General features: G+C 37.1%; 2 protein-coding genes across 2 annotated transcripts; both read right to left on the bottom strand.

The window, feature by feature from the left end:
- Positions 1-24,988: 24,988 nt before the first annotated feature.
- Positions 24,989-28,520, bottom strand: LOC140142119 (uncharacterized). Its single transcript, XM_072164085.1, has 2 exons — positions 26,279-28,520; positions 24,989-25,026 (listed from the first exon to the last, which is right to left on the bottom strand). The coding sequence occupies exons 1-2, from the start codon at positions 28,518-28,520 to the stop codon at positions 24,989-24,991; spliced, it is 2,280 nt and encodes a 759-aa protein (XP_072020186.1).
- Positions 28,521-52,029: 23,509 nt separating this feature from the next.
- LOC140142566 (cytochrome P450 2U1-like) lies at positions 52,030-56,761 on the bottom strand. The gene is made up of 3 exons (XM_072164560.1): positions 56,316-56,761; positions 54,173-55,108; positions 52,030-53,705 (listed from the first exon to the last, which is right to left on the bottom strand). The coding sequence occupies exons 1-3, from the start codon at positions 56,686-56,688 to the stop codon at positions 53,533-53,535; spliced, it is 1,482 nt and encodes a 493-aa protein (XP_072020661.1). The 5' UTR covers positions 56,689-56,761; the 3' UTR covers positions 52,030-53,532.
- Positions 56,762-72,089: the final 15,328 nt, after the last annotated feature.

The following is a 72,089-nucleotide window of genomic DNA, read 5'->3' as shown; positions in this document are numbered from 1 at the left end:
GCTCATCCGGACGATCGTAAAAATCATCAAAATTCACCTTTGTCATTGTCATAGATGTGGTAACATAGCCTGCTAGTGGTTCAGCAGAAAACCGTGTGACACATAATATACATTTGGCTACATTTTATTATACGATAAATACGAATTTATTAAACATGGTAACAAATATTCTCTAGCAGATCGGTTATACGATGGAACTGGTAGGCATAGGCCTATTATAAATTCGGGATATTAAATATCTTCCTGACGAGACAGATCTGCGCATGTGGTCAAAGACGATTCCTTACTAGCCACAGACCGTCCGCTGGAATTAGTTGAATCGCTATGGCTGTTGGTCGGACCTCTCATCTCTCCACATCGATTGTGACCTATCCCCGACATTGCCCTTATGAACTCACATCTTCCCGTTTTATTCCAATACGCTGGCGAAGTTACGTAATAATCGGATTAACTACCATAGCAATAGGTGAAAACAATTTTTGAATATACCGCGTTATAGACCACTTGGCACCACTGTTTATCAACAAAGGCGAGGGACTCGTCTATCGATATGCTCGAACGAGCCGCTACACTGTTCAATGGCTTTCCTGTACTATATGAAATGTGGCGGGCGATTTAAAATGCACATGCCCTTAGCAGACTACGATGCGTACGCACACTGCAGGGCAAAGAACAATGGAAATGGCCATAATGTGCGCGCATACTGCCGGGCAATGACGTCACATGCCAAGTGGTCTATACACTGATACGTTCAGGCGGTACCTCTTCATTGAACCATATCATGCTGCACCTGTAAGATCTTTGAAAAGACCAGTATTGTATTCAATCTATGATTGCAGACATACACAGTACAGGTGATGAGTGTAACCTGCTTGTAGCGCAGCGCGATATGTTCAAAATTGTTTTCACCTATTGCTATGGTAATTAATCCGATTAATTGCGCAACTTCACCAGCGTATAATGGCCGAATAAATTCTGACCATCACTTGGCTTGTTGGATTCGTCTATACTACAATTCGCTGTCGAAGTGACGTAATAATCGCAATAACTACCATCAAGCAGATTGCACTAATCACCCGCGTATGTCACCAAACATAGATTGAATACCACTCTTCTCATAAATACTAATCTTACATGGCGAGTGATTAGCATTTCTTTGACAACTATGGTTTAATGCATAGGTGCCACGTGAACGATGAAGTGCAGGGCTATATATTCGAAATTGTATTCATCAATTGCTATGGTAGTTAATCCGATTAATTACGTCACATCGACAGCGAATAGCCTATAGTATGGGTTCAAGTGGAACAAAAATAGTGTATGTCCATTGCTAGCTATGGTAATTAATCATGTTAGTGTTTACATCACTACTTCGGTGAAGACAAGAGAAGTGTGCCTTCTCTACCAACGCCTGTGATATAACAGGTGCAAGCGAAACAAAAGGGTCATTCCATATGAAATCAAGGAGTCGCCCCACCTGACCCCCTCAGATTTGCTTTATATTTTAGTCATGTGTTGTACCTGTAAAAATATTAAAAACCTGCAAATTTGAGGTCTGTAGCTCTTACGGATTTTCTGTGGCAGCCATTTAAAGTTGGAGTAGGGGTCTAAATTTGGACCCAAAGTTGTCCTTTAAATAAATTTCATCTTTGGGAGTCTGTGCCTTCTTTATAAAAAGAAAGAGAGGTCTGAAACTGTGTATACACACTAACTGCATGACCAATTTGTCACAAAATAAAAAATAAAAAAATTCTGTAATTGCGCGTTGTGTCACGGGGTCATTAAATATGCAAGAAAAAATGTAATGTTTTGTAAACTGGCAAGTTTAGCCCCCCTAAATTCACATTTTTGATCAGATTAATTATTTTTTGTTGACACTGATGCTATATATAGGATAAATACAATGCATATCCAAAAAATTGAGGTCACAACTCATTTATATTTCGAACAGCGCCCTCACGAAGATGAAATTTATTGCAAATTCAACATTTTCAGGGGGCCCAAAGTCGATGTGGTCCACCTTCAAAATTTATAAAACATCACTTTTATATAACTACTAGTCTTAAATTACAACTTTGCTAAGTCCCAGTAATTGTATAGGTTGACTTCATATAAAATGACAAGCCCAAAGTTGACCATTTTCTTATGATTGCATGTAGTGCAAATGTGCCGAATTCGGAAGGCTTGAAAGTCAAATTGGCCCCGATATTGAAAATAAAATGGAAATAAAAGTAAATAGGGCCAATAACTATGCATCTAGTCATTTATTTTCAATATTGTGGCCATTTTGACTTTTAAACCTTCCGAATTCGGCACATTTGCAGTACATGCAATCATAAAGAAAATGGTCAACTTTGGGCTTGTCGTTTTATATGAAGTCAATCTATAAAATTACTGGGATTGAGCAAAGTTGCAATTAAGACTAGTAGTCATATAAAAGTGATGTTTTATGAATTTTGAAGGTTGACCACATCGACTTTGGGCCCCCTGAAAATGGTGAATTTGCATTAATTTTCATCTTCGCGAGGGCACTGTTGGAAATGTAAATAAATGGTCACCTCAATGTCTTGGATATGCATTGTATTTGTCCTATATATCCCATCAGTGACAACAAAAAACAATTAATCTAACAAAAATGTGAATTTAGGGGGGCTAAACTTGCCAGTATACAAAACATTACATTTTTTTTTGCATATTTAATGACCCTGTGACACAATGCGCAATTACAGACATTTATTTTTTTTTACTTGTTGACAAATTGGACATGCAATTAGTGTGTATACAAAGTTTCAGACCTCTCTCTCTTTTTATTAGGAAGGTACAGGCTCCCAAAGATGAAATTTATTCAAAGGGCAACTTTTTGGTCCAAATTTAGATCCCTCTGCTCCAACTGTAAATGGCTACCATAGAAAATCTGTATATTGAAAATGAAATGGAAATAAAAGTATATAGGGCCAATAACTACTCATCTAATCATTTATTTTTAATATTGTGGCCAATTTGACTTTCAAGCCTTCCGAATTCGGCACATTTGCACTACATGCAATCATAAGAAAATGGTCAACTTTGGGCTTGTCATTTTATATGAAGTCAACCTATACAATTACTGGGACTTAGCAAAGTTGTAATTTAAGACTAGTAGTTATATAAAAGTGATGTTTTATAAATTTTGAAGGTGGACCACATCGACTTTGGGCCCCCTGAAAATGTTGAATTTGCAATAAATTTCATCTTCGTGAGGGCGCTGTTCGAAATGTAAATGAGTTGTGACCTCAATTTTTTGGATATGCATTGTATTTATCCAATATATAGCATCAGTGACAACAAAAAATAATTAATCTGACCAAAAATGTGAATTTAGGGGGGCTAAACTTGCCAGTTTACAAAACATTACATTTTTTCTTGCATATTTAATGACCCCGTGACACAACGCGCAATTACAGAATTTTTTTATGTTTTATTTTTTGACAAATTGGGCATGCAGTTAGTGTGTATACAAAGTTTCAGACCTCTCTTTCTTTTTATAAAGAAGGCACAGACTCCCAAAGATGAAATTTATTTAAAGGACAACTTTTGGGTCCAAATTTAGACCCCCCTACTCCAACTTTAAATGGCTGCCACAGAAAATCCGTAAGAGCTACAGACCTCAAATTTGCAGATTTGTAATATTTTTACAGGTACAACATATGACTAAAATATAAAGCAAATCTGAGGGGGTCAGGTGGGGCGACTCCTTGATTTCATATGGAATGACACAAAATTGAATGACCAGAATAGTTTCCTTTGTCAGATCATGGAAGTAAGAGACATGGAAGCTGGTCGATCCAACACCTATTGAATTATTTACGTAACATTCTATAGAAGGTACGTATCAAGCTATTGTGATAACAATGTAGTCATCGTGTCTTTGATGTGGATCAGACTTGCCGCCTTTATTGCCAGTTCGTTTATTTACAGGTTTCTTATTTTGAGCAAAAATCGTGTTTTTCTTGATTATGTTTCAAGTATGTTGTTTTTATTCGGAAAAAAGTGACAGGGATGTTAGATTTGTAATCCATAATTACAGAAATCCATTCAAAATATCGATTTCTACCCTGTACTACAGATTTTCTTAAACTTCAAAATATTGGAAATCATGCATTTACGTCTAAACCGCTAATTAGCGGTAATAATTGATATGCGCACTTGGCACATGCTTTACATTATAAAATGAATCCGCATCTATTTGTGTGCCCGGGGCTGCCTGAAATTGCTGTTGACCAGAATGTTCCAGAGTCGGGTATTATCTTTACATTTTGCGTAAAATAAATTGTATTTCATTTCATTTTCTGTTTTAAAACTGCTATCTGAAAGTCTAGCATATATATACATTTAATCGGTAGGTTTTCACATAATTACATACTTTTAATAAAATTGTATAAATTAAACTGATAGCATTCTGACCATTACGTAGGGATTTTATAAAATCTGTTTGTGTTCATAACACTAGTCATGCACTGCTGTAATATAACACAGCCCATTGTCAGGACTTAGTACACGACCTCGTACTGTTATTGATTTTTAAGCGGGAACTTTGATTTTAGATATGGTACACGTTGACCATGCGATGACTCAATTGTTCCACTTTCAACTATACTGCTTTTGTTCAGTATCGCGGCAAGTATGATACTCACTTTGATGTAGTATTTGACCAGCTTCCATGTGTATTACTTCCATGGTCAGATGAATTGATTGAAGTTTTTGAAGACACTCTATTCTTGATGGGACAATAGATTCAAATATGGAATAATTATTATTCCTCATCTATTTTTTTTTATTGAAAAAACTGCAATTGTGGCAACAGAACAATATTTATTTTGATTTCATTTCAAGTAGAAACAAAATCGTGCTTAAGCCAAAAACGCACCCTACCTCAAGAATTGGGATGGCACAAAGGTGCAACATAGGTTTTTATTGCAAAGACGAGGACAGACAAGTAGTTACAACACATCTGTCTAACCGTGGGTTTCGCTATTATTTAGAATAAATGCTTTTACTAGTTTCTATAAAACCACAAAATTACTAAAAAAAACTAAAAAAACTATAAAAAAAACGCACCTAAAATTAAAAGTAGAAAGGTAGATTTGAAGAAAGATAAAAAGAACATGTCAAAAGTTAAAATTAAACGAGAATGAAAAAACGGAACCGGTGCCCGGACCATGCTCTCTTCAGCATGTCTTCAGTTCCAAAGTCTGACGCTCTATCAATTGAGCTATACGATCCTGATATACGAAACAGTCGTTATTATGTCAATACAATTGATTGGTGTTACAACATACTTAGATGGAATGCATAGCCACCCAGTGCCAGTATATATTTGCTCAAACTCCAAATACAACAAGCAACCAATTTTATTGAGGGCGTTTCTTAGGTATATCCTTGTAGACGGGGTTTTACGGTATGTTAAAGGTATCCCAAATGAAAAACAACTGTATATAGGGAATATTAATAATGAATTGAAACCCAGGTCAAGAAAACAGGTATCTAAAAGGAACATTTATCATGAAAGTAAGCTCAGGTTCAGGAAAAATCAGCTTTCTAAAAGGAAAATCAATGATAAATGGAAGCCCAGATTCAGATAAAAGGAATATTGATGATGAATTGTGACCCAGTTCAGGAAAAACAACCTTTTAAAATGAACACTATATAATGAATATAATGAATGAATACCCATTTTATTTCATTTTATTCGTCAGCAAACCATGTCCCACGCAGCACAGCTCAGCACCTTCTAGAGTTTAGTAGAGATACTGCTGGTGGCACATCTTATGACATGCGTTATTTGTGGATTGGCGCCCTCCGCTGCCGATTAGTCGATGATTATGTTTGGAGTTACCTTATATTCAGGGCGTTTTCCTCACCAAAGGCCAAAACGGTCCACTTTGCGAGCGTAACGATCGAAAAAAAAACCAGGTTGTTTTCGTGGTAAAAAAACCCCAACATTTTGGGAAAAAGACCGAAAAATTTCCACTTTTTTAAATTCCTGGCTAGGCACCTGCTTATATTGAAAGCATGTTGCAGGAAGCGCTAGGAAGGAACCAGAAAAAATAAAGAGTATTTCTGAGTCAAGAGAATTGAATTTCTCCAGTTTTGATTCATAAGCAAAATAATATCCTTTTTTTCGATAGAATCATAACACAAAAATACTTGAAACACACAATAACTAAATAGTAAACGAATCATTATAGTTTAGGTGGGGTCTGGTAAAAATTTGTAATAATCAGTGTTAGTGTGCAGTATTGGAGGTTCAACTTCAATCAATATTTCATATATCTGAAGTTTCATCCGCTGCCCATAAATGTATTATTATATAAACTGTACTATATTTAGACCAAATGACGTCAATGCGATATTGCAAAATCCATAAAACTGCTATAAATAGAAGTGTCGATGACTGCTCGTGGTCAGCCGCTTATAGCAGAAGATGATAAAATGAAAATGAGCATACTGTATCGCTGATACATGGAGGTCAAGAAAGCGGGTCCACTAACTATGGAACCGTTAATTGTTAAGTAAGGTCTAATGTTGTAAGCACTTAAGTAATGAAAATAAATAGAGGGTAAGGAGGTCAATAACATAAAATGAAAAAGAAAATACTGGTATACGCAAATTCAATCTAATGTTGCCTTTCCTGCAGTCAGATGCCCGTGTTGTACGGTCAATGTTGCCTTTCCTGTAGCCGGATTCCCATGTTGTATGGTTAATGTTGCCTTATATGCAGTTGGATCTCCAGGCTGGTTGTATGGTCAATGTTGCCTTTCCTGCATGCAGTCGGATGCCTATGTTGTATGGTTAATGTTGTTTTTCCTGCAGTGAGATGCCTATGTTGTATGGTTAATGTTGTTTTTCCTGCAGTGAGATGCCTATGTTGTATGGTTAATGCTGCCTTTCCTGCAGTCAGATGCCCGTGTTGTATGGTCAATGTTGGCTTTCCTGTAGCCGGATGCCCATGTTGACTGTTGTATGGTTAATGTTGCATTATATGCAGTTGGATCACCAGGATGGTTGTATGGTCAATGTTGCCTTTCCTGCAGTAAGATGCCTATGTTGTATGGTCAATGTTGCCTTTCCTGCAGTCAGATGCCCGTGTTGTATGGTCAGTGTTGCCTTTCCTGTAGCCGGATGCCCATGTTGCATGGTTAATGTTGCCTTATATACAGTTGGATCACCAGGATGGTTGTATGATCAATGTTGCCTTTCCTGCAGTCGGATGCCCATGTTGTATGGTTAAAGTTGTTTTTCCTGCAGTGAGATGCCTATTTTGTATGGTCAATGTTGCATTTCCTGCAGTCAGATGCCCGTGTTGTATGGTCAATGTTGCCTTTCCTGTAGTCGGATGCCCATGTTGTATGGTTAATGTTGTTTTACATGCAGTTGGATCTCCAGGCTGGTTAATGCTGTCTTCCCTGCAGTTGGATGTCCACGTTTAATCTTGTCTTGTCGAATTCCCACTGTTAAACTGTCATCCTTGCGGTTGGATGCCCACACTGTTTGTTTAAGGTTGTCTTTTGCTCACAATGTTGGATTGTAATCCTGATTGGTACACCAAGGTTGTATGGTTAAATTTGATCCGGTCGAATAAGAATGCCCACAGTGTACCAAGTACCAATTGTACGGTTAATGTTGTCTTTCTTGCGGTCGATTGCCCACAGTATACTACTTTCTCTTTCTTCTTCGGATACCCGGTTAACGTCTTCTTATATGAAATTAAACCCATACAGCGTGGGTGATGTCGATTTTTCTTTTATTTCTCTTATTGAATGATGAAAGTTTATACTGGTTCTACTTAATTCAAACCGACAATACACATTCCTGTAACAACGCAACAGACATTAAGCGTAAATCGCTTTTGGCCGTCAGAGAATGAACAGATGTACGGACTGATAATTAATAACAAACCTTATGTGGTTAGCGATGCTCGCCAAAGAAACACTATCTTTATTTGGCTTTAGATAGTTTGTATAATTATCCTCCCAAACCAACTCATCTAGAGATACACACTAGACTTGGGTTACATAGACTCGATAGGAATGAAATGATAAAACTGAACCGACCTACTTTGTTCTTCTGTCTTCCCATTGAACAACGCTGTATCTACAAGTAAGATACAAAACAGATACGTCGTTTGTCCATGGAAGGTAGTGTTGTTCACTATTATTTCAGGTACATGCATAGGCTACACTAAACACGAAAAGCACACACCAAATATCCCCGTCAAAACTGGGTTATATTAGTATTTCCCCTTAGTGTTTCATGTATAGGATAAAAGAATCCGAATTAAAGAAATGGGTCATTGAATCTCTAAATGAGGTTTTGAATAGTTTGATTACTGTCTTAATTTGACAGTTTTCTCTTATATCTACGGACTACAGAGCCATTCTGGGCGAAATATCACGTGCGTGCAGTCTGTGCAAAGGGTGGGACAATCTTTTTGTTGTAACATAAATTTCTGTCAGTGAAACTAAAAACTGATAGATTGAGTTTTAATGAAAATACGTCGAGTCTGTTTGTTTTGTACTTGTGTTGAGAATAGCATCATTACATAGCTATCTCTCCAGTTGATTATCTTACCAAAGATACTGCGTCGTAAGAAAAGGATCATATTGGTTGTTTGTACATATTTGACAACCTTGAAACAGCTCTTGAAACTCTAATAAAATAATTGGATACCGGAGTTATCAGGTATGCAGTTGGATACCCGGTTGTATGGTTAATGTTGTCTTTCCTGTAGTCGGATGACCAGGTTGTATGGTTAATGTTGTCTTTCCTGTAGTCGGATACCCAGGTTGTATGGTTAATGTTGTTTTTCCTACAGTCGGATGCCCACGTTGTATTGTTAATGTTGTCTCTCCTGCAGTCGGATGCCCGGTTGTATGGTTAATGTTGTCTTTCCCGCAGTCGGATGCCCAGGTTGTATAGTTAATGTTGTCTCTCCTGCAGTCGGATGCACACATTGTATGGTTAATGTTGTCTTTTCTGAAGTCGGATGCCCACATTGTATGGTTAATGTTGTCTTTCCTGCAGTCGGATGCCCACGTTGTATGGTTAATGTTGTCTTTTCTGAAGACGGATGCCCACATTGTATGGTTAATGTTGTCTTTCCTGCAGTCGGATACCCGCATTGTACGGTCAATGTTGCCTTTCCTGCAGTCAGATGCCCACATTGTATGGTTTATGTTGTCTTTCCTGCAGTCGGATGCCCGCATTGTACGGTTAATGTTGCCTTTCCTGCAGTCGGATGCCCACATTGTATGGTTTATGTTGTCTTTCCTGCAGTTGGATGCCCGCATTGTACGGTTAATTATGTCTTTTCTGCAGTTGGATCCCCAGGTTGTGTTATTAATGTTGTCTTTTCTGCAGTCGGATGCCCGCATTGTACGGTTAATGTTGCCTTTCCTGCAGTCGGATGCCCACATTGTATGGTTTATGTTGTCTTTCCTGCAGTCGGATGCCCACATTGTACGGTTAATTATGTCTTTCCTGCAGTTGGATGCCCAGGCTGTGTTATTAATGTTGTCTTTTCTGCAGTCGGATGCCAACGTTGTATGGTTAATGTTGTCTTTTCTGCAGTCGGATGCCAACGTTGTATGGTTAATGTTGTCTTTCCTACAGTCGGATGTCCACGTTGTATTGTTAATGTTGTCTCTCCTGCAGTCGGATGCCCACGTTGTATGGTAAATGTTGTCTTTCCTGCAGTCGGATGCCCATGTTGTATGGTTAATGTTGTCTTTCCTGCAGTCGGATGCCCGCATTGTACGGTTAATGTTGCCTTCCTGTAGTCGGATGCCCACGTTGTATGGTTAATGTTGTCATTCATACAGTCGGATGCCCACGTTGTATTGTTAATGTTTTCTCTCCTGCAGTCGGATGCCCACGTTGTATGGTTAATGTTGTCTTTCCCGCAGTCGGATGACCAGGTTGTATAGTTAATGTTGCCTTTCCTGCACTCGGATACCCAGGTTGTAAGGTTAATGTTGTCTTTCCTACAGTCGGTTGCCCACGTTGTATTGTTAATGTTGTCTTTCCTAAAGTCGGATGACCAGGTTGTATAGTTAATGTTGTCTTTCCTGATGTAGTCGGATGCCCACATTGTACGGTTAATGTTGTCTTTCCTGCAGTCGGGTGCTCACATTTTATGGTTAATGTTGCCTTTGCAGCAGTAGGATGCCCAGGTTTTACGGTTAATGTTGCCTTCCTGCAGTCAGATGCCCACGTTGTATTGTCTTTTCTACAGTCGGATGACCAAGTTGTATAGTTAATGTTGTCTTTCCTGCAGTTGGTTGCCAACGTTGTATGGTTAATGTTGTCTTTCATACAGTCGGATGCCCACGTTGTATGGTTAAAGTTTCACGGGGAATAACTCGCTGAATACACGAACAGAAATAGACGGATAACAAAATATAACGTCACAATAATCTTTAATTCCGCATCATCAAATCAACAAAGTAACACAACATAGATTACGGATTAAGTACGCTTGCGGTCTTTCTCATTCGATAGCTGATCGCCAAATACAAGGATTAATATTGAGCACGGATCAATGAGAGAAAAAACCGCGAAGCGATATATTTAAATGATTGAATAATCCAAATAAAATAGCGCCATAACACGTAGAAACTGATCACGCTGCCAAGTATATGCAAAATAATTGAAGGAAGAAAAGGGACCTAGAGGAACGCCATCCTACATATTACATGCTTGTATGCATCACGGTCCACCTAACATAACATTTTTCAGTTTATTTACATATTCTATTGGAAGGTAAATATCTATTCGATTTTTACTGATATGTGCATTTACAGCGAATCTGTCAAGAATTGCAAACTGTTTGTTCACAAATATCTCTATTGGTTAGAATCTTTGCTTTGATTGTCAAAAGAAAACACCCAAAAAAACAAACAACTTATTTTATAAATAAAGAGTTTAACTTCTACACTTTGCTATTTTTCACTCATCTGGAATGTTTTCACTAGTTCGACTAGCGTCTTCAGCAGATGGTGATGCTATGATGATATCTTGTCTACAATTGGGATATTCCTCACTGATGACGTCATGTGATTGACAGTAAGACGTCATATGATGTTACGATGTAGTTCCCCCTTCACCATAGCATCACCATCTGCTGAAGACGCTAGTCAAACTAGTGAAAACGTTCCAGGTGAGCGGAAAATAGCGAAGTGTCAAAGTTAAACTCTTTATTCATTTTATCTACCACTACGTATGAATATCCACTTGTATAACTCATTTTATGTTACACTTTCTTTAGGCTACTCCGTGTATACAGCGCAAACACTGTATGATTTACATACTTCTCTTCGAACATTATTTTTTTTAATAATCTTTATTTATTTTAATGATTTTAATGAAAAGACATTACAAAATCAAAGAGTTGTGTATTCTGTATTGGTATTAAGTGACAAAGAACTACGACCCACATATCAGCAAACAGAAACAAAAGGGTATCGATATCTACAGCTGTGCGCATCACTTAAAATACTCTAAATACCCACAATCAGGATAATAGTGCGAGTAACTGAATACTACATCATATTTGAAACCAATACCTCTTCAAAATGACAAGCCGCGATTAATGAATTACTGTAGGAATTTAAAGTTAAATTACCTACCTGTTACTCGCTCCAAGCCGAGTTGGAATTCATATAAAATTCTTGCTTATTTCAAACGATTGTTTCAACAGGTAGTATCGAAATGATTATTGATAGAGCTATACCACTAATAACCATCTTGGTATTGTTTTCAAGATTTAGAAAAATATTGTGTTTTTTTATGGAATAAATTTGTGACTACAATGTATTTGCATTTTTTCAAAAATAATAACACACTGGTAACACAAGTTAAGTATATTATAGGGACAAGGAATCCAGTTACTACACTGGAATTTTAGTGACTGAAGACAACAGTATGTTATTTATGATAAGAAAAGAGGTGCCGCGGGAATGTACCTCATTTCATATCCCCATAACCTATATAATGAACCACTTGTCTTAAATCACTGAAATTTTAGTGACGTAATTGGATCCCTTGCCCCTATAATATACATAACTTTTGTTACCAGAGTGTAGTTATTTTTGAAAAAAATGCAAAATAAAGTGTCATTAATATGACTAAAAATGGGACAAAAATAATTCGCAATTGAGGTTAAAAATTGGGATCTAGATTCAGGAAAAGTTACTTTGTAAACGGAACATTTACAACTATGTTAATGGTATCCCAAATTAAAAACAACTGTATACAGGGAATATTAATAATGAACGGAAACCCAGGTCAAGAAAACAGGTTTCTAAAAGGAACATTTATCATGAAAGAAAGCTCAGGTTCAGGAAAAATCAGCTTTCTAAAAGGAAAATCAATGATAAATGGAAGCCCAGATTCAGATAAAATGTTCATTGATGATGAATGAAAACCCAGTCTAAAACGAATATTTATAATGAATTGTGACCCAGTTCAGGAAAAACAACCTTTTAAAATGAACACTTTATAATGAATATAATGAATGAATACCCATTTTATTTCATTTTATTCGTCAGCAAACCATGTCCCACGCAGCACCTTCTAGAGTATAGTAGAGATACTGCTGGTGGCACATCTTATAACATGCGTTATTTGTGGATTGGCTGCCCATTAGTCGATATGATTATGTATGGAGTTATCTTATATTCAGGGGCGTTTTCCTCACCAAAGGCCAAAACGGTCCACTTTGCGAGCGTAACGATTGAAAAAAAAACCCAGGTTGTTATGCTTTCTTGGTAAAAAAAACCCCAACATTTTTGGAAAAGGACCAAAAAAGGTCATTTTTTCCAAATCCTGGCTACGCACCTGCTTATATTGCAAGCATGTTGCAGGAAGGGTAGAACCAGATAAAATAAAGAGTATTTCTGAGTCAAGAGAATTGAATTTCTGCAGTTTCGATTCATTAGCAAAATAATATCCTTTTTTTTTTCTCGCTAGAATCATAACACAAAAATACTTGAAACACACAATAACTAAACTGTAAACGAATCATTATAAGATTATACATTGCATTTCACTCTTATTATAATAATACGCTGTTTATAGATTAGGTGGAGTCTGGTAAAAATAAGTAATAATCAGTGTCAGTGTGCAGTATTGGAGGTTCAACTTCAATCAATATTTTATATACCTGAAGTTTCATCCGCTGCCCATAAATGTATTATTATATAAATTGTACTATATTTAGACCAAATGACGTCAATACGATAATGCAAAATCCATAAAACTGCTATAAATAGAAGTGTCGATGACTGCTCCATGGTCAGCCGCTAGCAGAAGATGATAAAATGAAAATGAGCACTAAACCGTTGTACTGCATCGTTGATACATGGAGGTCAGGACAGCGGGTCCACTAAAAAAATTGTTAAGTATTGTCCAATGTTGTATACAATTAAGTAATGAAAATAAATAGAGGGTAAAGAGGACTATAATATAAAATGAAAAAATAATAGTATACTGGTATACGAAAATTCAATCTAACTAGTTTAAAGGTAAATGTTAAAAAGCGAACCGGAATTTACGGAAATCCCGGTTAAGGATAACAAACTTCCAAAAATAATACTTTTCATAATGATTCAAGAAGAACATCTTTCTAAAGAGAACACGTATAATGAATGGAAATCCCGGTTCACGAAAAAACAACTTTCTAAAAAGAAAATTATAATGTACGGAAATCCAGGTTCAAGAAAAACAACCTTCTAAAGAAACATTTATCATTTTATAACAAAAGGCCAAATTCTTTTTGTTTCTTATGCTAAAAATAATACCAGTGGACTTCCCCAACTTATTATAGTACACCCTATACTTTGCAAAATGAATTGCAATCGAGAGAGTGTAGATACATTTGAGGAAAGCTGCGTCTAAGTGGGACATGGACTAAGTGGGACATGGCCTAACTGGGACTGGACCAAGTGGGATTTGGACCAAATGGGATTGGCCTAAGTGGGATTGGACGAAATGGGATTGGACCAAGTGGGAATTGCCCAAGCGCTCTGCAGTTTGCTTTGAAATAACTGAATCCATACAATGTTGCTAACCCTTAGCCATCATTATACACAATATTGTATTTTATATAAAATATTTCTCTTGTCTTCCCACCGTTTTAGCATTTTATAATGTGTATGTGTAGTGTTGTATTCAAACTTCGCTGACCAGCAAATGAGCGACCGAGCATATCTCTCATACATCGTTCTTTTGTAAAGTAGGAAATACGAGCAAACTCGTTTATTTCATATAAGTTAGTCTAAGTCGCTGGACGCTATCGACTGGAGTATGAATTCAGCTTAGCATTGAGTAGATGATGTGGGTCACGAATTAATGGTGTTTTCAATCGTCAGGTCGAGTCGGGCGAGTAACAGATGAGCACATTATAAGGAATCTACACGAGACAACGAATCCGCATCATATCTTGGTGAGTCAGTGACGCGGCGTCAATGCGGCATCTTAAACGCGTTGTACGCCAGCACATCAGCACTTTTAGCCACATGCTTGCGATTTGAAGCGGCGCCCAAGTAGGATATGCGCACTGGAGTCACTGCATGACTCCCCAAGATTAAAAGTAGTATAGCAACAATGGGCAACAAGCCAATTATAGTTGATGAAAATCTAACCAACGTTAAACACATTAATACCATTAGCAAAAAAATAATAATGTCCTTCCTGCAGTCGGATGCCCAAGTTGTATGGTTAATGATGCCTTTCCTGCAGTCGGATGCCCATGATGTATGATTAATGTTGCCTTACATGCCGTTAGGTCCGCTGGTTGTATAATCAATGTTGCCTTTCCTGTAGTCGGATGCTGGTTAATGTTGCCTTATATGCAGCATGATGCAGTCATGGTCCATGGCAAAGGCGATTCGACCTTTGTGGCATTAAACCCAGTTAACAGGAAATTAATCCAGTAAATCGATTCAGTAAAGCAAATAAGCTCATGCATTCGATCACTAACGGCAACAAGCTTCGGTCGATTACCCCAGCTGCAGCGTGTGTAAACTCTAATTTGCATAGAGGCTGTACGTGAAATTATTGATTGGCTCCAAACAAAGGATTTGAACCGGTGCACGTAATCATGGCGCAGTGCAGTCCATTCAATCAAATGTTGTCATCAACCTATTTGATCGCAGTGCATTGTTATGTGTGTGAGACGAACTGTCGCGGTTGATTGCAATCAAACAAACGATGTCTTATGTATTACTTTGTTCCGTGATGAAAATCGTGATGTTTTATTCAATCACTCTTGAAAAATGTATTTTTTTGTAGGCCTATTACTTTGTTTTGTGATGAAAATCGTGATGTTTTATTTCATCACGCTTTAAAACAAACGATTTCTCATGTATTACTTTGTTTCGTGATGACAATTTTGATGTTTTATTTCATCACTCACGAAAAATTGATTTCTTATGTATTAATTTGTTTCGGGATGAAAATCGTGATGTTTTATTTCATCATCACGCTCTAAAACAAACGATTTCTTATGCATTATATTTGTTTTGTGATGAAAATCGTGATGTTTTATTTCATCACGCTCTAAACAATAATTTTAGTTACATGCATTTCAAGAAAAAAATCTTATTAAAACGGTAGGCCCTATGTTGTTTAGAAAAAATGTAGAAAGTGATGATGATGATGATGTCGATGATGATGATGATGATGATGATGATGATGATGATGATGATGATGATGATGATGATGATGATGATGATGTCTCCAAAAGTGTCCCGGTTTGTTTTTCTTGCCCTAAATCGTGCGTATCTATTAATAAGGCACTTCAATAATCAGTCCCGTGACGGCCTCCACTAACTAGCTACTAACTTGGGTTTATGGGCGCTGATATTTCATGTTCACTGTCACTTATTTATCAGAAAAGTGCGACCATTTGTCAATCACCTACAGTACCCAATTTCGGCATACTATATAAGAAACTCATCATGATGATTGCCAGAGAATAGTTAAAATGTAGCTTGTATCGTTTTTTGTGGCATTCTTCAGAAGTGAGCGGTCCGATACCAATATTTTTGGTCAAATCTCCATTCAATTAACACGGGGAGTTGGCTAGCTATGCCTTGCCCTCACTCATATTTTACAAAAGTGCGACTATTTCTGAACATCTAACCTAGCTGTAATTTTAGGTCATGTTAGAGAAATATATTTGCTAGAAGTTTGGAGAATAGCTAACATATTGACTGGTTATTTTTCACACAGTGATGTTAACTAGGCAAGTGCCCATTCTTCCAACGTAGATCATTTGTAGGGGTCAGGCGTCAATGGTGAGAGCACTGTGTATTGTGTATAGGAAAACGGACAGTAACTGCAGTATGGTTGGATCGCCAGACTGGTTGTATAGTCAATGTTGCCTTTCCTGTAGTCGGATGCCCATGTTTTATGGTTAATGTTGCCTTATATGCAGTTGGATCACCAGGCTGGTTATATAGTCAATGTTGCCTTTCCTGTAGTCGGATGCCCATGTTTTATGGTTAATGTTGCCTTATATGCAGTTGGATCACCAGGATGGTTGTATGGTCAATGTTGCATTTCCTGCAGTCGGATGCCCATGTTGTATGGTTAATGTTGTTTTTCCTGCAGTGAGATGCCTATGTTGTATGGTCAATGTTGCCTTTCCTGCAGTCAGATGCCCGTGTTGTATGGTCAATGTTGCCTTTCCTGTAGCTGGATGCCCATGTTGTATGGTTAATGATGTTTTACATGCAGTTGGATGCTCAGGCTGGTTAATGCTGTCTCCCTGCAGTTGGATGCCCACGTTGTACGGTTAATATTGTCTTTTTGCAGTCAAATTCCCACTGCAGTCTTTACTGCAGTCGGGTGCACACGGTTAATGTTTAGTTTTCTTTCTTGTGGTTGGATGCCCACATTGTTTGTTTAAGGTTATCTTTTCATTGTTTTTCCTACACTCGAATGTCCAGTTGGATCTCCAGGCTGGCTGTATGGTCAATGTTGCTTTTCCTGTAGCCGGATGCCTATGTTGTATGGTTAATGTTGTTTTACATGCAGTTGGATCCCCAGGCTGGTTAATGCTGTCTTCCCTGTAGTTGGATGCATACTGCAGTTACTGTCCGTTTTCCTATACACAATACACAGTGCTCTCACCATTGACGCGTGACCCCTACAAATGATCTACGTTGGAAGAATGGGCACTTGGCTAGTTAACATCACTGTGTGAAAAATAACCAGCCAATATGTTAGGTATTCTCCAAACTTCTAGCAAATATATTTCTCTAACATGACCTAAAATTACAGCTAGGTTAGATGTTCAGAAATAGTCGCACTTTTGTAAAATATGAGTGAGGGCAAGGCATAGCTAGCCAACTCCCCGTGTTAATTGAATGGAGATTTGACCGAAAATATTGGTATCGGACCGCTCACTTCTGAAGGATGCCACAAAAAACGGTACAAGCTACATTTTAACTATTCTCTGGCAATCATCATGATGAGTTTCTGATATAGTATGCCGAAATTGGGTACTGTAGGTGATTGACAAATGGTCGCACTTTTCTGATAAATAAGTGACAGTGAACATGAAATATCAGCGCCCATAAACCCAAGTTAGTAGCTAGTTAGTGGAGGCCGTCACGTGACTGATTATTGATTATTGAAGTGCCTTATTAATAGATACGCACGATTTAGGGCAAGAAAAACAAACCGGGATACTTTTGGAGACATCATCATCATCATCATCATCATCATCATCATCATCATCATCATCATCGACATCATCATCATCATCATCACTTTCTACATTTTTCTAAACAACATAGGGCCTACCGTTTTAATAAGATTTTTTCTTGAAATGCATGTAACTATAATTATTGTTTAGAGCGTGATGAAATAAAACATCACGATTTTCATCACAAAACAAAGTAATAGGCCTATAAAAGAAATACATTTTTCAAGAGTGATTGAATAAAACATCACGATTTTCATCACGGAACAAAGTAATACATAAGACATTGTTTGTTTGATTGCAATCAACCGCGACAGTTCGTCTCACACACATAACAATGCACTGCGATCAAATAGGTTGATGACAACATTTGATTGAATGGACTGCACTGCGCCATGATTACGTGCACCGGTTCAAATCCTTTGTTTGGAGCCAATCAATAATTTCACGTACAGCCTCTATGCAAATTAGAGTTTACACACGCTGCAGCTGGGGTAATCGACCGAAGCTTGTTGCCGTTAGTGATCGAATGCATGAGCTTATTTGCTTTACTGAATCGATTTACTGGATTAATTTCCTGTTAACTGGGTTTAATGCCACAAAGGTCGAATCGCCTTTGCCATGGACCATGACTGCATCATGGTCCACGTTGTACGGTTAATCTTTCTGCATTCGAATTAATTCCCACTGCTGTCTTTACTGCAGTCGGGTGCACACGGTTAATGTTAAACCAGAGAAGATGATAAAAGAGGAGGTCGCTCGCTGCCCACATCAAATAAATAATGTGTGCATCCGCCTATTGATGGAAACAATGATCTAATCCGATTGATCAACTAATACGATAAGTGGCTTTGCGAGTCACGACTGTCTAGCTCTAAACGACGCATGCCCTGATATCAATTTGTTACGTCAGTTGACCGCGAATTATAATTTCTGTATTGTTTGGCATGACTGGCTGCTAAGTTTGACCCGAGATCCCTGTGAAAAAGACTCGCATTTTGGATCCAAATAGCATTTTTGGACACGTTTGGACAAAAAACGGGAGTATATGGAGAAACTGACACGAGTTTGAATTACTGATTACACTGGTTTTAAGTTTCCGTAAACTGCCGCAAATATTCAAATAGTTATCATTTAAATTTCTTTTCCTTTGACCTTATATTAATTTGACTGGAAAATTAATTATGCTTGACTTTCCATAACTTAACTATTTTTTTATTTTTTTTAATGGCAGTTGCGATATATATAATGCTTTTTCACTCGTTTAAAAATCATGGTCACCCTGGTTAGTATTATTTTTTTAAAAAAAAAAAAGCATGATTTGACTGCAAAATTGGGACTTTAACGATGTACTTCCGTGTGTGGAATATTTTCTCCACTAGAGAGAACTACCAAATCAGACGAGCGTGTGGCGGATGAACAGATTACCACAAAGGAAGTTTCAAGTGGTGTTTTAAGTACCCCAAACAAAGAAAAGTGAATAGAGGTTAACTGTGGGTAATCGGATTATATGTTCGAGCGATCTCCTCTTTTCTCATCTTCTCTGGTTAAACTGTCTTCCTTGTGCTTGGATGCCCACATTGTTTGTTTAAGGTTATATTTTCATTGTTTTTCCTACACTCGAATGTCCACGTTGTATTGTTAATATTGTCCTTTATCCGGTCGGATGCTCACAATGTTGGATTGTAATCCTGATTGGTACACTCAGTTGTATGGTTAAATTGTTTTTTTATCCGGTCGAATAAGAATACGCTGGCGAAGTTACGTAATAATCGGATTAACTACCATAGCAATAGGTGAAAACAATTTTTGAATATACCGCGCTGCACTGATACGTTCATTCGGTACATCTGCATTAAACCATATCATGCTGATCACTTGCACCTGTAATATTAGTATCTTTGAAAAGACATGTATTGTATTCAATCTATACACAGGTGGTGAGTGTAATCTGCTTGTAGTGCAGCGCGATATGTTCAAAATTGTTTTCACCTATTGCTAAGGCAACTAATCCGATTAATTACGTAACTTCGCCAGCGTATACCCACAGTGTACGGTTAATGTTGTTTTTCTTGTGGTCGATTGCCCACAGTATACTACTTTCTCTTTCTTCTTCGGATACCCGGTTAACGTCTTCTTATAAGTTTATACAAAATTAAACCCATACAGCGTAGGTGTTGTCGATTTTCCTTTTATTTCTCTTATTGAATGATGAAAGTTTATACTTGTTCTACTTAATTAAAACCGACAATATACATTCCCTTAACAACGCAACAGCCATAAGCGTAAATCGCTTTTGGCCGTCAGAGAATGAACAGTTGTACGGGGTGATAATTAATAACAAACCTTATGTGGTTTGCGATGCTCGCCAAAGAAACACTATCTTTATTTGGCTTAAGATAGTTTGTATAATTATCCTCCCATACCAACTCGTCTAGAGATACACACTAAACTTGGGTTACATAGACTCGATAGGAATGAAATGATGAAACTGAACCGACCTACTTCGTTGCTCTGTCTTCCCATGGAATAAAACTGTATCTACAATTAAGATACAAAACAGATACGTCGTATTTCCATATTGTTCATCTATTATTTCAGGTGCATACACTAAACACGAAAAGCACACACCAAATATCCCCGTCGTAACTGGGTTATTAGTATTTTCCCCTCGGTGTTTCATTTGTATACAAATAGCATAAAAATTCCGAGTTAAAGAAATGGGTCATGAATATCTAAATAAGGTTTTGAATAGTTTAAACAGTGTCTTAACTTGACAGTTTTCGCTTAAATATAACAGAACCATTGTGGGCGAAATACATGCGTTTGCAATCTATAGTAAAGACAGGACGATCATTTTGTTGCCACAAAATGTCTGTCAGTGAAACTGAAAACTGATAGATAGAGTTTTAATGAAAATACGTTGAGTCTGTTTGTTTTGTATTTGTATTGAGTATAGCTTCATTACATTGCTATCTCTCCAGTTGATTATCTTACCAAAGATACTGCGTCGGAAGAAAAGGATCATTTTGTGTTGTTTGTTCATATTTGACGACCTTGAAACAGCGATACTTTTACTCGTAGCATTTGAAACTAAACTTGCTTAAATTGGGTATAGCACATCGATGTCAAAAGAGAATGGTGGGTTTCTGCATTGTGCAATAAAGAGTAAAATGTCCAAAAATATTACAATAGAAAGAACGTTTTAAGGTTGTTAGTCAATTTTGTATTGTACATCAGCAGAATATGAAATGAAGAACAGTTCATTTGGAGTAAAATAAGCAAGGTTGTGGTTAGTGAACTAGCAATAATTATGAAGATTATAAAAATTTTGCGTTATAGTGCGATTCCTATAGGTGACCCCGGTCATCCGGGTACTTATTTTGCCTACACTTACGCTTTTCAACCCACAATAGACCGTGGAGCAGTGCGACTAGTTGAAGACTTGTAGCAGAGGCTGATTTAGTCTGTTTACATTTTGTTTTGACCTCAAATCGAGGCCGATTTCGGTAAAATAAAGGTTAAATACTTGGCGAAAATTGCATTTTATGTGAAGTTGAACGGTGGAAGCTCTATAGTCCGACGGTTCTTTATTCCGACGGTTCTTTAGTCCGAAGGTTCTTTAATCCGACGGTTCTTTATTACGAAGGTTCTTTATTCCGACGGTTCTTTATTTCGAAGGTTCTATAGTCCGAATTTTAAAAAAAGGTTCCTTAATCCGAATATTAATAGAGGTCCTTTAATCCGAATTTTAAAAACGGTTCTCTAGTCCGAATATGAAAATAGGCTCTATAGTCCGAATTTAAAAAGGGTTCTATAGTCCGAATATGGAAATAGGCTCTATTGTCCGAATTAAAAAAATAACGCAAATAACGTATTTTTAGGATCTTTGTTTACAGTAAGTTGGGGGATGCGTGTACGCAGGATTTGTTTTTGATGACGGGGGGTAAAAGTACTATTCTTAGTCAGTGGGAGTGGTCTATTAGTAGACACATAATCTGATTGGACAATCGCATGATTTTGGGTGTCGTCTATCAGGCTGTAGACGACCCACGTCATCATGAGTGTTGATAACGCGTAACACGCTCATAGAGGTGCGCGTATGTATCGCGTTGTATGCGTAGACGCAGTGCGGAATACTCGCACGCGCTAGCAGTACGCGCAACAAAAGATGTGAAGTTGTAAACAAGTTTCGTTCATTTTAGAAAAAGGGGAGTTTTTATGACGGTAACTTAATTTTTGCTTTAAAATATAGTTTAAGGTTATTAAAATAATATTTAACTGACTAAGAATGAGAATAAACGATAGGAATTTTTATTTTGCCTATCCTCTACCTATGATAGACGACAGGCAGGTCCAATATTTTTATCGTAGTGGATACCGGCTGCGCCGGCATCCACTACTCAAAATATTGACCTGCCTGTCGTCTATCACACGGTAGAGGATAGGCAAAATAAAAATTCTATCGTTTATTCTCTAAGTATTGTCATCCTGTTTAGGCGCAGTAAATGTTAATGTTATAAACAATTCGGACTATAGAGCCTTTTTACTGATTCGGACTAAAGAACACGGTATCCGTTTCGGACTATAGAACCGTTTTGCAATTTCTGACTATAGAACCCTTTTTCAAATTCGGACATTAGAGCCTATTTTCATATTCGGACTATAGAACCCTTTTTTAAATGCGGACTATAGAGCCTATTTTCATATTCGGACTAGAGAACCGTTTTTAAAATTCGGATTAAAGAACCTCTTTAAATATTCGGATTAGGGAACCGTTTTTAAAATTCGGACTATAGAACCTTCGAAATAAGAATAAAGAACCTCTTTTTAATTTTTTTCGGACTAGAGAACCTCTTTTAAAATTCGGACTAGCGAATGCTATGAACACATGTTCGGACCAGCGAACCTTCGGACTAAAGAACCTTCGGATTATAGAAGTGTCGGATTATAGAGCAGTCCCCAGCTGAACACATGAACATGTAGAGGAGAGTCTTTATTTTTGTTGTTGGCTGGAGGGCCCATGTCGAGAAGTTATAGAAATAGTAGTATTTTGGCCGATTTGAAAAGGGACAAACCACAAAAAACTACAAATTTGACTTCTGAATCGTATTTGTTGTCAACGGAGGTCAACGGCTTGTGACGTCACTCCAGGGTCACCTATTCTATTTATTGATTGAAAATTCATTGATTGTAATGAAATAACTGGTAATCATAATGAAATAATCAGTAATCATCATTAATGAACGTTAAGGTGTATATCAATTTTCTTCAATTCGATTAAAACAATAAGTTCGATGAGCCACTACCATCTGGAGCTATCTGACTGACGACGGGGAAGATCCGCAAAAGCGCTCCCGGTAAGCGGAATTACAAAGTAGTGTAGATGCTCATATTCACAAAAATTTATAGTTTTCTGTACTAAAAAGTTTGCTGGCACGCGTGGCATTTGAAGTTACAAATTTCAAGTAGTCATTAGTGTAGAAAACTTAACGTATGTCATTAAATTGCTAAGAATAGAGACAACAAGTGTAGTACAATAACTATTATTGTTACCTGTTAGTACAATGTCAAACACATCCCTAACATTCCTTATACCGTATCACAGGTGTGGCGACCCGGGGACGGGGTATGGGGGAGGCAAAACTTATCTCATCAGGGCTAAAACAAAATTACGGTTAAGTTTTAGGATTAGGGTTAGATTTTGAGATTAAGATTCGTGTTTGGATATGATACGGGTTGGAATAGGATTAGGGTTAGGATTATGAGATTATGATTAGGGTTATTATTATGATTACGACTGAACATCCTACTGCATGATTATAGCAACTGAATCTGATTAAAAGTATTCTGAACTTCCCATCCTAATTTAAAACTGCATGAGAATATCGGCATCTCGATCGGCATGACTCCCAAGTTTATCACATCCAAAGAAAGATAACCCGTGCGCAACACACTTAATATCTTAACGAAATATGATAGGCTCTACTTGGATGTTGCCTCATTGAAGATTGCACTTGCTGCAGGGTAGCCCTACTTAAGTTAGCTACGTGCTTCGGCATCTAAACACATCCCCAAATTGGGTCATTTAACATAATTGTATGTGTCACATTATATCTATTGCGTAGAAACCAAAGTAGAAAGTGATCACGCTGCCAAGTATGCGTATGCAAATTAATTGGACCCAGAGGAAGACCATACAGTATTACATGTTTGTATGTCACAGCCCACATCACAGAATTTTTGACAGTTTATTGGCAAGAAGGTCAATATAATTTTTTTGAAACCTAAAAATGGCCAAATATCTTTATTTCCCAGAATCATTGCTTTTCCTTTAAGTTTTTTGTCATATATGCTACGCATTATACCATATTACTTACATGGCTATATTTAAGGCCTTCTGCATTCTGATTTTATTCAGTGATGTAGATTAATTAGGATACTGCGTCTGTAAAGCACTAAACAATGTATGATTTACATACTTTATTTATTCTAATGAATAAGGAAACGTTTTTACAAACTAAAAGAGGCTTAAGAGCCAAGTCTCACATATCAGCAAACAGATAGACACAAAATGGTATCAATATCTACAGCTGTGCGCATCATGTAAAAGATTCACAATCAAGATTATAGTGCGAGCAACTGAATACAATATCATATTTGAAACGCTACCTCTTCAAAATGACAAGTCACAATTGAAAAGTGAAGCACTGCAGGAATTTGTAATAAAATGACTAACTGTTACTCGCTGCGTTGGAATTCAAATAAAATTATTGCTTATTTCAAACGATTGTTTCAACAGGTAGTATCGAAACGATTATTGATAGAGCTATACCACCAGTAATCATCTTGATATTATTTATGAAATTAAGAAAAATTGATGTGTTTTTATGGAATGGGAATAGTCACCCACACCTTCATAGATCTGTGGTGCGTAGTCTCCAATAACTATGCACCCACGTAACGTGATATTGATAATACCAGGGTCATTCAAAAAGTTCTGCCTCAACCGACATATCTTTACATCTGTCAATAGAAGCCCGTTGAAAGTAGCAATTGGAAAAAAGTATTCTAATATCTTTACTTGTAACTTTAAGCTAGGAGATAAAACTTTAACGAGTGATTTTACTCAGAAAAATCAGTTACTATTGCCTGATTTGCATGCCCTGAAGTGAAATATCGTTATATATTCCAGGAGAAAAGGATGCCAGGCCCCTAACAAAAGCTTAAAAACAATCTTTAACCTTTCTTGTACTGTTGTTTCAGTAATGTGTAATCTGGTAGCATAATCAAATCACCAAAGTTTTACTCTAGAGATGTATACCATACATTTCCAGTGGTTCTTTTCCATTTCCGTTACACCAAATCTTCTTTTGGGTCTGATATCATTTACAGTGGCGGCGCTGCGGGGGAGGGGGACATGGGGGGGGGGAATGCTCCCAAGACAGAAGCTCTTCCCTCCAATTTCCCCCAGAAAAATTGAAAAGAGCGGTGAAAAGCCACTTTTTAGCCAAAACTAGGTGAAAATGCCCCCTAGTCGGAGGCTCTGCACTCTTTGCCCCCCCGAAAAAAATGTATGTAAATTAGCATGGCCTCATTTGTTGGTGACATTACAAGATTCGAACAAGATATATACAATTTAGAGAACAAATGTGAGTTGAAACAGTACTTTTTCAATGACCCTTGTATACCAGATACAGCTATTTGAACCGCGAGTATTTTGATCCTCGAATTCGCTTTGCCTGAAACCATCTTTGAGTTTTAAAATTACTAATACGATAAATTGAAATGCTACGTATTATATTACAGAAATACTACCGCAGTTTAACCATGTTAAATTCGGCAATTCCTTTATCGCTCAAGAGAGTTCAAACTTTCAAATGAATTTTGCTATTAAATAGAGCATCGAGTGGCGAGAAAACGGGTGACTATTGGCGCCTTGAACAGTGTGACTTCAAGGCATTGAGTACTTATATCAAGTCTACAAAAATAGAATGTATGCTCTTGATAATTCTTGAATTTGCCCTCGAGATTGAAAGAAATGAAAAAATAGAAACCACGAATATGAAGTGCAAATGCAAAGTATCCCAAAGATGTTGGCTTCGACAAAACTGTTGATATGTTTAAAGATTTCGGTCCAAGTCATCTGTAAATTTTGTTCATTTTGAACAATTCCTAAGTAAAAACGAAGTTTTTGACTCACGTTTTAGTGACGTTTCACCACTACACTAGTGGCTTCATCAGACTGGCAACTCATCACATCTGACTGTTTCCTTTTATGGGTAACAGTACGCACCGTTGAGGGCGTGATGAGTTGGTCAAAGATGTTGTTGAGTGCGTAGGCCCCCTCGTCCTTGTTTAGAGTGTCATGTCCTTTTCTGCGGATCCAAATGGCCTCCTTGAGCCACCTGGTAGTCTTATCAGCTTCACGATCAATGACCTTGGATTCCTCCCAATTGATTGAGTGATTTGTGGAGGCAACATGGTCGGTGATAGCAGATTTGTGAATCTCAGTGACAGAAGATTTACGATTTGCACGTGTGAATGGTCTGGCTTCAAATTTCTCAACCTCTTTTTGGTGCTCTTTAAGTCGGGTGCCAAAGGGACGGCCAGTTTCGCCAATATAGGAACTGCGGCAGTCACCACAGGGAATCTCGTAAATGGCCTCCGCTTTCTGCTGGGGGAGAAGTTTGTCCTTAGGGTGGACGAGCATACTGCGAATGGTGCGATGTGGTTTCATGGCAGTAGAGAATCCATGCTTTTTGAACACACGGGAGACTCGCTCAGAAACGCCCTCTATGTAGGGAACCACGACCATGCCTTTGGTTTTCTCACTGTCATCTTTTCGCTTTGTCGTAGGTTTTGTCTTAGGAGTGGATCTGTCTTTTTGGACTTTTTTAATAGACCAATCTGGGTAGCCGCAAGTGGTCAATGCATCGCGTATTTTTTTCTCCTCAGTTTGTTTGTCCGCTTCCTCTGTTACCAACGCGTCACTCCTGTCTAACAGCGTTCTAACAACTCCCAGCTTTTGATGTAAGGGGTGGTGGGAGGAGAACTGAAGATATTGATCAGTGTGCGTTTTCTTACGGTAGATGCAGAGTTTTACTGATCCATCCGGTTTTCTGGTGATTAGGGTGTCGAGGAAGGGGATCGAACCTTCTTGTTCTTGCTCGTATGTGAACTTGACGCTGTTGGTGGGGTCAATGGAATTCAGATGATCTGTAAGGTTGTCTACCTCTCCTTTATGTACGATTTCCAACACGTCATCTACGTATCTTTTCCAGAGACGCGGGCGACAGGCTACCGGGGCCGTGGAAATGGCTTTCTGCTCCAGCCACTCCATGAATATATTACACGCGAGAGGGCTGAGGGGACTTCCCATAGCCATGCCGAACCGTTGGCGGTAGATATCACCAGAATAGCTAAAGTAGGCGACAGTAGCAAGACAAAATTTTGTAAGTTCGATGATGTCATTAATTGTGAGAAGGGTTCTGTTTTTGAGGTCTTTATCCTCACTCAGTCTATCACGGAGCACATGGAGAGTGAGATCGATGGGGGTACTGGTAAAAAGCGCCACCACATCATGCGAATTAAGAATCTCATCTTCTGTGAGGACAATGTCTTTCAAGTCTTCCGCAAGACTTTTGGAGTTCAGAACATGATGTTCGGATTGACCAACAATGGGGCTCAGAATATCGGCTAGGGACTTGGCCACATTATAACCGATAGAGCCAGTAAAATCTACGATGGGTCGCAACGGGGTTCCATCTTTGTGAATTTTGGGACTGCCATAAATTCTTGGAACATTTTCAGAGGTGGGATACAAGAATTGCTTGTCTGTCTTCTTGATTTTATCCTCTTTTTCAAGTCTCTGCAAGATGGAAACTAACTCTCTTTTATGTTTTGCCGTTGGATCCATGTCTAATTTTTCATAAGTCTTAGGGTCGCTAAGGAGGGCATCCATTTTTTCCTGATATTCCGTTTTGTCCATGACAACCGTGGCCCTGCCTTTGTCGGCCCCCAGGACCATGATAGACTCCTCTTTTTGGAGTTGTTTAATTGCGATGCGCTCATCTTTATTGATGTTTGAGGGGGGCAATTTTGCCGATTTTAAAGTGCCAACAATCTCAGCACGTAATTGTGCCGCTTCCGGTTTGGTAAGCTTCCAACAAGCTTTCTCACAAGCTACAATATGTTCATCTACAATAGACGGCTGATTTAAATTATCAGGACTTACCGCGTAACCGAGGCCACGAGCTAATACACTATTCTGAGCATCAGATAATTTGTATTTCGACAGATATTTCACCCATCGCTTCAGTTGGGTACCACTCAAGTCCAGATCAGCGTGAGAATTGCTTTTGTTTACATCGTTGGAAGTAGATTTTTCATGTTGGAACTCACTCTCGCGGGAGTTTTCTACATGGCGCGAGATTTCGCGAGACAGATCTTTGTTTATGTCGCGGGCATTTAAAATGGCATTTGCGCGGATTTTTTCCTCCTCTAAAGTCTTTATTTTGTTGGTAACAACTCGGATCCTCTCATTTAACAAAGCTTTCTCGGCTTTATTCACAATATCACGAGCCCGTTTGGTGTTGATGGGGCAGTTAAGCTTTAAGCTGGTTGGAATAAGACCACTGTGTTTAGCCCGTAGGGAGAACACTCTATGACATCTGAAACGCGATATTTTCCGTTCCGTGTTTTCAAGCAATCGGAGGTCTTTCACTGCGTTTCGTCCATAATTCTCTCTCAAATCTTTGAACAAGTTCATTAGGAATGTAGGATTCAACTGTAAATTTTGTTCATTTTGAACAATTCCTAAGTAAAAACGAAGTTTTTGACTCACGTTTTAGTGATGTTTCACCACTACACTAGTGGCTTCATCAGACTGGCAACTCATCACATCTGACTGTTTCCTTTTATGGGTAACAGTAGGCACCGTTGAGGGCGTGATGAGTTGGTCAAAGATGTTGTTGAGTGCGTAGGCCCCCTCGTCCTTGTTTAGAGTGTCATGTCCTTTTCTGCGGATCCAAATGGCCTCCTTGAGCCACCTGGTAGTCTTATCAGCTTCAATGACATGACACTCTAAGAGGTCCAAGTCATGTTTCAGGTCAATGTTGAAGTCCTAAGCTAAAGTACACAACGCAAACATATGGACGAACAAACAAGCGCAAATAAATGATCGAACAAACAACAAATGAACAAGGTAATCGTAATAGAAAATGACCAATTAACTTTCAGGATAAATGTTAACCGAAATAGCCTAAACTGTGTCGTGATGATGAAAGTTGGGACATCATTAGTTGTACAACTTCGTCAAAAAGAAAATATCACTTTAATAACTAAAACTCGCATAACCAAAACTACTCCAAACCAAACCATTTGAGTCTAGTATCTAACTGTTTGAACCATCAAGACTGTGAAACGTATTTTGTAAATCCTTAGGGATCTTTGCATTAGAGTGCGTACATATAGATAAAAAGAGTTTCAACTAAATAGCAGACACAAGTTTAAATGGGATGGGAATTCCTGGCTCCTCAATATGTGACACACGTACATTAGTTTGATTTCAATATAATAAATTGATACTTTAATTTCGTCTATCAACACCAACGTTAACAACGTTAAACCACAAGCTAGTTATAAGAGCATTAACAAGTTGATATCGCTAAGTTAATGCTAACTTGATGAAAAAAGTAAAAGTAAAAATACAGTATCTACAAGTAAATAACATAACAGATGCTGTGTTTTGATTCGGAAGGTAAGTGTTTTTGAATCAGTCTGTCACCAAAGTAAAAATACAGTATCTATAAGTAAATGGAAGGCAAGTGTTTTTGAATCAGTCTGTTACCAAAGTAAAAATACAGTATCTACAAGTAAATAACATAGCAGATGCTGTGTTTTGATTTGGAAGGCAAGTGATTTTGAATCAGTCTGTCACCAAAGTAAAAATACAGTATCTACAAGTAAATAAAATAGCAGCTGCTGTGTTTTGATTTGGAAGGTAAGTGTTTTTGAATCAGTCTGTCACCAAAGTAAAAATACAGTATCTACAAGTAAATAACATAGCAGATGCTGTGTTTTGATTTGGAAGGCAAGTGTTTTTGAATCAGTCTGTCACCAAAGTAAAAATACAGTATCTACAAGTAAATAAAATAGCAGCTGCTGTGTTTTGATTTGGAAGGTAAGTGTTTTTGAATCAGTCTGTCACCAAAGTAAAAATACAGTATCTACAAGTAAATAACATAGCAGATGCTGTGTTTTGATTTGGAAGGCAAGTGATTTTGAATCAGTCTGTCACCAAAGTAAAAATACAGTATCTACAAGTAAATAAAATAGCAGCTGCTGTGTTTTGATTTGGAAGGTAAGTGTTTTTGAATCAGTCTGTCACCAAAGTAAAAATACAGTATCTACAAGTAAATAACATAGCAGATGCTGTGTTTTGATTTGGAAGGCAAGTGTTTTTGAATCAGTCTGTCACCAAAGTAAAAATACAGTATCTACAAGTAAATAACATAGCAGATGCTGTGTTTTAATTTGGCAGGCAAGTGTTTTGAATCAGTCTGTCACCAAAGTAAAAAAACAGTATCTACAAGTAAATAACATAGCAGATGCTGTGTTTTGATTTGGAAGGCAAGTGTTTTTGAATCAGTCTATCACCAAAGTAAAAATACAGTATCTACAAGTAAATAACATATCAGATGCTGTGTTTTAATTGGGAAGGTAAGTGTTTTTCAACCAGTCTGTCACCAAAGTAAAAATACAGTATCTACAAGTAAATGGAAGGCAAGTGATTTTGAATCAGCCTGTCCCCAAAGTAATGTTATGTTGGCTTTCTTGCGGTCGGATACCCACATTTTCTGCAGTAGGATTCCCATTGTATGTGGCTAAGATTGTCTTTCCTGCACTCGAATGTTTGTGCTGTATTGTTAATTGTGTTTTCTGTGGTTTGATGCTCACAGTGTACGGTCAATGTTGTCATTTGTGGAGTGGTTTCGGTTACTCCTTCATGTAATTATGCACGAAATTAGGGTTAGGGTTAAGGTTAGGATTAGGGTTAGTTTAGGGTTGGAATTAGGGTTAGGGTTATGGTTAGGGTTAGGATTAGGGTTAGGGTTAGGGTTAGGATTAGGATTAGCTTACACAAAATAATTACACGAAGGACACACCGTGGTTTCCCATTGTGATTGGTAAATGTTACCTTTGCAGCAGTCCAAAAAGCAATATGAGCATTTCTCTTGTTGAATGATGAAAGTTTACACTAGTTCTACTTAATTCAAACCGACAATATACAATCCCTTTACACTTTAATAGACATAAGCGTAAATCGTCGCGTCTTTGGCCGTCAGAGAATGAACATGCAAGGACTGATAATTAATAACAAAGCGTATGTGGTTTGCGATGCTCGCCAAAGAAACACTATCTTTATTTGGCTTTAGATAGTTTGTATAATTATTCACCCATAGCAACTCGTCTAGAGATACACACTAGACTTGGGTTACATAGACTCGATAGGAACGAAATGATGAAACTGAACCGACCTACTTTGTTGTTCTGTCTTTCTATGGAATAACGCTGTATCTACAAGTAGGTTACAAAACAGGTACGTCGTTTGTCCATGGTAGGGCAGTGTTGTTCATCTATTATATCAGGTGCATACACTAAATACGAAAAGCACACACCAAATATCCCCGTCGAAACTGGGTTATTAGTATTTTCCACTTAGTGTTTCATGTATATACAAAAAATAGGATAAAGAATCCGAATTAAAGAAATGGGCCATTTGAATCTCTAAATAGTGTTTTAATTTGACAGTTTTAACTTAAATCTATGTATATAGTACAGAGCCATTATGAGCGATCTTTTTGATGTCACAAAGTGCCTGTCAGTGAAACTGAAAAAGGATAGATAGAGAGTTTTAATGAAAATACATTGATTCTGTTTGTTTTTACATTTACATTGCTATCTCTCCAGTTGATTATCTTTTCAACAACTCTTCCTATCCCTTTGTACAGGAGCCAAGCGTTGTTAATCCGTGATGAATCCACACTTTTACTGTAGCGTATACGCGAACGCGAGCGAGACTACGCGTTACGCGAGAGCGCGTAAAATTCGTCATTCCTGGAACCTTTATGCGTATGCAAGCTTACAAGTTGAATTCAGTATTTTTCAGGTAGCGGCTATAATGAAAAACAGAGATAAAAATACTAGTTCGCGTCTGACGTCAGGGTAAACGCGCGCCGTGATTGGTTGCAGACGTGCGCAGTGTGGCATTTTCTGTCTAGTTGTCAGAATTTCAGACGCGATTTAGTCTTTTTATCTCTGTCTTTCAGTATAAACATTGCCGTTTTATTCTGTAGTTTTATTGCTGATATCAACAGAGAAATCATCGAAGTTTTTGTAAGGCTGAGTGGCAATGATTAACTGACATTCCTCGTGAAATAATCGTGAATTATACGATCTTTAGCTTCTTTTCGTTGTTGAAAGGATTCAATCATGTTTCACCGTTGTTCATCACCGATTAACAACTCGCGTCTGGTGCGTCTGCGTGGTTTACCGCGAAGTAAACCACGTAGACGACGCGGACGCATCGTTGTTAATCGGTGATGAACAACGGTGAAACATGATTGAATCCCTAAACCAACGATGCAGTGTCGGAAGAAAGTGACCATTTTGAGTTGTTTGTACATATTTGATAACCTTGAAACAGAGATACTTTTACTAGTAGCTCTTGAAAAAACTTACTTTAATTGGGAATACTGAGGTATACAATATAGCACATCGAGGACAAAGAGAAAGATGGATTCCTGCATTCTGCAATAAAGAGTAAAATGTCCGAAAAATATTACAATAGAAAGAATGTTTTTAAGTTGTTAGGCAAATTTATACTATACATCACAAAGCACACGAATATGAAATGAAGAACAATTCATTTGGCATGTTTGGGGTAAAATAAGCAAGGTTGTGGTTATTGAACTAGCAGTTATGAAGTATATATTAAAAGGTTTTGCGTTATGTATTCCTATTCTATTTATTCATGAAATAATCGGTAGTCATAATGAAATAACCGATAAACAAGAAGTTTGAAGGGTCATTGCACTATTGACGCGGAAGGTCCGCGAAAGCTCCCCCGGTGCGGTAAGTGATATTACAACGTAGCGTAGATGTTCATATTCACAAACATTATAAAAGAAGTTTGCTGGCACGTGGCATTTTAAGTTAAAAGATACTCATTAGTGTAGAAAATCTAACGTATGTCGTTGAATTGCTGTAAATATGGACAAAATGTGTGGTACAATAATTATTATTGTACCTATAGTACAAAGCCAAACACATCCCATCATTCGGTATATATCACAGGTGTGCATATAGGGAACAACTTCTCGCATCGGAGTCAAAACAAAATTAGGGTTAGGTTTTGAGATTAGGATTCAGGTTTGGGATATGATACGGGTTGGAATAGGATTAGGGCTAGGATTATGATTAGGGTTGTGATTAGGATATTACTGAGCATGCGATTGCTGGATTATTGCAAGTAAAAAAGAAATAAAGTAACACTGCTTGATTATAATTATTCATCACTTCCTTATAATTCGTATATAACCATTCTAATTTTAAACTGTATGAGAATATCGGTATGCCGATCGGCATGTACTCCTAGTTTTATCACATCCAAAGAAAAGATAACAACCCGTATGCAGGGCCCGTACGCAACACACTTGATACTAGTATCTTTTTAACGAAACTTGAGAGGTTCTACTTAAATGTTGCCTCACTTTGAAGATTACGCTTGCTGCAAGGTATCCCTACTTTACGTGCTTCGGCATCTAAACACATCCCCTAATTGGGTCAATTAACATGATTGCGTGTGTCACATTCTATCATGCAAAATATATCTCTACAAGTAGAAACCAAAGTAGAAAGTGATCACGCTGCCAAGTATGCGTATGCAAATTAATTGGAAGGAAAAGGACCACGGAAGAAGACTATATTATGCTACTTGCAATATTATATGTTCACAGTCCACATCATAGACCTTTTAACAGTTTATTGGCGAGGAGGTCTATATACATTTTGAAACTGAATGTGCAAGAATTTGTTAAGTATTGGCTCAAAATATCTCTATTTCCCAGAATCGTTGCTGCTAGAATTATAACAAACAAACAAACAAACAAACAAAAATTTAAACAACTAATTGACGATGTGCATTGCCTTTAGTTTGCAAGTTTTCTGTCACATGGCTGTATTTAAGGCATGTATACTTGATTTATTTTAATGAATTTAAGGAAACGTTATTGCAAACCAAAAGAGGCTTGTATTCTGTACTGATATGAAGTGACAGCAAAGAACTACGACTCACATAATCAGCAAACAGAAAGACACAAAACGGGTATCAATATCTACAGCTACAGCAAATTTGCACCCACGTGTACCATAAGAAAATTTACTCGATTGTTATATTAAACGTAATATTGATATATCTACATCTGTAAATGGAAGCCCTTTGAAAGTAGCAATCTGTAAAAGTAATCTAATGTCTGATTACTTTTTACTAGGAGACAAACCTTTAACAAGTGATTTTACTACAAGTGATTTTACACATAAATACAGTTATTATTGCTTGATGTCCATGCCCTGAAGTGAAATGTCGTAAAAAATGCCAGTAAAAAATATGTCAGGCCACCAAAACAAACTTCTAACAATCTTGCTTATACTTTTGTTGTTAGTGTCAGTAATCTCCCTCGAGATTCCTTTATACCGAATCCTGGTTCGGTTTTGAGATCATCTGTACAAAAATCTGGAAATTGCAATAATACAATGGCCTCAATAGCTGCAGATTAGGAATATACCATTTACAGAACGAATATGACTTGAAACAGTACTTTTTGAATGACCTTCGTATACCGCAGATGCCACGAAAACCGCGAGTATTTTGATCCACGAATTCTTTTTGCCCGAAACCATCTTTGAGTTTTAAAATTACTAATACGATAAATTGAAATGCTACGTATTATATTACAGAAATACTACCGCAGTTTAACCATGTTAAATTCGGCAATTCCTTTATCGCTCAAGAGAGTTCAAACTTTCAAATGAATTTTGCTATATGATTAAATAGAGCATCAAGTTGCGAGCAAACGGTGGCGCCTTGAACAGTGTGACTTCAAGGCACAGAGTACTTATAATCAAGTCTACAAAAATAGAATGTATGCTCTTGATAATTCTTGAATTTACCCTCGAGATTGAAAGAAATGAAATAATAGAAGCCAAGAATATAAAGTGTAAATGCAGAGTATCCCAACGATGTTGGCTTCGACAAAATTGTTGATATGTTTAAAGATTCCGGTCCAAGTCATGTTTCAGATCAATGTTGCAGTCCTAAGCTGAAGTATGCAAAGCAAACATATGCACGAACAAACAAGCGCAAATAAATGATCGAACAAACAACAAATGAACAAGGTACTAGTATTCGTAATAATAAATCCCGGTAATAAATAACCAAATAACTTTTAAGATAACAGTTAACCGAAATAGCCTAAACTGTGTTGTGATGATGAAAGTTGGGACATCATAAGTTGTACAACTTTATCAAAGAAAATATGATATTATTTACTAAAACTCGCATCACCAAAACTATTCCAAACCAAACCATTTCAGTCTAGTATCTAACTGCTTGAACCAATAATACTCAACAATTTCACATTTCCAGATTTTTGTATAGATGATCTCATACCAGAAGTTTCAGCCGCGACTCGTAAATATATTATTATATAAATAAACTATACTATAATTAAACCAAATGACGTCAATGGGATAATGCAAAATCCATTAAACTGCTATTTAGAAGTGTTGATGACTGCTCCATGTTCAGCTACTACACTCTTGAGCTCTCTGACTGACGACGCGGAAGGTCCGCGAAAGCTCTCCCTGTAAGCGACATTACTATGTAGTGTAGATTGTTCATATTCACAAACATTAATAGATTTCATTAAAAGAAGTTTTTGACACGTGACATTTTAAGTTACAAGGTTCAAATAGTCATTCGTGTAGAAAACCTAACGCATGTCATTGAATTGCTGTAAATAGGGACAAAGTGTGTAATACAATAATTATTATTGTACCTATATTACAAATCCAAACACATCCCATCATTCGGTATATATCATAGGTGTGCCTACTGGGGACATGTATGTAGGGAACAACTTCTCTCATCGGAGTCAAAACAAAATTAGGGTGAAGTTTTATGATTAGGGTTAGGTTTTGAGATTAAGATTCTGGCACAGAGAACCTATTCTTGAGAGGGCAATCTATTCACGTGGTTTCTTTTCCAACGCTAAAAGATCACGAATTTTGGTGGTTTGCAAATGAAAAGTGTCCGCACTATCGATTGATTACGTAACTGTTATGAATAATTTATTAGGTTTTTCAATGCAATCGCCTCGACCCATTAATGCATATTATCTGTATTATCAAAGTACTTGGAATAGCAATCCGGTGAGTTCACTGAACTACGCCCTAATACTGATAGAGTTTTAATGGCGTTAATCCTCTCCATACACAGTTGAACAAATACAATAGATGAAGGTCAACACGTATGACCTCCTATGTGACATGTTATATGTGATGTACAAAAACCTGAATATCATAAAGATCAGTATTCGTTTGTGCATATGAACTGCACGTTTACGTTGCTAAATATTACTCATTATATATTATGACAAATATTGGTATTATGACAATACGGTATATACATTGTATATAAAACGACTAATAGATCCTGCTATCATGGCGTCAGGTCAATGTTCATCATATCCCGTATGTTTCATAAAATTCACTCATATTTGAGACAAATTGCTGTGCCCATTTTATAGGTGCACAGGTAGATCCGTGTTGTTTTTAATTTTCATTTCTTTTTAATGAAAGAATTAAGGTTTTCCACTGCACGGGGGCCACAAGGGTGATACTAATTTTAATGCTATATTTTCAAAACGAATACGTGTTCCCGGTTGGCTCTATAGCGATTTCACAGAAAAGGTATTTCTAGTACAATGCAGCGTCGGACTCTAGCTGAGAGCGTAGCCTAAGTCATTATAGACTCCAATAATTGCTCTCCATACACAAATGAACAAACACAAAGGAGGGTAGTCTCCTCCGTGGCTAGCTTGATTTCGATGGAGCGAAACCAAATTGGCTGCGGAGGAGACGGGTAATTTTGCCATGCAAATGAGCTGAGTGTCGTAGCCCTGATTCTGGTTTGGAATATGATACGGGTTGGAATAGGATTAGGGCTAGGATTATGATTAGGGTTGTGATTAGGATATGACTGAGCATGCTATTGATGGATTATTGCAAGTAAAAAGAAATAAAGTAACACTACTTGATTAAAATTATTCTTCACTTCCTTATCCTTCATATATAACCATCCTAATTTTAAACTGTATGAGAATATCGGTATGCCGATCGGCATGTACACCTAGTTTTATCACATGCAAAGAAAAGATAACAACCCGTATGCAGGGCCCGTACGCAACACACTTAAATCTGAAAGGTTCTACTTAATGTTGCCTCACTTTGAAGATTACGCTTGCTGCAAGGTATCCCTATTTACGTGCTTCGGCATCTAAACACATCCCCTAATTGGGTCAATTAACATGATTGCGTGTGTCACATTCTATCATGCAAAATATATTTCTACAAGTAGAAACCAAAGTAGAAAGTGATCACGCTGCCAAGTATACGAATGCAAATTAATTGGAAGAAAAAGGACCAAGGAGGAAGATATGCTACATGCAATATTACATGTTCACAGTCCACATCATAGACCTTTTGACAGTTTATTGGCGAGGAGGTCTATCTACTTTTTGAACCTGAATGTGCAAGAGTTTCTTAAGTATTGGCTCAAAATATCTCTGTTTCCCAGAATCGTTGCTGTTAGAGTTAAAAAACAAACAAACAAACAAACAAACAAACAAACAAAAAAACAAACATTTAAACAACTAATTGACGATGTGCATTGCCTTTAGTTTTCAAGTTTTCTGTCACATATAATACGCTTTATACTATACGGTATTACTTACATGGCTGTATTTAAGGCATGCTGATATGATTTACACACTTTATTTATTTTAATGAATTTAAGGAAACGTTATTACAAACTAAAAGAGGCTTGGTATTCTGTATTGATGTAAAGTGACAGCAAAGAACCAATGCCCACATAACAGCAAACAGAGAGACATATAAAGGGTATCAATATCTACAGCTGTGGGCATCATAATATATTATGCACAATCAAGATTATTGTGAGAAACTAGATACCATGTCACAAAATGACAAGCAACAATGTGACACACTGCAAGAATTTGTAATAAAATGACTACTTGTCACTCACGTCAATCTACGTTGGAATTTATATAAAATTCTTGCTTATTTCAAACGATTGTTTGAACAGGTAGTATCGAAATGATTAGAGCTATATCACCAATAATCATCTTCATATTATTTATAAAACTAAGAAAAATTGATGTGTTTTTCTGGAATGGGGAATAATCACCTTCGTAGATGTGTGGTGCGTCTATCTCTAATAAATGTGCACCCACGTGTACCATTAGTAAATTTACTTGATTTTCATATTAAAGGTGATGTTGATAATACAAGGATCATTCAAAAAGTTCTGTATCGACGTACATGTCTCTACATATGTAAATGGAAGCCCGTGGAAAGTAGCAATTTCAAAGGTATTCTAATGTCTGATTACTTTAAACTTTGAGGTAGTAGACAAACTTTTAACAAGTGGTTTTACACAGACAGTTAGTATTGCCTGATTTCTATGCCGTGAAGTGAAATGTCGTTATATATTCCAGTAAAAAGGATGACAGGCCACTAACAAAAACCTGTAACAATCTTTTACTTTCCTTGTACTTTTGATGTTTTGCTTCAGTAATATGTATTTGTATGTATACATTTCCATTGGTTGTGTTCCATTTCCGTTACATCAAATCTTGGGTTGGTTCTGAGATCATCTATACACAAGTTTGTGGTATCAATTATCTATAAGTATGGCCTCATTTGTTGGTGACACTCCAATGTAAATGAATGCAGACTAGGAATATACCATTTACAGAACGAATGTGAGTTGAAACAGTACTTTTCGAATGACCCTCGTATACAGCGAGAGTATTTTGATCCACGAATTCTTTTTGCCTGAAACCATCTTTGAGTTTTAAAATTACTAATACGATAAATTGAAATGCTACGTATTATATTACAGAAATACTACCGCAGTTTAACCATGTTAAATTCGGCAATTCTTTTATCGCTCAAGAGAGTTCAAACTTTCAAATGAATTTTGCTATATATGATTAAAAAGAGCATCAAGTTGCGAGCAAACGGGTGACTATTGGCGCCTTGAACAGTGTGACTTCAAGGCACAGAGTACTTATATCAAGTCTACAAAAATAGAATGTATGCTCATGATAATTCTTGAATTTGCCCTCGAGATTGAGAGAAATTAAATAATAGAAACCATGAATATAAAGTGTAAATGCAGAGTATCCCAAAGATGTTGGCTTTGACAAAACTGTTGATATGTTTAAAGATTTCGGTCCAAGTCATGTTTCAGATCAATGTTGCAGTCCTAAGCTGAAGTACACAACGCAAACATATGGACGAACAAACAAGCGCAAATAAGTGATCGAACAAACACAAACAGCAAATGAACAAGGTAATCGTAATAAAAATGACCAAATAACTTTCAGGATAATTGTTAACCAAAATAGCCTACACTGTGTCGTGATGATGAAAGTTGGGACATCATAAGTTGTACAAAACTCACTTTATTAACTGCAACTCGCATAACCAAAACTACTCAAAACCATTTGAGTATAGTATCTAACTGTTTAAACCATCAAGACTGTGAAACGTATTTTGTAAATCCTTAGGGATCTTTGCATCAGAGTGCGTACATATAGGTAAAAAGAGTTTCAACCAGGTAACAGAGACGAGTTAAGTGGGATGGGAATTCCTGGCTCAACAATTCGCACATACATTAGTTTGGTTTCATTATAATAAATTGATACTTTAATTTCGTCTATCAATACCATCGTTAACAACGTTAAAACACAAAGCTAATTTTAAGAGCATTGACAAGTTGATATACGCGAAGTTATTGCTAACTTGTTAGAACATTTAAAGTAAAAATACAGTATCTAAAAGTAAATAACATAGCAGATGCTGTCTTTTGATTTGGAAGGTAAGTGTTTTTGAATCAGTCTGTTACCAAAGTAAAAATACAGTATCTACAAGTAAATAACATAGGAGATGCTGTGTTGTGATTTGGAAGGCAAGTGTTTTGAATCAGTCCTCACCAGAGTAAAAATACAGGATCTACAAGTAAATAACATAGCAGATGCTGTGTTTTGATACGGAAGGTAAGTGTTTTTGAATCAGTCTATCACCAGAGTAAAAATTCAGTATCTACAAGTAAATAACAAATCAGATGCTGTGCTTTGATTTGAAAGGTAAGTGTTTTTGAATCAGTCTGTCACCAAAATAAAAATACAGTATCTACAAGTAAATAACATAGCAGATGCTGTGTTTTGATTTGGAAGGCAAGTGTTTTTGAATCAGTCTGTCAGCAAAGTCAAAATACAGTATCTACAAGTAAATAACATATCACATGCTGTGTTTTGATTTGGAAGGCAAGTGTTTTTGAATCAGTCTGTCAGCAAAGTCAAAATACAGTATCTACAAGTAAATAACATATCACATGCTGTGTTTTGATTTGGAAGGCAAGTGTTTTTGAATCAGTCTGTCAGCAAAGTCAAAATACAGTATCTACAAGTAAATAACATATCAGATGCTGTGTTTTGATTTGGAAGGCTCGTGTTTTTGAATCAGTCTGTCACCAAAGTAAAAATACAGTATCTACAAGTAAATAGCATAGCAGATGCTGTGTTTTGATTGGGAAGGTAAGTGTTTTTGAATCAGTCTGTCAGCAAAGTCAAAATACAGTATCTACAAGTAAATAACATATCAGATGCTGTGTTTTGATTTGGAAGGCTCGTGTTTTTGAATCAGTCTGTCACCAAAGTAAAAATACAGTATCTACAAGTAAATAGCATAGCAGATGCTGTGTTTTGATTGGGAAGGTAAGTGTTTTTATATCAGTCTGTCAGCAAAGTAAAAATACAGTATCTACAAGTAAATACCATATTACATGCTGCGGTTTGATTTAAGGTGCCATATACTTCTCCGAGTTCAGTGACATTATTAATACAGATTACAGGTATGACGTCTAAGAAGTTAATTCTACATTTAAATTAACTTTCATTGACCAATGTCAATCAAAGGGGCTTTTATGCAGAATCTATCCAATATATCAGCACGGAATAGATTAGCATTTGGCAAAACGTAAACAGGTAGCCAACCCGGGTAGTTGAACGATTTATGATAATACACGGACTAACATTAAGTTCCATCACCATATGTGATGCGATCAAGCAAAATCAGTCGGAACTCGCAAATATTGATTTTGAGATATAGCCAAACAAAGGTAATATTTCCTTTTCTTTCCTATTGTTTTGGAAACTCTGTAATTGCTCATATTTTTGGAACTGGTTTTTCAAATTCATTGGAGTTTCCTGCAAAATGTAGCTTTGTAAATGCTTTTTACTATTTTGTAAGAAACTGAAAATTTAATATTTCCGAGTTCCGACTGATTTTGCTTGATCGCATCACATATATGCTTTTTTTAAAGGTATTGATCGATCATGACAGTGGCTATTATGATAATTAAGCGACAGGTGATCGATTTCGATATTCAAATGCAACGCTAGATATACACTTTCAATTCATCTGTAACGAGAACGTCTTTCATAGTGATTTCAAATGAATCCAATACATTTGGAAGAGGCAGTCTATTCCGTTTTGGTTTGTGTGTGCGGGAAGATATTATTCTTAATTGAAATTGAATGTCAATTTAATTAAATTGCCAATTAAGTTAAACGTATTTGTTAATTTAGTTATTCATAAGTATTTATTTCTTATATTAGCAATGTAATTGTTAATATATTTGCTTCATTGTTTAAGTAATTGTTCACTTAATAGTATATACTTAATTTAAATATTACTATTAAACTAAGCACTTGTCACCAAGTGTTTTGATTTGGAAGGCAAGTGTTTTTGAATCAGTCTGTCATCAAAGTAAAAATACAGTATCTACAAGTAAATAACATAGCAGATGCTGTGTTTGATTTGGAAGGTAAGTATTTTTGATTCAGTTTGTCACCAAAGTAAAAATACAGTATCTACAAGTAAATAACATATCAGATGCTGTGTCTTGATTTGGAAGGCAAGTGTTTTTGAATCAGTCTGTCCCCAAAGTAAAAATACAGTATCTACAAGTAAATAACATAGCAGATGCTGTGTTTTGATTTGGAAGGTAAGTGTTTTTTAATCAGTCTGCCATCAAAGTAAAAATACAGTATCTACAAGTAAATAACATATCAGATAATGTGTTTTGATTTGGAAGGTAAGTGTTTTTGAATCAGTCTGTCACCAAAGTAAAAATACAGCATCTACAAGTAAAAAAACATAGCAGATGCTGTGTTTTAATTTGGAAGGTAAGTGTTTTTGAATCAGTCTGTCACCAAAGTAAAAATACAGCATCTACAAGTAAATAACATATCAGATGCTGTGTCTTGATTTGGAAGGCAAGTGTTTTTGAATCAGTCTGTCACCAAAGTAAAAATACAGTATCTACAAGTAAATAACATATTACATGCTGCGTTTTGATTTAGGATGCCATTATACTTCTCCGAGTTCAGTGACATTATTAATACAGATGTTACGAGTCGTACTTGACTCAAGGCCAAAATCACCTTTTACCCGAACTCAAATGAATGCACAACACAAATACACTGTTTGATTAAGCTAACAAAATCTAAGTCTTTAATTGAAAGCAAGTTATGATTGGTACAATATATGACAACAATTAATGCACATACACAATAATCAAATATTATCACTCTTTAACTATTTAGTACTTAGCCAGCATTCTTCTTCTTGGTGATCATAAAGAGTTCCTGCAATGTTCTGGACAGCTGTTGTATATCCTTATTCGCTTGCCCTGCGAAAATCAGCGAAGTCCTTTGTACACTTGCATTGACAAATATCCTTGCGAATAAAATCCTCACACAAAAATGGCGTTGCTTTCTCCAAACTCCTATCTCCTTGCGCCGTTCTCCAAACGTCTAAATCCTTGCGCTGCTTTCTCCAAACTTAACTCCTTGCGTTGCTTTCTCCAACATTTGTGCTATTTCCACCTTTCACACAATATCTTCAGGAAGCAGGACTGCGATGCAGTTGTCCCCACTTATATTGACAGTTGCGTTGAATAAAAAAACCATAGATCATCATATTTAGATGATCTATGCATAAACCAGACTTCAGCAAGTCGACAGAAGAATATATATTCCTTTCTTGGAAGAAGTACGTTCTTTGACGTATTCTAGATCTTCTCCGACAACACTGGCAAGCAGTCGTACTTTGACTACATAAAATAAGTCTGGTTTGCAATTTCCTTTCTTTGAAGGAATTGGACTGTATAGTAAGCACATTAGCTAGCTAGCCCAGATCAACACTATAAACTGTGAAGAATTGTGTTTACGTTTTCTTATGTATCAAGCACTGGGAAATCCCAAGTATTAATAGCCAAATGTGATCTTGGGAATTCCCAAGCCTTAACTATAACATTAACCTTTCTCATTACATCACTTCCTTAGGGGAATTCCATGACATCATTTTCATTTTACAGTCTCAGGGGACTTTGCAATTGTGCAACACACTGAAAAAGGGAATTTCCAGCTATCCATTCAATTTGCTGAGAGGGGAATCCCTAAAATATCTCATGAAATAGATTTTAATTGTAAACAAAGATAATCAAATTAAATTACTCAGGGCACATCACACATATTACAGGTATGATGTCTAAGAAGTTAATTCTACATTTAAATTAACTTTCACTGACCAATGTCAATCACGGAAGCTTATATGCAGAACCTATCCAATTTATCATCACGGAATAGATTAGCATTTGGCAAAGCGTAAACTGGTAGCTAATCCTGGTAGTTGAACGATTTATGATAATACACGGACTAACAAGTTTCATCACCATGTATGCCTTTTTCAAAGGTATTGACCGATCATGACAGTGGCTATTATGATAATTATGCGGTCAGGTGATCGACTTCCATATTCAAATGCAACGCCAGCTATTCCCTTTCAATTGATAGCGTATAGCTTAAATCGAGCACGGCAATTTCATAGTACCGGGTCACATAAGGCTACGATCACATAGAAGTATACTATTTGGGTATACGGTGCACGTTTTGCAGGTGCACGCGTATAGCTTAAATCGAGCAAGGTAATTTCATAGTACCGGGTCACATAAGAGGGCACTATTCGAAAAGGCCGTATACCTGCGTATAGTAGTATAGTGGGAATAAGTGGGAATCGTGCGTGTTCGATTTTAGTGCAGCGTATACCGTCCTAATTTTAAAAGTAAACCATAAGTGGGTAAATTCATTTTTTTTAAATAGATGCACTATCTAATTCTGCACATTATGACACCTCATTGAATGCAATGTGACCTCAAGAAGTAAAGTTACAAGCATTTGATTAGACGAAGAAAATTGGTAAACTGACCTATCATGCCTATACTCGCTAATCGCTATACGAAATACGCTCATTCAATCAGGCTGAGTTCACATAGTATACTCCTATATGAACTCAGCCTGATCGAATGAGTGTATTTCGTATAGCAAATACCGTATACCGTATACTTCTATGTGATCGCAGCCTCACGATAACGTTTTCAAATCATAGTGATTTCAAATGAATCCAATACATTTGGAAGAGGCAGTCTATTCCGTTTTGGGTTGTGTGCGCTGGAAGATATTATTTTTAATTGAATTGTTAATTTAATTCTTTTAATAATTAAATTGCCAATTAAGTTAAACGTATTTGTTAATTTAGTTATTCATAAGTATTTATTTCTTATATTAGCAATGTAATTGTTAATTTATTTGTTTCATTGTTTAAGTAATTGTTCATTTAATAGTAATACTTAATTTAAATATTACTATTAACCTTAACACTCGTCACCACTAATTCGCAATAAGATATCAACATATTAAATACATAATGCTGCGAAATCAATCCCTCCGCTTAAATGCATTCGTAGTGGTTTGCATTCAAGGCCCATATACTTACTGGTAGCGCTGCTCCTAGAAAACCGCTATAGATTTACTTAAAATTGATTGTGGTCAGCCGTCAGGTACATTAGTCCACTTTTCAGGATTTTTTTGCACACATTGGGTGACTGAAACGCTCTCCAATTTCATAAACATACTACGGCAACTTACATATCGTTATGAACACAGCAGAGTGCCGAATACGCAAAATTGCTGTTCTGAGTAAACGGCGTTTGAAAATCTTGGTACCATACCATTGGTCCTACTAAAAATTTAGAACATTCGTGAGCACTCATTTGAAATGTATATTATAGAAGTGAATGTAAACGAATTGTATGCAATACTTGCATGTTCCGAAACAATTGATATATCCCGCAAATGGCATTGGAACAGCTATTCGGCTTTATGCTGTCATTGCATATTTTCGCGCGCTTCGCGCGCATTTGTCCAATTCAACCGTTCATACTTGGATCATTTTAGCTTCAAATTGGCTTAAAATTAGCATAATCTTTGCACTTCGCGTGGTAGTTATTAAGAGGAACTTAATCTAAGAGCAAAATGCAACTTTCAATGTTCATATTTGATTATTTGCAGCTAAACATGGTACTTTCGCAACGCTTCAACATATGTTCAAGGATTTTACACCAACCTCCCTCCCCCACGTCACAAAGAAATTTACACCACTGCTACTCCCCCCCCCCAACATACACGCACATACTTATGAAGTTCTGCACTCAAAGGGGCCCGTGCGTTCACATTGCCACCGGGCCCGTAATGGCTCTCGGCGGCACTGGTGGGCCAATCTACACGAGGCGCTAAACAGTTCTAAATCAATGTGCATTACTGAAATACATACTTTTATGAATGTTGACTTGCCATAGTACGCTTAACGCTTTTCTAAACGGCGAAAATGAAACGCTGTAACAGAAAGAATGTAGCGGGCAAATATTATGCCACGCGTAACGAAAGCATTACAAGACACATGAATTGTTGTGCTTGGAGAGCGATATATACGCGATAACCACGCAATGCAGTATAGCGGTACGCCTGTTTAGACGCTTTGACAATAATGGCGCGTTAATGCGGATCTGCTCTTCCGTGTAAAAAACTGTACAGTACCACATGGTCGGTTATACTTTAACTAAAAACAGCCCCGTGGTGTTGAAAAATAAGATTTAAATAGAACTCCGTTGGAAAGGTATGAAAATATCTCGCAATTCATAATATTGCATTGGGTTTCAGATAGCAGACGACGTTTTTCCATCATCAAAGTAGGCACTTATTGAGCTAGTAATGCTATAACATGGTGTTGTAACTGATCCGAGTGAGCTCTGGTATCTCCCCTTCTTGGAAATACCCAATTAGAATTACCCTCCGTACACGGTTGTTTGATGTATATATAATTGGCTTCATTATTAACTAAATGCAAACTATAGATGGCGCTATTTATCCTAAATCATATTTGCAGGCCTGCATATATGTTTATTTGCCAGGGATAGGTGATTAATACTGCCATTAAAACATCTGGAATAGGTGAAACAAGCAACAAGGAAATTTCATAAACATATTTCATCAAACAATAAAAGGAATTATCATTATTAAAAGCTTGAAAGAGTAATTTCCAGTAACTAAATAGCGCCACCAATTAAAAATGCTATTAAAGGGAATAATTTTGTAAAAGAGGGGAAATCAAAGTTGAGAATGACTCAAAAGCATCCGTATACATTAGCATGATATCACATTTAGCTGTTTAGGCCTAAAATTTGGTTGTACATGATGTTTTGTTTGAAAAACTAATAAATGATCCCATCAAACAACCGTGCGTAACCGTACATGATAGATGAGGGAATTTGAGCAGGTTTTGTCTTCCTATTTTGGAGTGTTGAATGATGGTTGTTAAACGACGCAATAATTCAGAATGGATTTACTTAAAACAAATTCGAGTGGTTATAATTCCAATGCTTTAAGGTTATTGCTGGATTTAAAGGATTAAGGTTAGAGACAGTGGTGTAGCCAGATGATTTGCACTAGCAGTAGCACAAAATTATTATTGTTAATTGTATCAAAGTATATCATATCAACGGGCTAAAGCATAGAAATGACGAGAAATTCGGCAGAAGAGTTACTTCACCTGTTCGAAAACTGAAAAAAAGATGAAGAGGAATATAATGAAAGACAGAGACAAAAAGACTAATTCGCGTCTAAAATTCTGACAACTAGACAGAAAATGCCGTACTGCGCAGGTCGGCAACCAATCCCAGCGCGCCTTGCCCAGATGTGAGACGCGAAATAGACTTTTTATCTCTGTCTTTCATTATAAAACACTGAATCATCTTGGAATTTCTAGATTGTATAGTGGATTTATGGCCTTTCATAACATTAATCTACAAATTAGATGGATCTTATATGTTGCAGTTGGAGGTGACCGAATTGTACATAACCACATTGGTCAATCATTTTGATACAGCCCGATTAAAAATTGTTGTAATTTCCTTCTGGTATACCAGAGCATAATTCAAAATTGGCGATATTTTTGCTAAACGAATTAATCTGTAAGAAATATTTTGTACACAGACATTATGTAACCAGAGGTTTCCAGTGGTATAAAAATCTATTTTTGTTGTTGAGAAAAGTGGGGGATGAGGCTGTGGATAACGAAATGCCCTTTTAACATCCTTTTGGGATGCTTTATCGGCGATTTTGGTATATCGATGGCCAGATGGGCACACAGCAGAGATAAATTGCATAGATTTGGGAGTATGTGGGCAGTTTGTTCTCAAAAGTGTCCAATGCTGGTAACATGGACGCTTTATGCAAGTTTGGTGTATTGCTCAGTCGTAATACAGGGTGTCCCAAAAAAGAGGCCCCTCATTGCGCCCTCTTTTTCTCCTATTTCTGAAAAGTTTTGAAGATATGCCCTTTTGAATAAAAGTACCCGTTTTTCACTCTGTCCACGGATAGCAAACAAAGTGGTTGGGATCGCTCATGCTGTGGAGTGGCCTGCACGATCACCAGACCTCACACCACTTGATTTTTTTCCTTTGTGGGAAAATTCAAGTATACGGCGCACAAGGATGGTACACAACGCAATTGATGCAATGAGGACCAGGGCTGAAACCTGTATTCGCCAAGGAGGCAACCAGGTAGAGGGCAGAGCAGCACAGTAAACTCACTTCAGAAGAACCAAAGACAAACCAAACAGCCTTTTAGGTCTACTTTTTATCCTAAATAGAGAAATGACTTATGTTGTAAATAAAAAAGAAAGCAAGAAACAACAAGGTAAGAAAATTAGAAACATAATAAAACAAAAAGGCATAAATAACCAAGAAAAAATAAGTAATAGCAAGTAAAGCAAAAGAAGTCCCATTCGGCATCCATTTTACCCACAAATTAATGACACTATTAACAAAATCCATTGCACATAAACCCACCGGTAAAGCTCATTCCATAAATAAAGTTATTTCATAAAGTTATAATTGAGGAATGTTTGATATTGTGTACTTCTTTTCAATCTTTGAAGAAGCCGAACCTTCTCCGTGGACAGAGTGAAAAACGGGTACATTTCTTTAAAAGAGCATTGGTTTATTAAAGCTAATGACTCAAGGTTTCTTTACATACAAACATATATTTGATCAACTTTTCAAAAATAGGAGAAAAAGAGGGCACAATGAGGGGCCTCTTTTTTGGGACACCCTGTATGTACAGGTATATTTTAATGTGCCCCTGAATAATCTAATTTATGGCCTTTCATAGCATTAATCTACAAATTAGATGGATCTTATGGTGTTGCAGTTGGAGGTGACCGAATTGTACATAACCACATTGGTCAATCATTTTGATACAGCCCGATTAAAAATTGTTGTAATTTCCTTCTGGTATACCAGAGCATAATTCAAAATTGGCGATATTTTTGCTAAACGAATTAATCTGTAAGAAATATTTTGTACATAGACATTATGTAACCAGAGGTTTCCAGTGGTATAAAAATCTATTTTTGTTTTTGAGAAAAGTGGGGGATGAGGCTGTGGATCACGAAATGCCCTTTTAACATCCTTTTGGGATGCTTTATCGGCGATTTTGGTATATCGATGGCCAGATGGGCACACAGCAGAGATAAATTGCATAGATTTGGGAGTATGTGGGCAGTTTGTTCTCAAAAGTGTCCAATGCTGGTAACATGGACGCTTTATGCAAGTTTGGTGTATTGCTCAGTCGTAATACAGGGTGTCCCAAAAAAGAGGCCCCTCATTGCGCCCTCTTTTTCTCCTATTTCTGAAAAGTTTTGAAGATATGCCCTTTTGAATAAAAGTACCAGTTTTTCACTCTGTCCACGGATAGCAAACAAAGTGGTTGGGATCGCTCATGCTGTGGAGTGGCCTGCACGATCACCAGACCTCACACCACTTGATTTTTTTCCTTTGTGGGAAAATTCAAGTATACACGGCGCACAAGGATGGTACACAACGCAATTGATGCAATGAGGACCAGGGCTGAAACCTGTATTCGCCAAGGAGGCAACCAGGTAGAGGGCAGAGCAGCACAGTAAACTCACTTCAGAAGAACCAAAGACAAACCAAACAGCCTTTTAGGTCTAATTTTTATCCTAAATAGAGAAATGACTTATGTTGTAAATAAAAAAGAAAGCAAGAAACAACAAGGTAAGAAAATTAGAAACATAATAAAACAAAAAGGCATAAATAACCAAGAAAAAATAAGTAATAGCAAGTAAAGTAAAAGAAGTCCCATTCGGCATCCATTTTACCCACAAATTAATGACACTATTAACAAAATCCATTGCACATAAACCCACCGGTAAAGCTCATTCCATAAATAAAGTTATTTCATAAAGTTATAATTGAGGAATGTTTGATATTGTGTACTTCTTTTCAATCTTTGAAGAAGCCGAACCTTCTCCGTGGACAGAGTGAAAAACGGGTACATTTCTTTAAAAGAGCATTGGTTTATTAAAGCTAATGACTCAAGGTTTCTTTACATACAAACATATATTTGATAAACTTTTCAAAAATAGGAGAAAAAGAGGGCGCAATGAGGGGCCTCTTCTTTTTGGGACACCCTGTATGTACAGGTATATTTTAATGTGCCCCTGGATAATCTAATTTGGAGAATCTCCTTGAAATGACCAGGGATGATCCAGATGTAGCCTGTTTTATCATCACTATTCAACATAATAATATGTCCATACATATATTTGACGTGTCATGTCAAAAGGAGACACTTTTGGGCAGGATAGTAAATGGAGAAATAGCCAAAATTCTGCCCGGGAGTGATTTTTTCACAATTTGGGTTTGCTGCAAATTTGTAATGTTGTTAATGTTAAAAATATTGTCTGATAGTTTCAGACCGGAATATAACTGGCATCTTGTATTTTTTGAGATGTTTTTCAAGGTAATTCCTACTCTCAACACAGTCAATAATTTTTTGAAAGGCCGATATCTCAACTTCCAATTTTATAATACCATAACTTACGAACTCAATATCTTCGCTTAGGAATGTCCGATTTCATTGGGGAAAACGGCGTAGTGGAGCAAAATATCTCTTAATTTAAGATATATATATATAACAACCTCAAAATTGATAACCTGCCAAAAGTGTCTACTTTTGACATGACACGTCACATATTCCCTGAAAAACAGTCGGTTCTTTTGTAAACCATCCTGAGTGGTGGAATGAGAGATGTAAAAAAGAGCAAGATCTCACGCTTAGGTGGAAGGCTCTTCAAAGGCCTTAAGTACAAGCTAGACGCCATCATGTCTTTCGGACCTGATGGTATCCCAGCACTCATGCTCAAAATGGCTGCTTACAAACTCCCCTTGCTCGCCTTTTGCACATGTTAACGCAATGAAAGTGTGCAAATGCAAATTTTACACCGAGAAAAGTTAATTGTGGCCTTAGGTCTTGTTATATACCGTAGTAAAAGGACAAAAGGACAACATTCCTGACTATAATGGCATATCCACATACTTTTTTGCCGACCCCCAGTCACCCAATGTGATTTAATTAAAGAGAGAAACGAAAGACTTAAAGGGAAAGAACAGTGTTACCCTCGAGTGTTACCCACCAGATGTGCTCTGTAATAAATAACCAATGTGTATTTTTTTTGTTCCTTTCCTCTACCATGATAATAATTGATCATAAATTTACTTTGATGTAATTAAGGTCACGTACAAATTACGATATTATTTTACAGACTACATCAAATATTAATAAAACATATACGTAATGAAATGACAGTTGTAAATTGTAATTACCGGAAAAAATCTATCCAACCGAAATTGTGCAAATATTATAGCATATAATATTTACTTTGTTCTCTTTACTTTGCTTTCATTTCATAATTTTCATATTAAATTTTCGCTTTCACAAAATGCCCGAAGGTTTCCCTTTAGCCAAAACATGAGCAATTTATTTAACAGCAGTTGGATATCACTATGAAAATGCTTAATTTGGCTCTGCCAGAATATACTTTTTCGGTGAAACTTATCTAAACCATTTTTATAATATCTCATATTTCATATTTAGTGTCAAAATGCCTTCAAGCTTCAAACTCATGTTTTCTTAGGATCCCTGTTCGAGATAACCCATCTTGGTTTGCGTAATGTACACTGCAAGAACTTTGGCACGTTGCGTAATGATACAATAAAGAAAAACAGAAAAGTTAAGCGACGTCGTCGATAAAAATTACAGCAGTAATGTAACTTTATGATGATATGATGATGATTCCTTGGGTGAAAATGATGACGATCGAAATTAAAATAATTATTAATATTCACTTTCGAGTAACATTCATTTCATGAATACGAGTATAAAGAAATTTTGAAAAAAATGTTGTAGACATTGTGTAAACTCCCTTGTCTTACTTACACGCTTTGCTACTAAAGTATGTATTTCTAGGCCAAATCCATTATACTATTATATTTCATATATTTGGTACCAAAGGATCGTTATGGGTCTCCTCTAACCAGTGATACCAAAATAAGTACCTAAAATACCCCCCCCCCAAAAAAAACACAGTTGAAAGTTCATGTCCTTTAGAACAATTTCACAAGAGCAAAACAATGTTAAAACCATGGATTTTACTGTAGAGACCTGTAGAGTGGGCTTTGACAACACCCTTACCCCCGATATTTGAAGGCGTTGGATTAGTCAAAATATTTATCACTAAAATGAGAGCGCTAGATACGATTAGCTTAAAATAACACTAAAATGAGCGATAAAGATGAATACGATAATAGTCATTTACGTGTAAATACGAGTGTTATGTATACCGAAATGGAAAACCTTAGGGAATTTGGTACACCCCCTTCATCGTAAGAGGTCCTCGGAATACAATCAACGTGTTGGATACAATCAACGCACTATACGGTTTATTGTTCTGTTGTGTCCGATTAGAGAGCTGACATATTGGAAAATGTTGCCAATCAATATATATGAGAGTGTGCATTCAACGCCCAGTTTTCGAAATTGGGTGATTTGTGTTTGGCAGATGTGAAATACATCTGACTGGGTGTTTTAATTACATAACGCATAAAGGTTTTGGCTTCATTGAATGGCTGCATAGTGCTGCTATATGTTTAGTTTCTCTAATAATAACTACTATTTTCTTTATATATTTCTTTCTCTGCATTCTTTCTTATACCTACACTTTAGGGGCCTATCACTCCATCGCACTCCTTCTCCCTCTTTCCCCTTCTCCTTATTCCTTTCTTTTTCTTTTTGTCTTCCTCCCCTCCCCTCCAATCTCGATCGCCCAACCGCTTCTCCTAATTTCACCTATCGACCCCTCCTTCACTCCCTCACTTGCCCCTGGCTTTTAAAATGGGTATTTGTCATATTAAGAAACCCATTTGACTTTATTGAATAGGCCTATAACCATGATAACAACATATACTGCGAAATAGTTATTTAATAGAAAGTGACAGAGATAGATATGGACCTACATACCTGGCAGCCACGCCACGTTGTTACGGGTAATCAACCAGCAATTCTATTCAATTTATTTAAATGAGGCGCCTAAATTAAGGTGGGTGGTAAATAACTATACATCGACGGTAAAGTGTGCTTTTGTGTGCTGGTGAAGAATAAATCACACACGAGGGGTGTATGAGAACAAAAGGTACCTCACGCTCAAGTGAGCACTTTCACATGACTTTCTTTTGATCACTTATTTAAAATAAGTTGTCAGGTCAGTTACCTATTTAATGGCGGAACCCTTTTGTCCTGAACAAAAGGTACATCTCGATGAATAGCTTGTCGGTAAATCAAATTGGCACAAAGGAACATTGCGTTACGTAATCCATTGCTTCTCAACGTTATATCAATCCTCTTTGATTACAATACAATGTCCACGGAAACTATACCATGCAAACGCACCCCCACATACATCTACATTCTACATTGTTATAACAAAGGCGGGTGAAAGACCCCTTAAGAATGTACTTGGCCTATGTCATGCCAATTTTGGGCTCTTTAGAATATTATTATGTTATCGCAATCTTAATGATTATATTGACATCAGGAGCGAAGATTTGCCGTAGCCAGAAAATCTGGTATGGGTTTTGCCCCATCGACGCTTCGTAACGGGTCGGCCCCATCGGGATAGATGAGAGTAAATCGATGTAGTAGATGGGTAAAGAAGATGAAGATTTGTATCTTGGCCATGGACTCTCCTGGACATATTCGACGACCTGCAGATGAGAACATAGAATACAGATTAATTGGTGGATATTACAATCTAAGTGCGGATAGGTCTGCACCAGGTTCGGCTGCTACTGGCCAAGATGATGCGATCTGACTGATGATTCACCATGGCAGTGAAATTACAGCGCTTTGAGTCCTTCAAGATCTAGCTGGAAAAAGGCGCTATATAAATCCGAAATTATTGAAATGAAGCTCATGTAGTAGCTAATGATATGAAGCTTATTTAGTAGCTAAAGAAATTACCATGACGACCAAGTAAAACTAAAACTAAAACTGAATTTTATAAATTTTTGATACAACCTGTGGATATCGTCGAAGTGCGGCGAAACGCATAGCCAGGCAGACAGACAGACAGACAGAAAGACACATAAAGCAGACACACACACCCTACACACCCCTACACATATCGCTCATGATGTTAATATAATATATTTCAAAGGTTTCTGATATTTACCAATGCTAAATGGAATCAACTCCGCTTGTCGTGTTACTTTCCCATCTCGATTTAGAAATCTTTCTGGTTTGAATTCTTCTGTATCATTCCATATTTTGGGATCATGATGCACGGCCCATAGGTTAGACAACAATATAGATCCTTTAGGTATACGATACCCACATAATTCAGCATCACAAGATGCTACGTGCAAGGGTGCAAATCGTGAGGTACTTCCGAATCTTTGGATCTCTAGAAGAGTGGCCATGGTGAGCGGAAGAGAGTCCTTGTCTGACATGATAGGCATGCGTTCGCGACCAATAACATTGTTTAATTCTGCTTGCACGGCAATTTGTACATCCGGGTATCTTAGCATACAGTAAATAGCCCATCTCATTTGGTTTGACGTTGATTCAACACCTGCAAAGAATAGAAGAGTAATTGTCCCTCGAAGGTTCCTATTAGTAAGTAAACCATCTCCAGAAGATTGCATTTCTTTCATAAATATATCGATGTAATCTTGAAGATTTTCTGGGTCGAAAGTAACTTTGTGTTCCTCGATTATATTATCCATGAATTGTAATAGTGCTGTTAGGTCTTTACCTAATTGGAGCTTTCCTCTGGTGGGTAAATATCGGAAAATTGGTATAAAAGTACCTATTCCTCGCATTTGTTGTTCAATCCTGTAGATAGATTTCAGTAAAAATTGAAACTCCTCATCCGTATAATTGTAGCGCCTTCCAAATACAAACGAGCAAATCACATTAGCTGTTGCTTTTGTAAACATTATCTCGGGACTGAAGGCATCATTGGCATGACGAGAGATTTCCTTGACGAGTTCCTGACATTCGGTGATTATCATAGACTCAAAAGAAGCTTGGCGACTAAGATTACGAAATGTAGCAAGTGTAAAGTTACGTTGTCGCTTCCAAATTTCTCCTGACGCGGCGCCAATACCTGTAATAAACGAGATAAATAGTTTTAATACATATTTTGGAACCTTTTTGTTTTACATAGTCCTACACAATTTTGAAAGTATTATACAATTATGAACGTTTTAATTATGTTTCAAGCACATAAAATTATTTTGACTTGCTACATACAATGTCAATCTGAAATGCTGAGCTTTTAGATAAGGTCTGTCAAATTATGGAAAATAGAGGTTAATCCACCTCTAATGGAAACAGAATTCATTTTATAACCATTCATTTCAGAAAATTAATAAACTCAATAAAAGTCCAAAAAATAGTAGTGGATAAAGCAGAGATCTATGATGGTGTTCCACAGGTGTCCTCCATCGTTGCTCAACGGCGAGCCAGATTTGCAGGCCACTGCTACCGTGCAAAAGACCAAATAATTTCAGATGTCATCTGTATGAGGCTTCCACGAACATGTAGAGGAAGAAGACCATTCAACTACATCGACTGTGTGGCAAGGACGTCAATCAAGAAATTAATGACCTCCCAAATCTGATGGCTGATAGAGATTCCTGGAAAAGAATTGTAAACTCTTTCTCGGATGCGTCCGCAAGATAGAAGATAGATAGATTAGTAGTGGATAAAATGATTTTTCAAATTTGCAACAGTTTCAATTATTATGTGAATTGTTTGTGTGAATTGCTTGACAAAGCTACGTCAAGAACATCCTCTCACAGACTTGGACGCCTCCCCCAAATCTCTAATATAATTAACGTCAAGAACCAGTGGCGGCACCAGGAATTTTTTTCGGGGGCATGGGGGGGAAAAGTGAATTCAGGGGGGGGCAAAATCGACGAATTGCCGCAAAAAGTGGAAAAAGACTTCATTCGTTGATATTGTTCAATAAATAAAGACACGACGATCCAAAAACTTACGGATGATGTAAATTCAAAAGTTGCAGTTTGCTCCATTGCATGCCCTATTGATTTGTACCCAAAGCTTTCTCGAACAAGAAAACTAGCGCCGTGCCTTCATTGATTATCACGTTGTTGATTAGAACACGAAAGTGCAACAAATAAGGCCTTAAATCAGAGCTATTTATCTTTGTTTAGGATATACAGGCGTAAACATAACTGGTACCTCAATTCTCTTACTGTATAGCCAGATAGAGTTCATACAAAACGGCGCTACTTATATGATTTTTTAAAACTGTAAGTTAAAATTTAAGTCAAGTTAAATAAGCTTACCACCTGCTAACATTTCTGTGGCAATAGAGTTAATCGTTGGTCGGTTACTCAAGTTTGGATGCTGAAAGGCCTCTTTAATCGTAGCATAATCCCCTAACACAATAATATTAACACCGCATATATTTACTGCGAAAATCGGACCAAACTGACGACCCATTCGTTGGAGAAAAACCGGTAGTTGCAGACCAGAGCGGTATAACTTGACAGCAATAGACGCCAGTGATCCAAGTACAGGCCATGCAAATGGGCCAGGAGGTAGACAACTTAGTCCTCGTCGATGCCTATTCCACCAATATATTGTTAATGCAACCACTTTGAAAGTGAAAATATAAATCAAGCTTGTAGAGTAATACTGAAGAAAGAGTGATATCATGGTCGGTGCAGTGTCTGGTAAATAATGGTAAAAATAAAGATTCTTTAAAAATCACACGCAGTATTTAGAATCACGATAGCCGATAGCTGACACATTCCTACCACATGCAACAAGTCCAATACGTGTACCTTGGCATGCACCCAAATTAAATTGGAACATGCAAAAGTACATGATTTTGCACGTAGCAACGATACACAGGCACGATCCCTTGCACACCTTATACCCTTTGACGTTTCACCTATACCAGCATAAATCTCGGCACTCAAGTTTTGTGGTGTAATTGTTATTACGTATATCAGATTTTCCAGATTTATTTTCAAAAAATAGTTATCTTACAATGCATGTACAATTTTCAAATTATTAGGTTTGGTTTCTCTTTTGTTCAAAAACCAAAAATCAAGGGATTAAAAAGTAGAGCAGATCTGGTCTGCAATCATAACACTATTATGCTGGGAAGACACAGTATAAGCTAGTATAGGGTAGCCTATATAACCATAATGGCCTATATTGTGCTAACATAATATGCTTCTTATCAGATATCTATCCCCGCGGGGGATGCAATTGAAATCTAATTCTTACTTCAGATAAGGCTGTCGTAGGTGGCAAATTTCATGTCACCGTATATTTACACCCTGAGTTCTTCACGCGCGTATATTGAGGGGTGGGGGGGGGGGGCTTTGTTTGTTTGTATGAAACAAAGCGATGCATATGGAGATGAATTGATTATGAATAAGTCTATTTTCCCCGGTAAGCACAACCCACACCTCTTACCCGAGGCTCCCCTCTCCCCACTTATATAATCTCCTTTTCCCTGAGTGTCTCCTTCTCCCACTCCTCGCCTCACCTACATTCGATATCTGCTCTATGTCGAGTTCTCCTCTCCCCATCATTCCCTTTCTACTTCCAATGCTCTCTCCCATCTGTTGCTCTTTCTTCCTCCCCTTACCTCTCCTCCTCCTCCACACACTCTCTTTCCCCTCTATCTTCAATTTTTTCCAGTAAAAATTGCTTCAATAAAAGTCAGTAGCTTATATCGGAAGTCATCGATTGTCGTATCCATGTGATAAGGAGATGAATCGATTTTGTTTATAACACATGAGTCACCCCTTTTGTAATGTCGAATGCAAATATTTCGATGGTCTGTATTTTTTCACAGCTAAATTAGCTATAGTTTATTGGATTTTCAAAAGCAATGTATATAGATTTCAATGCAGATTGACTTGCTCGATTTCTCTCCTCGTGAATATTGCACTGCGAAATTTAAACATTTCTTTTGTATACTTAGATCAGGTAACAAACTAAGTCATTTTCTTCTTCACACCATTTTTATATTAGAAACTGAAATAAAAATCGAATCCCCTTCCTACAAATTTTAAGTTTCTAACAAAAGGTAGAAACAAAGATATCAATAATCTTGTGAGTCAAGAGCTTAGGCTGGATAATAGGAAACCACGTGACCAAAACCAAAACTCAATATTTGAAATGAGGCTTTCTCTTGACTCAAATACTAAGAGTTGAATTTGTCACTTGATTTGATGGATTGACATTCTTTTCTTCGATTTGTTTATTTGTCATTATTGTATTCTTTATATTTTGTCAAGGAGCTAGTGCGTGCTTTAAGGTTAGCAACTATTTTAAACTGTGATTTGGTAGTTCACAGCATCTTGCGAATGGTAGTGAGCTTTGGCAAAAATAGCTTTAGAGTCAATGTACGATCTTTTAGAATGATTTTTGGTAATTTTGTTCAAACCTGATATTTTGGCGTATTTGCAATGTTTCACATGTCCCAACCAGCATCGCATTGCGCTGCGGTAGAGTCCAGACATTCCAGACTATAATGGCACATCCACGTACATTTTTGCCGACCTCCAGTCATCCAATGTGATATAATTAGCTTGCGATCCTACATGTACTTTCTGTGCGCTAATGATAATAAGTTATATTTAAACACAAATAAAGACAAATAATGGAAAAGAAGTTCAAAGAACAGTGTTACCCAGCAGATGTGCCCTTAATAAGCAATAAAATAAAGTACAAAAAACCACGTTTGAACGGGAAACAACCACACTTGCTGCGCTCTGTAATAAATAATCAATATGTTTTGTTTGTTCGTTTCTTCTGCCATGATAATTGTTGATCATAAATATACTTTGATTTAATTAAGGTCATGTACAAATTACGATATTATTTTATAGTATAATACTTTGTTATCTTTACTTTGCTTTTGTATCATAATTTTCATATTAAAATCTCGCTTTCAAAAAATGCCTGTAGGTTTTCCTTAAGCCAAAACATGAGCAATTTATTTAACTGCAGTTGAATGTCACTATAAAAATGCTTAATTTGGCTCTGCCAGAATATACTGTTTCGGTGAAACTTATCTAAACCATTTCATAGTACAATATAATATCATATTATCTCATATTTCATATTTGGTGTAAAAAATACCTTCAAGCTCACGTTTTCTTAGGATCCCTGTTCGAGAGAATCAATCTTGGTTTGCGTAAAGTACACTGCAAGAACTTGGGCACGTTGCGTAATGATACAATGAAGAAAGAAAAACAGAAAAGTTAAACGACGTCGATAACAATCAGTAATAAAAAGTAACTTTATTATGATATGAATATGATTCCTTGGGTGAAAATGAGAGCGAAATTAAAATAATTATGAATATTTACTATCGAGTAACATTCATTTCATGTATACGAGTAGTAACAAAAACAATTAAAAATTAAGTATGGCTCAGTAGCTTTAGTATAATTGTGACGTGTCATGTCAAAAGGAGACACCTTTGGGCAGGTTATCAATTTTGAGGTTTTTACATATCTTAAGTATAGAGATATTTTGCTCCACAACGCCGTTTTCCCCAATGAAATTGGAAATTCCTAAGCGAAAATATTGAGTTCGTAAGTTATAGTATTATAAATTTGGAAATTGAGATATCGGCCTTTAAAAATATTATTGACAATGTTGAGAGTAGGAATTACCTTGAAAAATGTTTCAAAAAATACAAGACGCCAGTTATATTCCGGTCTGAAACTACCAGACAATATTTTTAACATTAATTACATCACAAATTCGCAACAAACCCAAATTGTGAAAAAGTCACCCCGGGCAGATTTTTGGCTATTCTCCATTTACGATCCTGCCCAAAAGTGTCTCCTTTTGACATGACACGTCACAATTTAGTACAGAGCAAACTCCCTTGTCTTGACGTGCGTTTGGTTGCAGGCTTTGCTACTAAGGGGGAGGGGGTTGTACCAGCCGCCCTCAGATTTCAAGGCCACACCCCTTTACACTGTTCTATTTCATATATTACCCAAGTAACACACAGTTGAAAGTCCATGTCCTTGAGAATAATTTCATAAGAAAAAATATCAAAATCATGGATTTTACTGTAGAGACCTGTGGCGGGCTTTAACAACACACTTACTCCCGATATTTAAAGGTGTTGGGTTAGTTAACATTTGCATCACTAAAGATGGATATGATGAACTTAAAATAACACTAACATGCGTGCTAAAGATGAATACGATTAGCTTTAGTCATTTGAAGGTAAATACGAGTGTTATAGGTAGAGTGGTACACCCCTCTTTGTAGTAGGAGGACCTCGGAAGGAATGTTGATTACAATACGATTTCCTCGGAAAGAACACCAAGCAAACGCACACTCCACACATACATCTACATTCTACATGCATAAATATACTGCGCGAAAAAGTATCCTTACACTTGGAAAAAAATCCCAATCTATTAAAAAAAAATATGCTTTAGTTTTAAAACTAGGATTTTTCGCAACTGTAAGGATACTTTTTTGGCGCAGTATGCTTACACCCACACTTAGGGGCGCACCATTAGATTTCCAGGGGGGGGGGATGGGAATTTTTGAAAAAAAAAACTTCGCCCACTAGTGAGACGAAAAAAAACTTTGCCCACTAGTGAGACGAAAAAAATTGCCTCACTGATGAGTAAAAAAAAAAATCCCCCACCCAACTTTGTATAAAAGTATACATTGAAATTGAAAAATAAATACTTCGCCGCCGAAAAAAAAATTCTGCCTGACCCTAACTCCCATGCCCCCCTGATAATCTAATGGTGCGTCCCTTAGTCACTTACAATAAATGGTGTTGATATACGAGTCAGACATCAACGCCTATGTGACAGTTTCGACTGGATTAAGGATTGCCTTTCTCTTGACCCAAATACTGAGAGTTGAATTTGTCACTTAATTTGTTAGATTGACATTCTTTCCTTCGATCTGTTTATCTTCCCTATTATTGCATTTCTCTATATTTGGTCAAGTGGTAGTACGCGCTTTAATAATGTGTCTAGTCCTATAATATACCGTCCTACAAGAAGTGTTATTGAATAGGTAACGTCGAAGAAGCTAAGAAAAAGAGCGATTATTTGAGCGGAAAATTGCAGCTTCAAAAAAAAAACAAAAAAACAAAACAATCGCAGCAACTATGAGGACTATAATTAAAGACCGAAATAAAAAGACTGAATTGCGTCTGCGGTCAGGGCAAAGGTGTGGCGTGATTGGTTGCTGATCTGCGCAGTGCGCAGCGCAGTCCTTATTCGTAATGCCTGACTGTAGATAATACTACCAAAGGTATGAGGAGGATGACACGATGTCGGGTGCAAATAACTATGGGAGTCAGTGGTTTTGCAAAAGGGACTGGTGGCCAGCTTTGGTATGTTCTAGAAATGGGGACGAAGACCTATTAAGATCTTGCGTGAAGTTGATGAAGTGCGTAGTGTCTACGAAGATTGGCCTCGATTGATACGTAACGGGCAAGTATTGCAACGTATACGGGCACAACTGTATGTTCACCTGATCCTCACGTATGTACATGGAAAACACTGTGACAATACGAAGTGTATTGTCACGGTGAAGACCGTGCTTGTAAGAGTATGATGTATGCTAGCATACGTATGGTCACGGTGTATACCGTTGTCAAAATACCACGTACATTAGTACAGTAATAACGCCCTCTGTTGGTCATAATTACGTATTTTCAACGTAGTGAAGAAATATTTGAGGTAATATGCGACCCCATAGAATATAAAAAGCAGAATATTTATATGTTAAAAATCAAAATGAGGTATGGGGCTGGCTGGGGGTGGCTACGGGTCGTTATCTCAAAAGACAATATTGCTAAGACAATATTGCTAAGACAATATTGTTCAATGTTGCGCCGCAGGCTTATAAAGAAACAATGTTGCTCCAAAAACAATAACAAACAAGCTTAAACTATAAATTAGCCCCCGATAGAGGGTAGGGCCTGAAGAATGAGGGAAATTATGGGGTAAAGAGTTTAAAAAAAATGTAAAAGTAGGCCTATGAAATGGGTGACGAGCTGTCCGTAAATAAAACAGAATTCTCGGGCCTGCCGGCCCTGCGGCCTTGATGTTTTTGGTTGATACTGGGACCCAGCATCAACAAACAACAATGAGTAACCTTAAGGGTGACGGGCTGTCTCTAATTTAAAACAAAAATAACCTTAATGTTAAAACCTTGAGTAACCTTAATGTAACGAGCTTTAAATGTAACTTCTAAAAATACTAGTTTTTATATTCTATAGTGTTATATTACCTAAAATATTTCTTCACTACGTTGAAAATACGTTTTAAAGTGAATTATGACCAACAGAGGGCGCTATTACTGTACTAAAGTACGTGGTATTTTGACAACGGGATACACCGTGACCATACGTACCGGTATGCTAGCATACAGCATACTCTTACAAGCACGGTCTTCACCATGACAATACACTACGTATTGTCACAGTGTTTTCCATGTACACTATGCGTGTATTGTGTCTGTTTGTTTTATAATTTTGTGAGCGTTAACTTCACTCAAGTACACGACCGACAAAGGGAAATCCTGGAATTTAGTAAATTAGTAACGCACACCATCCGTACCCAATTACCACGGCGTTGTTGTTACAGTGAGTGCTGTCATTTCAACAATAAATCACGTGGATTTACAATATCAATTCCACTTGCAACGAAGTGATAGATTTGTACAAGTACCCTGTCATTGACACTTCATCAGCAATCATGTGTATTTTGCAATAATGACATTTTCAATTCCGTTCGCTATGAAGTGGTAGATCTATCCAAGTACCCTGGTGTTGTTGTTGTTGCAATTAGTGCTGTCACTTACTGATGAGCATTTAGGCGTAATACTGATATTTCAAAACAATTACTCTTCAAAAAATTCTCAGAAAGATATTTTTAAACAAAAGAGTTAAACAAAAAGTTGTGGAGAGCAAACCTTTATACCCTATTCATTACAAGGTCATTCTTTGTGTGTCCACACACATGACTTAACGAACTGCTTCCTCACAGATGAGCATGTATGAGATAGAGTTAATTCGATATAGAAATAGTCGCCGTCGAAGAACAAAAAAAAAAGCAAAATAGATATATGTGAGGATACTTATTTTGTATTTGTTATATCATATACCATCTGCTTAATAAAAGGTTCGACTTCGGATAGGTTTTTAGTTTTAATGCACAGAAGATGCGTTTGTTTTACAGATTATTTTTAATCAAAACCAATGCAATGTAAACCTCGGTTGTATTTCTCAAATCGTAAGACAATAAAACAATATAATCGCGAAATCAGCAAAACAGATTTTCAAAGATGACAACTATAACATGTATGTCGCAGATGATGACGCTATTAATTGTTTGGTGGCATTGTTTGCAATTGAGTGCAGCCCAAAGTAATCCAGAAGGTAAGCTACGAATACAAACAAACACAGGATGGTACCTTATATTAGTTCGACGTCCGCAAGGTAAGTCACTAACATTAACGAGCAAGGGATGGTACCGTATATTATTTCGACGTCCATAAGGTAAGTCACTAATACTAACAAACACAGGATGGTACCTTATATTAGTTCGACGTCCGCAAGGTAAGTCACAAACATTAACGAGCACGGGATGGTACCGTATATTATTTCGACGTCCGCTAGGTAAGTCACTAATACTAACGAGCACGGGATGGTACCGTATATTATTTCGACGTCCGCAATAAAGTCACTAATACTAATTGTACCGTATAGTTCGACGTCCACAAGGTGTGTCACTAATACTAACGAGCACGGGATAGTACCGTATAGGCCTATTAGTTCCGCAAGGTAAGCTTCTAATACTAACGAGCAAATGATGATCATGTATAGGCCTATATGCGTAGTGTTTGCGTGCAAGAGACGGCTAGACGTACCGACGAGTGGGGTGGGACAAGTTGCCCCGCTATCTTTGCCGCTAGATGAATTAACATCCGAGATGTATCAGCAGGGTGAAAGTGCATAGGAGCAATGTCGGGTCCTCGGAGTCGGGTCAGTGGTCACAAACAATATTCGACCTAAGATACACCATTCCGCCATTTTATAATTATAACGCATGGTTTTTGTTTGTTAACGTCTCCATTGAATAGTCCGTACCTACACCCCTTGATAAATTTGTGACTATTTTTGCATTCTTCTCAAAAAATAACAACACACTGGTAACAAAAGTTACAAACAAGGAATCCAGTTACTATGTACATTGGAATTTCAGTGACAAGCGGTATGTTATTTATGATTAGAAAAGAGGTACCGCTAGAATATACCTGCGGAGTGACTCACTGCGGAGTGATGATTGTGATGTGATCTGAGTAATTTAATTTGATTATTTAGCTTTGTTTACAATTAAAATCTATTTCATGAGATATTTTAGGGAATCCCCTCTCATGTATACATCAAGTTGGGCAACAACAAATTGAATCATTTCTACTTTTGGATAGCTGGGAATTAGAGTCAAGCGGTAGCATGACCAGCAAGTTTAAAAAAAAACGACTGATAAAGAAGAATAAACAGATGCGCCGCGAGACTATATTTACACGGAACAAAACGCTATTGTTCTATTATATTTTTCGCTGGGTACAAAATATATCTAAAACCATGCTAAATCGTATTTACTGTCCAAAGTGTCATATTTTAACAACTCTTTATTTCAAAAAGTTACACCAATCTTACAGTCAATCCGATTGTTTGATAATAAACAAACATTCTTGCTTTGTTTCACGCGGTATTTCATAGCCAAAATTAGTGGCAAATCATACTGATATCCACAATCTTTCGTCACTGCTACAGACATACATGGCTGTCACTGTCGCACTAATTTTTCAGATTCACTTTCAAATATACCCAGGCATTTTCCTGGATACCCTACATACAAATTCTGGACCCCGTTCGCCAAAAAAAATCAAGTTTTTCACAATTCTTTTGTTCTTTCCGGACCACAGCATATATCCATATTAATAAATACTCCACTTTCACACAGCGTATTAACGGGACGTCCCCGTGGCGAAGTGGTTGAGGCTATGGACTTCTAATTCATGAATTTTTGCTCAAGTTCGAAACTTCCCACCACTTTTTTTTAATGTTTTACCAATCAATTTATTGTCGTAAATCAAGAATAACACCATTTCGAACATCCATTGCTATTGTGATATTATATTTTTTTTCCTCAAACAAACATGTTTGATTTTTTATTCACATTTAGTCCTAGGCCTAGGGCCTACTTTCACCATCCAGATGCTATCACCATGCCTGACTATCATGGCATGGCATCTTCGTCATCAGTGGCTCTGTGCACAGCTCAGACTGAAATTATATTTGATATAAATATTATAAATTAAAATCACAAACCGCTAAAGATCGCCAACAACTGCCGCTGAATATTGATATCCAACTAGATTTCCCCACAGGGCTATAAAGAACCACAAACCTTGAAATTTGGATATCCAACTACATTGTCTCGCAGGGCTACAAAGAATCACACTCCACGAAATATGGATATCCAACAAGCTTAAACTGTAAATTAAGCTCCCGATACAGGGCAGGACTTAATAAGGGGAATTAAAATCACAAACCACGAAAGATCGCCGACAACCGCCGCTTAATAGGGGTATCCAACTAGATTGCCCCGCAGGGCTACAAAGAACTACAAACCGCGAAATTTGGATATCCAACCAGATTGCCCGCAGGCCTATTGATTATAAAGAACCACAAACCGCAAAATATGGATATCCAACAAATTAAGACAACAAATCGCGAAAGATCGCCAACAACTGCCGCTCAATATTGATATCCAAGTAGATCCACAAACCGCGAAATTTGGATATGGAACTATTGCCCCACAGGGCTTCAAAGAACCACAAACAACGAAATATGGATATCCAACAAGATTAAACTACAAATTAGCTCCCGATAGAGAGCAGGACTTGATGAGGGAAATTAAAACCACAAAACACGAAAGATTACAAAGAACCACAAACCGCGAAAGACTAGATTGCCCGCAGGCCTATCGATTATAAAGTATCACAAACCACGAAATACGGATATCCAACAAGCTTAGACTATAAATTAGTTCCCGATAGAGGGAAATTAAAACCACAAACCACGATATTCAACTATATTGCCCCCGCTGGGCTACAAAGAGCCACAAACCGTGAAATTTGGATATCCAATTAGATTGCCCGCAGGCCTATCAATTATAAAGAACCACAAACCGCGAAAGATCAACAACAACTGCCGCTCAATATTGATACCAACTAGATTGCCCCGCAGGGCTATAAAGAGCCACAAACCGCGAAATTTGGACATGCAACTAGATTCCCCCACAGGGCTACAAAGAACCACAAACCACGAAATATGGATATTCAACAAGCTTAAACTATAAATTAGCTCCCGATAGAGTGCAGGGCTTGATGAAAACCACAAACCACGAAAGATCGCCGACAACCGCCGCTTAATAGGAATATTCAACTAGGTTGCCCCGAAGGGCTACAAAGAACCACAAACCTCGAAATTCGGATAGCCAAGTAGATTGCCCCGCAGGGCTACAAAGAACCACAAACATTAAACACGATTATCTGGGGCATTTAGACGCTTCCGTAGTATAGGCTTAAATATATGCGCATTTACCAGTTCCGACATGAAGTAGGCCTAAATCGGATTTACTCTATGTGTGTCTCTCTGGCATTGTCAACATTGGGTGTGTGTTGTTCATATTTACATTTTCTTTTATTTACGTAGCCTTGAATAATTAAAGTATATTAAAATGTTTATTGGTCATTGTGTACGCCTCTGAACATTACAGTCACGCGTGACGAGCAAGTTTTAAAAATAAACGACTGATAAAGTTTTGTTTAATTATTTATTGTCATAAATCAAGAATAGCAACTTCAAACATCCATTTTTCGTTTTATTCGTTTTATGGTGCACTTCGTAACCTGATGACTTTCCAAGCTTGGAGCTGCTTGGCTACATTCATAAAAAGAAAAGAAATCTACCAAAAAAACGTTGACAACGTAAAGAAATCAGCAAGTTTAAAAAAACCACCTCGGCTCACTTTTTGAAACTTGGTCCCATTTGTAAAAGTTACTGATTTAAACTTTATCATATTTATATAAATTTAAAACATTTCCAGAAGTGTTAGGTATCTTTAATGTGCAGCTTTCTGGAACGACCTGAAAGGTTATTATCTTGTTCTTGCATGGTAAGCCAATATCCTATTGTGTTTTGTTTTATAATAATCATGATTAACATGATTAATGATTGAATTAAACGAATAACAAGTAGGCTTGTAATCTTGTTGGAAACGCTGTATTCTGTTGAAATAAAATAAAAACACTGATTTGCTGTTGGTGTTCAAAATGGGACCAAGTTTCAAAAAGTGAGCCGAGGTGGTTTTTTTTAAACTTGCTGATTTCTTTACGTTGTCAACGTTTTTTTGGTAGATCTCCTTTTACAGTGTGTTGCAATTGGGAAAGTCTCTTAGATTGTGAAATGGATATGATGACATCATATAAGAATCCCCTCAGGAAGTGATGTAATGTGAAAGGTTAATGTTATAGTTAAGATCTGGGAATTTCCAATATTACATCATGTGTTGTAAAATAGCAATTGCCTATTAAAATAATGGGATTTTCCAATGCTTGGTATGTAAGAAGATAAGAAGAATAACATAATATTCTTCACAGTTTGTAGTTTAATTCTGGGCTAGATAATGTGCTTACAGAAAGGAAATTGCGAACCAGAAATATTTTATGTAGTCAATGTACTACTACCTGCCAGTAGTGTCGGAGAAGATCTAGTTTACGTCACAGCACGTACCTCTTCCAAGAAATATATATTCTTCTGTCGACTTGCTGAAGTCTGGTTTATGAAACAGCACATCTGTCAAAGTAAGTGGAAATAAGAGGACTGCATGCGACACAGGCCTGTTTCCTGAAGAAATTGAGGGAAAGGTGAAAGTAGCGCCAGTTTGGAGATAGCAAACGGCCATATGCGTAGATCCCGGGGGGATGGGGGATAACCCCCTCCCCCAATATTTTGCCGGGGGATGGTCCATACAATCATCCCCCCAAAGTTGAGACCTGTATATGGGTTTCTGACCAAATTAAGCTTATATTTGGCCATTTTAGCCCTAAAATTGCAAAAATTTCCGCGCTACGCGCGTATTTATCCCACTTTTGCACAATATTTCATCAGTTTAGCTTCAAAATGGCAAAATTTTTCGCGCGCTTCACGCGCATTTGTTCAATAAACTTATTACTGTCGCCAAAAAGTGCTGGATTTACTATACTTCAAAAAAAAATTCCAAGCCCATCACCCCCTCCATATCAATGTCAAAAAGAAATCTACGCCACTGCAAACGGCGCAAGGAGTTATATGTTTAGAGAGCTGCACAAGGAGTTAAGTGTGGAGAAAGCAGCACGATTTCTGAAGGAGGATTTTATACGCAAAGGTTTTACGCATGGGATTATAAATGCAAGTGTACAGTGGACTTCGCTAAGCAGTGATTTTTGCAGGATACTAAATCAGTATATATTCATCAGCCTTCCAGAACATTGCAAGAACTCTATGATCACCTAAAAGAAGACTGCTGGTTAAGTATTGAGTAGTAAAAATTGTGATTATGTGATTTGTTATTGTACCAATCATATTTTACTTGTAATTAAAGACTTAGATATTGTTAACTTAATTAATAAGTGTGTTTTGTTGTGCATTTTGAAGTGGATTTGGGATAAAGGTGTTTTTGGCCTTGATTCATTAAGCGGCTCGTAACACGATTTAAGAGACATGATTATGTGTTGATCCAATTGCGACGTCAAATATTAGGACATTTGGCCGCCATCTGAAAATTATCTATGCCCGTGTAACGGGGCATAGATATTGTATTTGTTGTGTTTAGTCTTCAACTTCTCCTTCTCCTTCTTCTTCTTCTCACGCTTCCTTTGCACTCCTCTAGCTCAAGAACTAAAGTAGCCTCGGGGCCCATACATACATGTATATAATAAAAAAAATCAAACTAATAATTTAAGCAAAATGACAGAGCCAAGAACAGACACGGAAGTCATCCAAGTAACTGTTCATCTGCGATCAACTAGCTAAAGTCATCGCAGACCAAACCTCTCATACGAAGTTCCTGCCTAAAGAGGAACAGAAGACAAGGATGATCCCCATATCTGAATTTGCCAATGCACATTTTGCCAACACATATAACATAATTGATATATTTTGAACGATCACTGGTAATGTCATTATGATAATTAAATAAAACATTTTCAACAGAAAGCCTAAAGTTCTTTCCAAGCCTTTGTGTAATAACCCTGTTAGCAAATTCCCAAATAGCAGTGGTCTTTTTACAATGAAAAAAAGAAGTGCTCTGGATGATCAACAGCATTACAAGTATTGCACAAATTTGTATCTTCTTTCCCCATTTTACATAATAAAACTTTTGTAGGATAATGTTATGAATAATTTAAGTGAAATAAGCCTGGCCTCACTGGTACAACATGGTATTGAACCCCAAATCTTTTCCCAATCAAAATTGTAATTTGGTGAGACATAAGTCTTATTAACCATGTCTAAAAAACTTTGAAGAACAGGCCTCTATAGGGACTGCATTAAAGACAATTGATTCAGTCCTAATTTGGTCTAGAATTGGTGCATTCTTCCAATCATTCGGCAGAGCATTGCAAAGAGCGAAGTACTGAAAAAGAATGTTGCCAGTGCGCTGAATGTGGTGCCTAAAATACTCAAGTGAGTAGATTAAACCATCATCATCAAAAAGATCTTTTATAAAAATAAAGCCAGCATCAATCCAGTCTCTATAGAAAAGTGTTTTCTTGTTAGCAGTTACAGCATCATTGTTCCAAATGATTTGATTGTAGTAATCAGATATGTCAGCTTTATTTGAAGTACATTTAGTATTGAACCAGACTTTAAACATGTTGTTATAAAAAACAGGAAAGGTGTCAATAACATTCTTGCATACAGTGTTGATTTGGTTGAAGCTACAATTACAATTAAACACATTCATACCCAAACCAAACTTGTTGACATACCTATGTCTTTAAAGCATTGAAAAACATCTCAACCTGAAATATGTTTATACCACCTCTTTCATAATCTGCAATAATGGTATTCCGCTTCACCGCTTCCACTCTATTCCAAATAAATTTAAAAACATAGTGTTTAATTTCTTTACAACTCTCTCAGGAAGGTCTACAACTGGAGCAATGTATGAAAGTTGTGAAGCCAACAATGTTTTCACGATCAAGTTTCTACCAACCATTGATAGGCCTCGCATCTTCCATGCACGAATTGAACACTCGATCTTATTCATTTTATCCTCCCAATTACAAGACAAATGATTTATTGAGATACTTGGGGAGAAATACACACCAAGGATTTTGACAGTGTTATTTGGCGCTAATTTCAAGTTAACATTTCCGATGCCGAAATTATTATTTTTCAAGGACCCAATCCATACGGCATCACTTTTGGCATGATTTACTGAAAGACCAGATAATCTTGAAAAGTTATCAAATACATCCATAACCGTTTTAACACATTCAGGGTCTTTTACAAAAATGGTGGTATCATCTGCAAAAGTAGAGATGCGAATTTCTTTACGCTCATAGTTCTCAAATGGTAAAGTAATACCCTGGATTTGCTTGGATTGACGAATTTTACAAGCGAGCAACTCCACACTAAGGACGAAGATCAAAGGCGAAATCGGACAACCCTGACGTATGCCACAATTTACATCAAAGGAACTTGAGATGTGACCATTATTAATAATACAATTAGTGGTATTGGAAAAAATAACTGAAATCCATTTTCTGAACATTGAACCAAAATTCAATTTTTTGAGCGCATAAAATATAAAGTCACGTTCTATACTGTCGAATGCTTTTTAAAATCAATACACATCATAACACCAGGTAAATTAATATTATCAACATATCTTAAAACATCACTAAATAGATTCATCAGGTTTGTTGGTAAACATTATAAATGATTTCATTTGAACAAAACCAAAATGTAACTCACTATTGACGGTTTCGCCTATCCTGGTCGGTAGGCATCATCAGAATGATGGTAGTTGATCCTTACTTCCGGTTGGACGAATCCCGGCCGACGAGGGTGTTTTATCAGCCAGGAGAGGATCATACACGTGACTAAGGAAGTGGGCCCCCTCGTCTCTGTTCATGACGTTCGGGCCTCTTCTCCTGATCCAAATGGATTCTTTGATTCTTCTTGTATTTGCATCGCACTCTTTGCACAAGATCTTAGCATTGTCCCAATTGATGACATGGTTTTGTTCAAATGAAATCATTTATAATGTTTACCAACAAACCTGATGAATCTATTTAGTGATTTAAGGACTACTTATGGACAAGAATCCGTGAAACAACTACGTGATTTGGAAGGAGTCGGCAAGAAAATCGCCCGACACAGAAATCATCTTGTATTCAATTTCAGTTGTAAGGAATTACACATAACTCCCCGGAGTTTACAGTTAAAGTGCCCAATAAATACGGTAAAAGCGCGAGAGATCGTAGATAAAGCTAAACAACAACTTGTTCGTGAACGTATCCGATTAATTAACAACAAATTAGAGTCGCTAAAAGAAGAGAAATCGCGAGTAGAATAGGAATTGTTTCCTCGGTTACCTAGTGACATAGTTGATCATGTGACCGATCATGTGAACCGGAATTCGGAGAGCGAATTTTGCAAAACAAAATTTAAACGACATCAAATGTGCCACAATTGGGTATCACGAATCGTTATATGTGATGTGCAGTTAATATTCATATTTTCTTTTATACAGAGGATGCTTCAGTTTTGACAGGAAAAATATTTTCTTGAAAACCCTCTCACTCGGTTATTTTAAAAGGTAACCACGCTTCCCTAGAATGTGCAATAAATTAGCATTAAAATTTTTCTTATTCTAACAGCAAGCGTTTCTAAAATGTAGTATGGCGAAATGTGGTGTACGTGAGACCATCATAGCCAGGGCTTTTATTTTTGCCATAGAATTGAGCGCGCC

The sequence above is a fragment of the Amphiura filiformis genome, chromosome 20 (assembly GCF_039555335.1).
Source record: "Amphiura filiformis chromosome 20, Afil_fr2py, whole genome shotgun sequence".
In the NCBI taxonomy this organism is placed as follows: domain Eukaryota; kingdom Metazoa; phylum Echinodermata; class Ophiuroidea; order Amphilepidida; family Amphiuridae; genus Amphiura; species Amphiura filiformis.
Note: the sequence above shows the minus strand (reverse complement) of the source record. Positions and strands in the feature narration are given on the sequence as shown.

What these genes read in the sequence shown, in the direction of transcription:
- LOC140142119 (XM_072164085.1), bottom strand. Translation starts at nt 28,520, where the DNA reads ATGAACTTGTTCAAAGATTTGAGAGAGAATTATGGACGAAACGCAGTG. An exon ending in ACCATTCACACGTGCAAATC is followed by an intron (nt 25,027 to 26,278) that starts GTAAATCTTCTG and finishes TTATGCTACCAG; the next exon opens with ATTACACATTACTGAAACAA.
- LOC140142566 (XM_072164560.1), bottom strand. Translation starts at nt 56,688, where the DNA reads ATGATATCACTCTTTCTTCAGTATTACTCTACAAGCTTGATTTATATT. An exon ending in CACAGAAATGTTAGCAGGTG is followed by an intron (nt 55,109 to 56,315) that starts GTAAGCTTATTT and finishes CGTTTATTACAG; the next exon opens with GTATTGGCGCCGCGTCAGGA. An exon ending in GTTGATTCCATTTAGCATTG is followed by an intron (nt 53,706 to 54,172) that starts GTAAATATCAGA and finishes TCTCATCTGCAG; the next exon opens with GTCGTCGAATATGTCCAGGA.